This window comes from Polypterus senegalus, chromosome 11, assembly GCF_016835505.1.
Source record: "Polypterus senegalus isolate Bchr_013 chromosome 11, ASM1683550v1, whole genome shotgun sequence".
NCBI lineage: Eukaryota > Metazoa > Chordata > Cladistia > Polypteriformes > Polypteridae > Polypterus > Polypterus senegalus.
The window spans coordinates 64,676,352-64,748,440 of NC_053164.1; the positions used below are offsets into that span (position 1 = coordinate 64,676,352).

Below are 72,089 nucleotides of genomic sequence, written 5' to 3' on the forward strand. Positions count from 1 at the left end.
CAGCTGACTCCGGTTTACTTTCCATTCTTATTCTTTTGGATCCGAGTGCAGCTTTTGACACTATTTCTCACTCCATTCTACTTAGTAGGTTAGTCTCAATTGGTCTCTCTCATACTCCTCTAGCCTGGTTTAAATCATACTTGTCTGATCGTACTCAGTTTATTCGATTGAAATCATTCACTTCTCAGTCCTTTCCTCTGGTCACTGGCGTCCCCCAGGGATCTGTCCTGGGGCCCCTTCTTTTCATTATCTACCTTCTCCGCTTGGATATATTTTTCGTAAATATAATATTCAGTTTCACTGTTATGCTGATGACACCCAGCTTTATCTGTCCACCAAACCTGATTCTGCTCTCCCCCCATCCTCCCTTACTCTCTGTTTAGCTGAACTAAATACATGGTTCTCTTCTAACTTTCTGAAACTCAACAGCAATAAATCAGAGCTTCTCCTGGTAGGCTCTAAATCAACATTATCCAGAACTAATAGTTTTTCTATTGCTATCAATAACTTGCCGGTCTCTGTTTCCCCATGTGTGAAAAGTTTGGGTGTCATCCTTGACAGTACTCTGTCTTTTAATTAACACATCAATAATGTCACTCGGTCTGCTTATTTCCAGTTGCGTAACATCAATCGTCTCCGTTCCTTTCTTACTCCACAGGCCACTGCCATTCTTGTTCACAGCCTTGTTACTTCTCGGCTTGATTATTGTAATTCACTTCTTTTTGGTCTTTCTCAAAAATCAATTCATAAGCTTCAACGTGTTCAGAACTCTGCTGCCCGTATTATCACCAGGAGCCCTTCTATTCACCACATCACCCCTGTTCTCCAGCAGCTCCATTGGCTTCCGGTCAAATATCGCATTAATTTTAAAATACTTCTGTATACTTTTAAGGCTATTCATCATCTCTCTCCTCCATATCTCTCTGATTTGGTACAGATCATCATCCCATCTCGGTGTCTCAGATCCTCTTCTTCTCTTTCTCTCTCTGTCCCTGTCCCCCGTCTTGCCACTATGGGGAACAGGGCTTTCAGTTGCTCTGCTCCTCGACTTTGGAATTCCCTACCTCCTGAAATAAGAAACATCACCTCTTTCTCTCTTTTTAAGTCTAGACTAAAAACTCACCTATTCAAAATAGCTTATCCCACATAACTTTCTCCATTTTCCTATCTTGGAACTGTTTTATGTTTTATGATCTTGTAAATTACCTGCTCTTTTGCCTGCTTTTTATTTTCTTACTTTTATTATTATTTTTTACTGTGTACAGTGTCCTTGAGTGTTTTGAAAGGCGTTTTCAAATAAAATGTATTATTATTATTATTAGTACAGTGGATCGAGACTTGTATTTTAAAATGAGTTCATCAAGAACACGGGGACACAGTTGGAAACTTGTTAAGGGTACATTTCACACAAACATTAGGAAGTTTTTCTTTACACAAAGAACGATAGACACTTGAAATAAGCAACCAAGTAGTGTGGTAGACAGTAAGACTTGAGGGACTTTCAAAACTCGACTTGATGTTTTCTTGGAGGAAACAAGTGGATAGGACTGGCGAGCTTTGTTGGGCTGAATGGCCTGTTCTCGTCTAGATTGTTCTAATGTTCTTAAAGGTAATATGGAGATTCCTTGTAATGATTCTGAAAGGAAAGATGATGTACAGGTAGATGTGTCATCTGTCTGACTGAGACTGAAGTGGAAAGAGCTTCTGAGGGATTGGAAAGAGAAAAGTTTATGATTGACAAGAACTTCAGTTCTGCTATGATTGAGGAAAAAGACACTGAACCTGAAAGGCAGGAGCTACAGGAAGAGAACTTTATAGAAGATCTGCCATTTAGTCCTAATGATTGTAGGATCAGAAAGGAAAAACAGAGGTTACAGATGGGCCTTCATCTGAAGATACTAATGAGGCAACTGGAGATGTAGAAAGAAAAGGTAATGAAATAAGTGGAGATGTGAGAAGAGATTATATGGAATATTCCGAGAATGTTAATGAAGATGTTCCTACAAGAAGATGTGAATGGATGCACAGACGCCCAGAATGATTCCATTACACCCAGTTAGGGAATCCTATTATCTCCTTTGAACACACTATGATAGATAGAGATAGATAGATAATTAATCCCAAGAGGAAATTCACATAATCCAGCAGCAGCATACTAATAAAAAACAATATTAAATTAAAGAGTGATACCCCTTTCATCATTAAACATTAAGCATAAATGTAAACTCATATTATTGTTTGCTTAATTTGAATAGAATACAAATTTCTTTCATAATTATAACTTACGGTACAGTCTTTTCCCCCTATAAATTAATAAGAGATAGAACCTTCTTACTATAACTGAATAACAGTGTGATAATAAGCTTAGTAAAGAGAGACTTGAAAGACCCATTTTAAGCTTAGAAATGGGATAATGGGATAATGGGATTGGACAGTAAACACTATCACGTTAAACGTTGAAGGGAGAGGACGCTGGCGTTGAATGTTCGCCGCTTCTCCCTCGGAGTCTGAGTTTGTAGTATTGTTTGTCGTGGATTTTACGCATTTTTATCAAATTTTTGTTGTCTATTCACCTGTTGTCTGGACATACTGTTTTATTGTTTGCCGTGGATTCTACGGATTTTTATCAAGTTTTATCAAGATTTTGTGTCTACTCACCTGCCGTCGGGATATTCTGCTTTACCGTTTGTTGTGGATTTTGCGGCATTATTTGGATGGTATTTTTTTTCTCCCTCTTCAGTTGGAATGGTGCTCAGCTATTCCACTTTACAACTTCGGCGACTAAATCCTGTAACCACTCCTGGAATTAACATCCACATCATTAAAGAACTTGGACATCTTCGACGTCCTCGTTACATTCATAGAGGCTCTGGTCGGAAGTTCATTTTCAATAAACAGCAAAAGTGCTCTGCTACTAACATTCCATCTTTTTGGTCACCTGTCACACGTGTGATGCGTCATCAGAGCAGCGTTGTTTCAAATACTATAAACATTAAAAGTATCGCGAGATCTCTGCACTCTAGCGTGGGAAACAACCGAGCCACTGTGAGAAATACCGCGAGATCCTTACATCCCCGGCTGGATTTATTTTGTGGAGCGGATTCCAAGCTGCGTGGAGTGGATTTTAATGTTTTGAGACCTGTACTGAGATTTACTCCAAAATCGCTGGTCAAATTTGAATTGTTTAATACTCAATCCATCAGCAATAAATCCACACTGATTGAAGAACACATCAGGGAGAAGGGACTTGACTTCATGTGTCTAACAGAAACCTGGCACCAGTCAGAGGCTTACTCTGCCTTAAATGAAGCGTGTCCATCTGGCTACAGTTATTTAAAAGCAGCTCGCAGCACTGGGCGTGGTGGTGGTTTAGCCATCATCTATCGTCAGGTAATGGGGGTGTCCCCTATTTTGTTACCTGTAAAATCTTCCTGCGAGTGTCTTGCATTTAAATGCAAGCCCCCTTTTCCCATGACTGTTCTTCTTATCTATCGACCTCCAAAACCTAACTCTGCTTTTATTCCGGAAATGACTGATCTTTTCACAACACTGTGTGCCACCTCTGCCAACATCATAATCCTGGGAGATATAAATATTCATATTGATAATCCTAAAGGTTATCTCACTGTTGATTTTCTTGAGTTGTTAGATTCCCTCAACTTACAACAATATGTTGATGTCCCCACACACTCTAGGGGTCATACACTCGACTTGGTTATTTCAAACTTTGCTTTAATTAGAAATTTACAGGTTTATGATCTTGGTATTTCAGACCACAAAGTAGTGTCAATGGAGCTACCCTTTTTCTCCCCTCGTACCAAACCAAAACGGCAGATTCATTTTAGAAATTTGAAGAACATCAATGTGGATGCCTTGGCCCTGGACCTTAAACTTCTTTCTACTGATCTTACCAGTTCCAGCTCTGTTGATGACCTCGTTGATCTCTACAACCAGTCTCTGAGCAGTCTCCTTGACTTTCATGCCCCTTTAACATCTAGGTCCGTCTCATTTTCGTGCTCAGCACCATGGTACACCTGCGAGCTGCGAAAAATGAAGGCGGCTGGGCGTGTTCCTTTTTAGAAAGGCTTTTTGTTAAACTATTTCTATAGATTTTTTTGTTTGTTAATTTTATTCTTATTTTGTAGCACTTTGAGATTGTTAAATATAAAGCACGATATAAATAAAATCTATTATTATTATTATAAGCATACAGTTTTCTGACCATTTAGAAACGGTCCAGAGACGTTTTGAAATGGCTCAGAAATTTTAAGTAAATAGTAACGATTTGAGATATAACAAGATTAAGCTTAGATTTGAACTTTTCTTAAAATTCATTTTCCCTTTTTCGCTATTTTAATTTTCCTCTTTTTTGTGTGAACTGTTTTACTTTGAAACTTAACTAAACTTTTAAAAACGAAGATATTTGTCTGTGGAATCATTTCTACATGTCAGGCTTTTGTTGAATCCCATTTTTGAGTTGAAGCTGCTGAACTTTGGTAATTTTGGGAAAACGCAGCTACATTTTCTCTTCACCAGTAAACCAGACAGTTAGGTACTCGTGACAGTGTAAACTTCAACCAATATTGAGGTACACAAAGGGAGTCACGATTATTCAAAGGGGCAGGGCATAACCCACTGTAAAGTTGCTTAATAAATATATATATATATATATATATATATATATATATATATATATATATATATATATATATATATATATATACTGAATTTGGGACTTTCATTAGTTCTCAGTTATAATCATCAAAATTAAAAGAAATAAACATTTGAAATACATCACTCTGTGTGTAATGAATGAATCGAATATACAAGTTTCACTTTTTGAATGGAATTACCGAAATAAATCAACTTTGTCATGAGAGTCTAATTTTATGAAAAGCACCTGTGTATATATATATATATATATATATATATATATATATATATATATATATATATATATATATATATATATATATATATATATATATATATATATAAATATATATAAATATATATATACACTAATAAAAGGCAAAGCCCTCACTCACTCACTCATCACTAATTTGGCAGGCTCATTCCTTATAGCTTACTTACAAAAGTTGGGCAAGTTTCATTTTGAAATTCTACGCATAATGGTCATAACTGGAAGCTATTTTTCTACATTTACTGTAATGGAGTTGAGCTAGAAAGTCGTGGGGGGCAGAGTATATGTTTACTGACATTGCCGGTAAACCCATGTGTCTCACTTGTGAAGCTAATGTGGCTGTAATTACAGAATTTAATCTAAGACGGCACTATGAGACAAAACATCAAGATAACTTGAAAGACCTGAATGCAATGCAGAAGATACAGAAAGCAGAAGAGTTAAAGAAGAATCTGACACTTCAGCAGACGTTTTTACCCGTGCAAAATCACAAAGTGATTTCAAGTGAAGCTACTTTTATGGGAGACACAAATGCACCAGTGCAACTTGCCCCACTTTCCCTGTTGCCAAGTAATGATGAACCAAGTCGTTACTACGGTGTTCCCAAATACGCACTTTGCTGATAAACTGAGTGCACTGTGCACTGAGTACACACGGTGCTTTGGTGAATTTGAAGAACAAAAAAAGAATTTTGAGTTGTTTCGCAACCCATTTGCCGTCGATGTGGAAACTGCACCTGTGCAGATTCAGATGGAGGTGATTGAGCTGCAGTGTAATGGCACACTGAAGGCAGAGTACGATACTGCACGGCCCGCACAGTTTATTCACTCCATTACCGCCCAAATGCTCCAGCTCCGTCTACATGCGGCTCGAAGCTTGTGCATGTTTGGTAGCACATATCTGTGTATACATATTACATATTTTATTTATTTATTATATATATATATATATATATATATATATATATATATATATATATATATATATATATATATATATATATATATATATATATATATATATATATATATATATATATATCTATACTAATAAAAGGCAAAGCCCTCACTCCCTCACTCACTCACTCATCACTAATTCTCCAACTTCCTGTGTGGGTGGAAGGCTGAAATTTGGCAGGTTCATTCCTTACAGCTTCCTTACAAAAGTTGGGCAGGTTTTATATCGAAATTCTACGCGTAATGGTCATAACTGGAAGCTGTTTTTCCATTTACTGTAATGGAGTTGAGCTTGAACGCCGTGGGGGCGGAGTTTCGTGTGACATTATCACGCCTCCCACGTAATCACGCAGTACATAGAAAACCAGGAAGACCTCCAAAAGCTGAAGAAAACATGCATTATATAATTGAGAAGGCAGCAAACAATAAGAAGCGGCGAGTGACATATACAACTATATTGATGAGTTCTGCTACTTCGGAAACAAAGCACGATGTAAACCTACACTTTAAATTAAGTTCATAGACAGGCTGCCGCTGGCGTTTGTAATTTAGTGCCTGCCCATATAAGGCAGTCCGTCAGCGGCAATCCAATAGCAAACTCCCACTAAATATTCACGGGTGAAGGACTGTGCTTATGGAGAGGAAGATGAGATGGTCAGGGTGGTGTTTGGCACAAACTCAGCGAAACTGCGAGAGAAAGTTTTAAGTGCCAGGACTAAGGTAACATTAAATACAGCCATAGACATCACACGAGATGGCACCAGCACAGCTGGGAACCTTCGATGCATGTACACCGAGTGGCTCACGTGAACTGACGCAGTGCACAGATAAAAAGCAACAGTTCCAAAGAGCCCTGAACAAAAACCGAATTACACAATTGAAAAGGCAGCAAAAAATATGAAGCGTCTGATAAGCATATTCATAAATCCAGCTACTGCGGAAACAAAGCACACGGTGGAAAAGTCAATGTCCCGCTAAAGGAAGACAGTGTAAAAACCTGTGCATGCAGTGTGTCAGGTCTCAGATAAAGAAGAAGACGAGCTGTTTATTGATGCAGTAAGAAACGAATCGATGAATGAAACCTGTCATCTTTACAACGATTGACAAACACGGAATGTAACTTGAACACAACACATCCTACAAATACGAACCTGATTGAAAGAAATAATGATAATCAAATCCTTGAGGACAGCAACACTCAGTAACACTCACAAAACAAATACTGTATATTGACAGTCATGTTACGTTATTTTTAAAATGTTCCCTTTTTTTTTTCTAGCTTTTTAATACACTACTTCTCATGATATCGCGGGTATATATATATATGTATATATATATATAACCCGATCTACATACTCGAATAATGGATACTTTATTCGCCATCAATGATTGTTTTGGTAAAGCCATACTCAGTGTATTCATTAGATGAACGGTAAAAAAGTAAGAGCGAGGGAAGGATGACTTATTGAGGCATGCAGGCTGTAGTGCGCGTCAACTCTATCTGAATTGCGCGATCACATTTGAAACACATTTGCAGCGATGTCATGTGTTTAAGAAGTTATGAAAAAGAAAAGGAAACATTTTAAAAATAATGTAACATGATTGTCAAAGTAATTGTTTTGTGTATTTGGCGGCAGCGTCACGAAGTTGTTTTCGTAGCTGCATCAGAAAATGTACCACGACGTCCTGACACGCCTCCTTTTTACTGTTTTCTCACAGCTTGGATTGCTGCTGTCATATACACACACACACACACACACACACACACACACACACACACACACACACACACACACATATATATATATATATATACACATATATATATATACACATACATATCTTCATATCTACATATACACATATATATATATATACATACCTATCTACATCATATATATACACACATACATACATACACACACACAAATTATATATATGTGTGTGTGTGTATATATGTATGTATGTATGTATGTATGTATGTGTGTATGTATGTATGTGTATATATATATATATATATATATATATATATATATATATATATATATATATATATATATATATATATACACACATACATACATATATATACACATATATATACTTGTGTGTATGTTTGTATGTGTCTATATGTGTGTGTATAGCTTTGGTCACTGAGTGCAAGGGAAAATAATAAAATATAGTCTATAAGTTATTAAACAGTAAAACATTAACGTTTTAAGAAGTACAGGTACATTGAGCACTACTGGAGTGGTTGGGTAAACTACATTTTAAAGACTGTGTAACACAACAGGTAAGTAACTAACAGCAGCTAAAATGTATATGGATCATCTCTCGGTAGTAGATCCCTTTTGAAAGCGCTACACGGCTGTGGTATAGAAATTACATTTTCTATGTGAGCGTTCAAATTTGTGCCTCTGGTAATGTGCCTTACCGGCATTTAAAGAAAATTAGTTTTGTGTCCTCTGCACTGTTAAGAGAGAAGGCTTTGGTTTGGGATAAAAGGTGTAAAGAAAGGAAAGTTGCCTTTTTCTTTTATATAGTATAGAGAGATGTGTTCGCTGGCGTTATGATCGCCTTTTGGGACAGTCGCGGTGGGTCTTGTGTAGACTGGTGAGACGTCCCTGCCATTAATCGGCTGTGATGGCACTGTCAGTCCTCCACTCGTGTGCGTGTCTTCATAATCCGAGTTGAGGACCTCATAATCGTATACGTGCAAAAGAAAGTGTGAATCGCCTTAATATTATTTTGCCGTGGTGTAGAAAAGGGGTCCGTGTTTGCACTTGTCTGGGCTATAGCGCAGGGGGAGGATGAAAAAATTAAAAGTGCTCACTTTGACTTAAGGCAGAAGCGCAGTCAGCGTCTCAAAGGCCGGCACAGCTATGCGTGCGCTGGCTGCTCGACTTTTGCTGGGCAGGAGACCACAGTTTTGCAGACACGTTCATGATATCAAAAGTCTCAGCGCTTTTGGAGGTCATTCATATATTATATATATAGCAAAATCCCTGCGCCTCGCAGCGGAGAAGTAGTGTGTTAAAGAAGTAATGAAAAAGAAAAGGAAACATTTTAATAATAACGTAACATGATTGACATTGTCATGAGTGTTGCTGTCATATATATGCCTGCCTAAATAAGTCACCCTCGCTTTGCTCTTACTTTTTTACCGTTCATTTAATCATGGCTAGTGGCGGAAAAATTATAAAATGGAAGGAGGATGGCTTTACCAAAACAATTATTGATGGCGAATCGATTATTCATAAAGCTTGAATTGGTGCTGTTTTTCTGTGTTAACCTCATATTTTTTCATACTTCTCAAACTAAGGTGGTGCGAGGGTAAAATGAATCGGGATGCGCTGATCAATGTAATCCGTGTACCAGGAAATCATGCATTGACAAAAGCTCCCCTTTGCTTGTAATGCAAAGTGTGATTAAATGCATTATTTTTAACGCGTTATGGAGCACATGCATCGAAGCTTCTCAGCTGTGCTTGTGCTAAGAAAAGGAAAGATTTTAACACGATTGTCAATGTGACCTTTTGTAAGTAGTGACTGGAGGATTCAGTGTGGAGAAACTCGAGAGATAGCGTGTGTATTAACTTGTGGATTTTGTTGCTTCGAAAGACGGCATTAGCCGCGGAGCTCAGCTCAGACCGAAATTAGATGAATGGGAGGGGAGATGATGAAGTGACTCCCCCACCCGCCTTAACTGTCAATCCCCCACAAACACAGTCTCGGAATTTGCATAAGCACACCCCTTCACCTACAATTTTAACTTAGTTACAAAGTGATCAAAACTCGTTTATATCCTCGTCCTCTCATTAAACTTGTATCCCGCATTACCTGTGGGCATGTGAAACGCCAGCGGTAGCCTGTCTATGAACTTAATTTAAAGTTTAGGTTTACACCTTGCTTTCTTTCCGAGGCAGCAACACTCATGAATATGGTAGTATATGTCACTTTCCGCTTCTTATTGTTTTTCGCTGCCTTCTCAATTATATAATGCATGTTTTCTTAAGCGCTTTTGGAGGTCTTCCTGGTTTTCTACGTACTGCGTTGACAGTCAGTTCACGTGATTACGTGGGAGGCGTGATGATGTCACACGAAACTCCGCCCCACGTCATTCCAGCTCAACTCCATTACAGTTAATGGAGAAAAATACCTTCCAGTTATGACCATTAGGCGTAGAATTTCGAAATGAAACCTGCCCAACTTTTGTAAGTAAGCTGTAAGGAATGAGCCTGCCAAATTTCAGCCTTCTACCTACACGGGAAGTTGGAGAATTAGTGATGAGTCAGTCAGTGAGTGAGTGAGGGCTTTGCCTTTTATTAGTATATATATATATATATATATAAATAAATATATATATATATATAAATAAATAAATATATATATATATATATATACATACATAGATAGATAGATATGACAACAACACTCATATCAATGACAAAACAATTACATTAACAATCATCTTACGTTATTTTTAAAATGTTTCCTTTTCTTTTTCATAACTTCTTTAACACACTACTTCTACGCTCCGAAGCGTGGGTATTCTGCTAGTATATATATACACACACACACACACACAGTGGGATGCAAAAGTTTGGGCAACCTTGTTAATAGTCATTATTTTCCTGCATAAATCATTGGTTGTTACGATAAAAAATGTCAGTGAAATCTATCATATAGGAGACACACACAGTGATATTTGAGAAGTGAAATGAAGTTTATTGGATTTACAGAACGTGTGCAATAATTGTTCAAACAAAATCAGGCAGGTGCATAAATTTGGGCACCACAAAAAAGAAATGAAATCAATATTTAGTAGATCCGCCTTTTGCAGAAATTACAGCCTCTGAACGCTTCCTGTAGGTTCCAATGAGAGTCTGGATTGTGGTTGAAGGTATTTTGGACCATTCCTCTTTACAAAACATCTCGAGTTCATTCAGGTTTGATGGCTTCTGAGCATGGACAGCTCTCTTTAACTCACACCAAAGATTTTCAATTCTATTCAGGTCTGGGGACTGAGATGGCAATTCCAGAACGTTGTACTTGTTCCTCTGCATGAATGCCTTATTGGATTTTGAGCAGTGTTTCGGGTCGTTGTCTTGTTGAAAGATCCAGCCCCGGAGCAGCTTCAGCTTTGTCACTGATTCCTGGACATTGGTCTCCAGAATCTGCTGATACTGAGTGGAATCCATGCATCCCTCAACTTTGACAAGATTCCCAGTCCCTGCACTGGCCACACAGCCCCACAGCATGATGGAACCACCACCATATTTTACTGTAGGTAGCAGTGTTTTCTTGGAATGCTGTGTTCTTTTTCCTCCATGCATAACGCCCCTTGTTATGCCCAAATAACTCCATTTTAGTTTCACCAGTCCACAGCACCTTATTCCAAAATGAAGCTGGCTTGTCCAAATGTGCTTGAGCAGACCTCAATCGGCTCTGTTTGTGCTTCCTCTGCATCACTCTCGCATACAACATCTCTTTGTGTAAAGTGCGCCGAATGGTTGAACGATGCACAGTGACTCCATCTGCTGCAAGATGATGTTGTAGGTCTTTGGTGCTGGTCTGTGGGTTGACTCTGACTGTTCTCACCATTCGTCGCTTCTGTCTGTCCGAAATCTTTAATGGTCTGCCACTTCGAGCCTTAACATGAACTGAGCCTGTGGTCTTCCATTTCCTCAATATGTTCCTAACTGTGGACACAGACAGCTTCAATCTCTGGGACAGCTTTCTGTATCCTTCCCCTAAACCATGATGGTGAACAATCTTTGTCTTCAGGTCATTTGAGAGTTGTTTTGTGACCCCCATGTTGCTAATCTTCAGAGAAAATTAAAGGAGGAGGGAAACTTACAATTGACCCCCTTAAATACTCGGATTCGCCTGTGTATGTAGGTCAGGGGTCACTGAGCTTACCAAGCCAATTTGAGTTCCAATAATTAGTTCTAAAAGTTTGGGAATCAATAAAATGACAACAGTGCCCAAATTTATGCACCTGCCTGATTTTGTTTGAACAATTATTGCACACTTTCTGTAAATCCAATAAACTTCATTTCACTTCTCAGATATCACTGTGTGTGTCTCCTATATGATATATTTAACTGACACAATGATTATGATTTATACAGTAAAATAATGACTATTAACAAGGTTGCCCAAACTTTTGCATCCCACTGTATATATACACACACACACAGAGCCTTCCACTGTTATTGGAACCCCGTGTAAAAATTACTAAGATGGGTTAGAAAAAAAGTCCCTTTTTGCTGAAGAACCGTCATCTTTAACTGAAAAAATGAGAAACATCTGACTTTTAATGGAAACAAGTTCATTCAAAGAAAAAAAAAAAAAAGCCCTCACCAGAAATAGCTATTTTAATCATATATATTTGTGTGTTAGGACTACCTAAGAAAGACATCAATCAGTTACAGTAAGTGCAGAATGTAAGAATCTTAATTAGAAAAAGAAAAACAGCACATTTCACTAGCTTTAACGTCGTTACATTGGTTCATTGGTTACCCGTGTCATTTAGAACTGACTTTAAAATACTACAACAGATAGTCCCATAACGTACAAAATCAGCACTTAAGGATAATTTGCATGTCCGCTGAGTGGTGGCAGCAGGAGTGGGAAGAATTTATTCTTGTTATTATAATCTTTATTTCATGTATAATACGTGTAAGCTGCTAAAAAAACATTAAAAACTACTGAAAAAAATTGTTTACATGTTCAAATCAAGGGGTGTCTGAAACTGGACTTATGAACAAAATGGACTTACCAACAGCCACTTGGCACGGAGCCTGTTTGTAAGTAGAAGACCACCTGTAGTGGTTTACACAGCCTTAAATAATCTCACCCAGTCCTACATTTTAGAATGTCTGTCCCATTACACTCTCAGTCATAACCTCAGATCTTCAAATGAATGTCTGCTTAAAAGTCAATCCAAAAAGAATTAGTGAGGTGGCCTTTTGCTGTTACACACCTAAAATTTAAAATATTTTACCAATAGAAATTCACCAGACTAATACTGTAGAACAATAATAATAACAATAAAAAAATGATAAAAACCCCATTATTTTAAAGTGGCTTTATCGTAGCTACATTTTAGTTGTATTGTTGTTAGTCTATATGGGCATTGAATTCTCATTTTCCTCTAGATTGTGAAGTTCCGTATTAATCTGTACTGTTCTCTGCTGTCTTCCCTATTTCTCCTGTGGTGACCATGTGCTCCACCACCTCCTCCTGATCAACATACCACACTGCCTCGTGTTTATGGACTGAATGGCGAGTGTCCCAGGTGTCCACAAGGCCATCATCATCAAATTCGTCATGTGAAGCATGTGAACCATGAGGACTAATTTAGGTAGAATGCCCAGTGGTGTCCAGTGCCCAGTGGTTTACATCTTGTAAACCAGTTTGAGCTACATTGTTTGTAAGAAAATGTTGCTCTTGTATCCAAAAGGTTGTTTCTCCGTGTAAACGGTTTGCCAAATTCAGAAAACCCATATGGCTTCTCTCCTGCGTGAATTTCAATGTGCATCAGAAGAGTATTTCTGTGCCCGATTTGTTTACCACATTCAGAACAATTCAGCTTCTCACAGGTTTAATTTTTCCAAATTTTCTTGGTGTGCTTACCATCAAAACAGGAGTGAACTTCATTCTTTAGTCAGGACAGTCTCATTGTAATAGTGAACTTCTCACTCTCGTAAGTTTCCCCACAAGGACTCAGTGTAGAACCTCCATTGTTCCTAATAAGGCTTCTTTTTGCAGTTCTGTAAAGGCCTGAAGATTTTTCTTTATCAGTCCTGGTGATCCTAGAACAACAGGAACAATTTTTTTTGTCCCATATTTCATTTGTCATATCTCAGACTGCATTTCTTGTAATTTTCTTGCCTCTCCATTCTCAGGACTGAATAGTCACTATGAACTAATACTTCTGTTATCCATGGTTTTCTGACCTCTGTTTTTCAGTCAGTCAGTATTGTTGTGCTACAACTGATCTGCACCTTCTCATTTTCCATTGTGCGGTCCGAGTGTCTTTGTGATGCCGGTAAGTTGTATCTCTTGTAGAGTTTCCAGCGAATGAGCCTGGCCATGCTGTTGTGTTGTGGAGTGTATAATCCTTCAGCAATCAGTACCTCGCACCCAGCAACGAGACGTGTGACTCTTTCCAATTCTCTTTAGTAGAAGTGGCATTTCTGGATTATCTTTTGCAATTTTTTTGTATTTATGATCTGAACCACCTTGTGCCCAATCCACTGCTTTGCATTGCTATGATTAGGTGTTCAAATTCTGGTTGTAGTTCACCCCACATAAGCCATGCGTAAGTTTTGTTTCTACATGAGGCTGTTGGATGTACCACTTTACTTGTAGTTTCCCTAATTTATTTTTTGTTTTCATTAAACTTTGTGAATTCTTTTTCTGCTGCTTAGCATATTGTACTCTGGGGAAGGTTCTGTATTTTTTTTCTTTCTTATGTGAATTCTTTGAAATCTCTGAGGACAGCTTCCTTGTAAAAACTTTTTGCAACATTCAAAACAAAAATGCAGCTTCTATCCTGTGTGGGTTTTAATGCGTCTCTAAAGAGAACGACCAAGAGAGAATCGTTTACCATATTCAAAGCAGCAATACGGCTTCTGTTCCGAGTACATTTTCATGTGTATCAGTAAACTATTATGGTGCAAGAATCGTTTCCACAGTCAGAACATCAATATGGCTTCTCCTGTCCCTGTGTGAATTCTTTGATGGCTCTGAAGATATCTTCTGTCGGAATACTTTTTTCCACATTCAGAACAGCAAAATGGCTTCTCCCCTGTGTGAATTCTTTGGTGGCTCCGAAGATCGCTTCTCCGTAAATACTTCTTGCCACATGCAGAACAGCAAAATGGCTTCTCCCCTGTGTGAATCCTTTGGTGGCTCTGAAGATGGCTTCTCTGTGAAAACATTTTGCCACATGCAGAACAACAAAATGGCTTCTCCCCTGTGTGAATTCTTTGGTGGCTCTGAAGATAGCATCTCCGTGAAAACTTTTGGCCACATTCAGAACAGCAATACGGCATCTCTCCTGTGTGAGTTTTAATATGTGCCTGAAGATAACTATTGAAAGAGAATTGTTTTCCACATTCAGGGCAGCAAAATTGCTTCTCTCGTTTGTGAATCCCTTGGTGGCGGTGAAGATAATTTCTCTGTGAAAACTTTTTGCCACATTCAGAACAGCAGTATGGCTTCTCTCCTGTGTGAATTCTTTGATGGCTCTGAAGATAGCTTTTCTTTGAAAACCTTTTCCCACATTCAGAACAGCAATATGGCTTCTGTCCTGTGTGAATGCTTTGGTGGCTCTGAAGATGGCTTCTCTGTGAAAACATTTTGCCACATGCAGAACAGCAATACGGCTTCTCCCCTGTGTGAATTCTTTGGTGGTTCTTAAGGCCGGTTCTCTGTGAAAACTTTTTGCCACATTCAGAGCAAGAGTACGGCTTTTCTCCTATGTGAGTTTTAATGTGTTTCTGAAGATAACTACCGCTAGAGAATTGTTTTCCACATTCAGAACAGCAATACAGATTCTCCCCTGTGTGAGTTTTAATGTGTGTCTGAAGATCACTACAGCCAGAGAATTGTTCTCCACATTTAAAGCAGCAATATGGCTTCTCTCCTGCATGGATTTTCATGTGTATCAGAAGAGTATTACAGTGGAAGAATTGTTTGCCACATTCTGAACAGCAATACGGCTTCTCTCCTGTGTGAATTCTTTGGTGGCGCTGAAGATGGCTTCTCTGTAAAAACTGTTTACCACATTCAGAACGTTTGATTCCTGTATAAAGTTTAAAAGAAAAACAAGGTTAGTTTTTAATCCACTGCTTTATTACTGACATTGTCTTACAACATTAAATAGATTTTGGTTTAATTTATGAACAAATTTTGATGAGGATAAGCAAACATAAGACTTGAGTAACCCATGAAAAGACACTCAACTGGAAAATGAAAAAATTAACAACTATTCGACACATGAACATAATCCAAAAAGTTTAAACAGTAAATAGATCACATGAGGTAGGCATAATCAGAAAGATTATTGTTGAAGTTGTTTTTTACTACACTACAGAACGGCATCATCATGTTGTCATCATATTCTTAAAATATTATATAAAGTTATAGATATTTTCATTCATTGGAGGTAGAAGGTGATAATCTTGACCCATAACTACAGTGGAGAGTGTTATGTCAAACATTTGAAATGCACTTTTATTAAACAGACTGTGTCTTAATATTTCTAAATAATTAGTCCAAAGCCCCCCGACTCCAAAATTTTTTTTTATCTCATTTTAAAAAGAGGCAGAGGATAGTAAAGCAAAACCATTTTAATATACAATGAGAACAGACTAAAATTTAAATGAATAAAACACGCAGGTCACTGAACAATCCCAGAGACCCATGTGACACCAGACCTGAAACAGCAAACTAGATACTTGTGGCGGACCCTTGACTTACGACCGCCATTTGTTTGCAAAGGCTCGTTGTAACTCAAGTTGGTTGTAAGTGAAGACTATTTTTCCCCACAAGAAATAATGGAAATACCCATAATGCGCGCCGAACCTCCCACAGCAACACTTACTTAACCGTTTCATAATAAAAAAGGGTTGTATAATGTGCATAATTTACCAAAACACCAATAATTGTTCTAATGTACTAACCAAAAAGTTATAAAAAGTGCCTAGCCTACCAGAAACAACAATTTCATACTGTACTCACCATTTAATTTGTCATCATTGGGCTGCAGGAAGGGAGGAGGAGAATGAAACGGAAGGTGGTTATTGTTTAGAAGGAGCCTCCTTATGCAAATCTTTTCTTTGTAAAATTGTCGAAATGGTGGATTTCGACATGCTGTACATATTAGCAAGATCGGTCACACGAACACCACTCTTATATTTCCGCACAATTTCCTTCTTCGTTTCGATTGTGATCGCTGCTTCTCAAGTTAATAATGACAGTAGTCGAGCACTCAGTTCAAAACTGGTCGCGTTGTGAACTGCTGTAATAATACACTCCAAAGCAAGCCGGTGCTGACTCAGCCCGATGACATCATCATGTGCCGCGCCAGCCCACTAGCTAACATCCCTTAACAATCGTTTTCTTTACCTTTGTTACATTCTCTTCCTTCCTTAGCAATTATGCGTCTTGCTTGCAATGGTCTTAGTGAATTATATACAGTGGAACCTCGGTTAACGAGTAACTTGGTTTACGAGTGTTTTGCAAGACGAGCAAAAATTTTTAATAAATTTTGACTTGATAAACGAGCGATGTCTTGCAATACGAGTAGTATGGATACACTTTGTCTGCTGAGCATCATGTGATCACAACTGAGCTGATGGTTCTTCTCTCTCTCTCTCTTTATCTCACTCACCCAGCGTGTCTCTCTCTCTCTCATCTCGCTTGCTCGCTCGCCCAGCGCGTCTCTCTCTCTCTCTCTCTCTCTGGCAATCGTCTCCTATTCTCCGTCTGAGTCTGTGTGCCTCACTCATATAGTCAACATCCATACGAGCATATACTGTTTACTACAGCATTGTGACTGTGTATGTGTGCGCTGTGAAGTGTGAGTCCCCATCTTGCTCCCCAAAACACGAAGCTGAGTCTCAGTACTTTAACACCAGCTTTATTCAGCTTGAAACAGCAACAGCGCTGTTACTTATTGTAGTGGGATCTTAATAATGTTCCTTGTATGACCCATTGACGACAGGCACTTATAGCATGTTTGCGATCTTTTTGGATGCACTTATACAGCGAACTGCTACAGCGCTGGGATACTGCGATTGCTTTGGGACGCTCTTCCGCGTGTCGTCCCGTTGGGGGGAATCCCACATGAGTTTAGAAACTCACACCAGCCATGATTCTTTTTAAAGGTAAAGTGCAGGTTAATTTGTATTATGTATTTTACTTTATATTTTGTATTAATCATTTTTATATGAATAGTTTTGGGTTGTGGAACGAATCATCTGAGTCTTCATTATTTCTTATGGGGAAATTCGCTTTGATATACGAGTGCTTTGGATTGCGAGCACGTTTCCGGAACGAATTATGCTCGCAAACCGAGGTTCCACTGTGTGTGTGTGTGTATATATATATATATATATATATATATATATATATATATATAAAAATTCACTAAGCAGCTGACCATGGCATGCAAGACAGAGACCATGGGATACGCACAATAGAGCCCCGCCCACCAACTCTAACCATCCTCCCGCATTCACCCTCGCTCTCGAGGCATGCGCACTGCCTGCTCATGTGTCCACATGCAACACCTCATTAAACACAGCCTCAGTCATTTTCGTCTCTGCTACAGTCCACATGCACGTCTGAGCCACGTTGACTTTTCATTGTTTTTCTCGGTTCCAGCTGCTTTTCTATATACTAAGTCGACCATGGCACACAAGAGGACAACAACAACAACATTTATTTATATAGCACATTTTCATACAAACAGTAGCTTAAAGTGCTTTACATAAAGAATAGAAAAATAAAAGACACAATAAGAAAATAAGTCAACATTAATTAACATAGAATAAGAGTAAGGTCCAATGGCCAGGGTGGACAGAAAAAACAAAAAAAAACTCCAGACGGCTGAAAAAAAAAAATCTGTAGGGATTCCAGACCATTAGACTGCCCAGTCCCCTCTGGGGACAGAGACCATGGGATAGGGATACGCACGACAGAGCCCCGCCCACCAAGTCTAACTATCCTCCGGCGTCCACCCTCGCAAACTGTTTTACACGCTGCATGCAGCGATTCCCATCCGCGATAAACATGCTTCTTCTTAGATGGTCCTGCAGGAACAGGGAAAACCTTTGTCTACAAAAACCTGATTCTTACCATACTAAGAGCATAGTGTTTTTGTTGGCTTGTCCACCTGCCCGCCCGCCTGACTGTTACCAGCATTCACCGCAATGCACTGGAGTGTAAAACTATTGCAGCTGCTACCTCACAAACGGTCCTTATTCCCCGGATTTCCCTGACCCCATCAGATTCAAATTTGCCTTTTACTTTTACACGCAGACAAGTTCCTGTTAGATTGCCCTTTGCAATGACAATTAATAAGGCACGGTGACAAACTTTCAAAAATATATGCCTGTATCTGCCAAAACCAGTTATCAGTCACAGACAATTTGTATGTTGCTCTCTCCAGAGTTCCATCTTTTCATTCACTTACAATCGTATCCTCAAACCCACCCCATTTGGACAACTATGTCTTTCAGGAAGTGTTCACCCATCAATAAATAATAATAACAGTATGCTATGCTGCGGGTTAGCTAGTATTACATATTTATTGACTATATTTATGTATCTAGATTACAAATATCATACAGTTTATCAATGTTCACATTGCTTACTACACAGCAATATTACTGCTACTTTTTTGTCTTGTCTTGTTTGTGTTTTAATTTTAATTTTAAATTTTAATTATAATTCTAATTCTATTTTTAATTTAATTTTAATTTATTATTTGCACTTCATGTTGTTACACTGTGGACCCTGAGCTTCACAATTTTGTCTATCTGTATACTTGTATATGGTTGAGATGACAATAAAGTTCACTTTGATGTATCCATGCAGGGTCACGCCAGTCCCAGAATGCATACAGAGAGAGGCAGGAACAATCCCTGAATGGGACACCACCGTGTCCTCACCTGTTTAATTATTAACAATATACATTATTTTAATGAAGTTTAAAACTTATCTGTATAATGTAATAAACATGCTTTACTGCATTTCATTTTAAAAATGATATCAAGAGCTCCAAGAAGATGGCACTTGGAAATCTAAATTGACTTAGAAGCCAGTCATCGTCATATGTAAATACGTGCTTTATAAAGTGACTCTGGTTGTGCATTATAACTGTAGTGCAAGTTTACAGTGAGATCATTGTACTTATAAGTACAAACAGTTCTACCAGAGACAATTGATGGACTGATTGAGTGCATTTATAGTTCTTGGGATGAAACTGCTTCTGAACAGCGAGGTCCCTACAGGAAAGGCTCTGAAGCGTTTGTGATATGAAAGAAGTTCAAATAGACCGTGCAAATGGACGAGACAGCATGTGCAAGATGCTGTATACCGATAATCCGATCAGCTGCTGTACAGCTGTGATACCACACTCAGATACAGTGGGTTAAGAACTCCGAATAACAACACTAAAGCAGTGATGGTATTTAGAATAGTTTGGCCATTCTGTGCACCATTACATGGTTACAGGTTGATTACAATGAGAGGCCTTAAACAAATAAATGATATGTGGTTAATTTCAGTGCATTTGATAAAGCTGTGTCAGGGATGTGAATCTAAAATCTAAAGGGAAACCACACAGGAACAGTAGCACTGAACCGTTTATAGTGCCAACTACAATAGTGAGGATAATGTAAATAGTAAGGTGGAAAGATTTAATACTAAAGTGAGAGCTGCTGTTGACATAGTTGCACCTGAAAAGACAGTTAAAAAATCTTCTAGCATTATTATACCATGGAAGACCCAAAGAGTGTCGGATTTAAAGAGAACATGTCGTAAAGCTGAGCGTAAATGGAGGAAAACTAAACTAACTATCCACTATGAAATATTAAAAGTTAAAATAACAAAATACAACAACACTGTCCATCTTGAGAGGCGCTGCTATTTCTCTAAGATTATAAATAACAATGCTAGTAATCCCAGAGTCTTATTTTCTACAATCGATCGCCTACTAAACCCAGGTAACTCAAAGGAATGCCTCCTAAGTACTTCCAGTAAAACCTGTGAGGCTTTGCTGTATTTTTCAATCAAAAAATTAATGATATTAGAAATAACATAGTATATCTCCCCAACACTAAGGATCCTCCTAAACCCCAGCATTCTGTTATAAACAAATTAAACTCTTTCACTAGGATAGATTTACCTGATTTACAAAAAATAATATCTCAATTAAAACCTCCACCTCGCCCTTGACCCGATACCAACAAGGTTTTTCAAAGAAGTATCAGGCGTGCTAATTGATAATGTTCTTGACATAGTAAATTCGTCACTAGATACTGGGGTCTTCCCAGACTGTCTTAAGACTGCTGTAGTTAAACCCCTACTTAAGAAACATAATCTTGACCCCTCGGCTCTTGAAAATTTTAGACCCATCTCTAACCTGCCTTTCTTAAGTAAAGTTCTAGAGAAGGCAGTCATTATGCAGTTAAATGACCACCTCAATAAACATGCTATTCTTGATAAATTTCAGTCGGGTTTTAGAACAAATCACAGCACAGAAACTGCACTCGTTAAAGTAGTAAATGACTTGCGGGTGAATGCAGACAGAGGCCATTTATCTGTTCTCATCCTCTTAGATCTGAGTGCTGCATTTGACACCATTGATCATAATATTCTTAGAAATCGCCTTAGTCAATGGGTGGGCCTCTCTGGCAGTGTCTTAAATTGGTTTGAATCCTACCTGACAGGGAGAAAATTTTTGTTAGTTGTGGGAATTACAACTCAAGACACATGATATCCAATATGGTGTTCCACAAGGCTCTATCCTGGGTCCGCTGCTCTTCTCAATCTACATGCTTCCGTTAGGTCAGATTATCTCAGGGCACAACGTGAGCTACCACAGCTATGCTGATGACACACAGCTGTACTTATCAATAGCACCTGATGACCCCGATTCTCTTGATTCACTAACACAATGTCTGACTAGTATCTCAGAATGGATGAATAGTAACTTTCTCAAGTTAAATAAAGAGAAAACTGAAATCTTAGTGATTGGCAATAATGGATACAATGAGGCTATTAGAAATAAACTGGATACATTAGGATTAAAAGTCAAGACGGTGGTAAAAATCTTAGGGGTAACTGTTGACTGTAATCTGAATTTTAAATCACATATTAATCAGATCACTAGGACAGCATTTTTCACTTAAGAAACATAAGTAAAGTTAGATCTCTTATATCACTGAAAGATGCTGAGAAATTAGTTCACGCTTTTGTTTTCAGTCGACTAGATTACTGTAACGCACTCCTCTCAGGACTACCCAAAAAGACATAAATCGTTTGCAACTAGTGCAGAATGCAGCTGCTAGAATCCTAACTAGGAAAAGAAAATCCGAGCACATTTCTCCAGTTTTGATGTCACTACACTGGTTACCTGTGTCATTCAGGATTGACTTTAAAATTCTGCTTATGGTTTATAAAGCCTTAAATAATCTCGCCACATCTTATATATCAGAATGTCTGACACCTTATATTCCAAATCGTAACCTCAGATCCTCAAATGAGTGTCTCCTTAGAATTCCAAGAACAAAACTTAAAAGAAGTGGTGAGGCGGCCTTCTGCTGTTATGCACCTAAAATCTGGAATAGCCTGCCAATAGGAATTCGCCAGGCTAATACAGTAGAGCACTTTAAAACACTGCTGAAAACACATTACTTTAACATGGCCTTTTTATAACTTCAATTTAACTTAATCCTGATACTCTGTATGTTCAATTCATCATAATAACTATTCATGGTGACTCTAAAATCCGTACTGACCCCTACTCTCTTCTGTTTCTTTTTCCGGTTTCTTTGTGGTAGCGGCCTGCGCCACCACCACCTACTCAAAGCTTCATGATGCTCCAATAATGATGGATTGATTAAAAGCCAGAAGTCTACATGACCATCATCACCAAGTCCTTCCGTGAGAACCCTACATCCAAAGAGGACTATTTAATTTATGTTAGGTAGAATGCCCAGAGGGGACTGGGCAGTCTAATGGTCTGGAATACCCCCTTTTTTCTCCAGCCGTCTGGAGTTTTTTTTTTTTTTATGTCCACCCTGGCCATTGGACCTTATTCTATGTTAATCAATGTTGACTTATTTTATTTTCTTATTGTGTCTTTTATTTTTCTGTTCTTCATTATGTAAAGCACTTTGAGCTACTTTTTGTATGAAAATGTACTATATAAATAAATCTTGTTGTTGTTGTACGCAACTTTTTTGTGCGTACACAGCATTTACAGTATAGATGAGGCCTCAAAAGTCTTCTCAAGGTGTTTTGTAAACAAGTCCTTTGACAATCTAAACTCCACCTTCCAATGTCTTTCTCTTTCCATCAGCTGAAATACAGAGCTAGCTGAGCGACCTCAATATCTACCATCAAATGACAGACAAGTCAAAGCCGCAGGAATCCAAACTTGAGCAATACTAAAGCACAGCACAAAAAAGCCTGCTATAAGAGAAAGGGTGATGACGCAAAAAACAAAGTGATGAGCCAAGATAGCAACAAGTTTGTAATTTTCCCTCAGGCGACTGCAGATCTATTAGGACTTTAGAACAATATGGACGAGAACAGGCCACTCAGCCCAGCAAAGCCCACCATTCCTATCCATTTAATTCTTCAAAAATAACATCAAGTCCAGTTTTGAAAGCCCCTAAAGTCCTACAGTCTACAACACTACTTGGTCGCTTATTCCAACTGTCTATCATTCTTTGTGTAAAGAAAAATTTTCTAATGTTTGTGCAAAATTTTATCATAACCGATTTCCAACTGTGTGTGTTCCTGTACACATGACAACACAAAAAGGTCAAACTCAAGACTGTTAGCTAAAGATACACAAAGATGGACACTCGGCTGCATTAAATAGTCTGAGGAGGTGTTGCTTAAAATCTTCCAATAGAGCTTAAAACTCTCTATAGATGCATGAAAATGTTAGCGAATCCCCTGAATTTCGGCCCAAACTCCTCCTGAGAATGTGGTCTGATCTTCAACTGCAGAACATCTTTGCTTATTTAGCGCTTTTGTTGTATTTCAAACATTACTTGCCCTTTAATTTAATTCATGTAATTTCATGTTTTGTTTATATTGTATTCTCTATTAATTATCCAAATATTTTTGAGTTTTGTGAGTGAGACCCTAAGAGACGGGGCCACATTAATGTCACTCCTGAAAGATCACCCCTTGCCTTTATATTGGTGGTCCTTCAGAGGTTCACGGACATTTGATAAGAGTTTTATTATAATTCTCTAAACCAGAAATCCATTTGGGCCAGTGAATGCTGAAGCCTCCTGTTGAGTTTGGAGTCAGACTGCCTGGAGTGAGACCTCTCTATAGGTAGACTAGTGAAGGTCCTGAGCCATCATTCATAAAGCTCAAGTACATACAAAATGAGACTCAAATGTGTATATGCTCATTCAAATGTCGGGATTTACAAAAGAGAACCTCACAGGAGAACAAACGTATATTTAGAGCAACCCTGACCAATGCATATGCAGTGGAACCTCTAGATACGATCACCTCTGTATACGAGAAATTCAAGATAAGAGGAAAGTATGAGCGAAAAATTCGGATCTAAATACGAGCATTGGCTCGCGCCATGAGCCAGGCTGTGGTTATGCGTGACGCGTTTCCCAATCCACCTCGACTCGGGGATTTACCCAAGCTGACGCTGCCAGCCCGTCAGCTCACTCAGTGTTTCTTTTTCTCCCGTAGCGTGAGGATCTACGCGTTTGTGATTTCATTGTTTCACTGTAGCAGTTCGCCGTTTAAGCGTATCTAAAAATATTGCGGACATGCAGACGGAGAATAGGAGACGATTGCCCTAAAGAGGAGTACTAGGGTGTTGTACCGTGTTAGCCATTATGAATGTAGAGAAAAGCCAAGCAAAATGACACCTTTTATTAGCTAACTAAAAAGATTACAATATGCAAGCTTTGATTACATCTTGCCTGAAGAAGGGGCCGGAGTTGCCTCAAAAGCTTGCATACTGTAATCTTTTTCGTTAGCCAATAAAAGGTGTCATTTTGATTGGCTTTTCTCTACCCTCAAGAGGAAGAAAGAGAGAGGCGAGCGAGCGAGATAAGGAGACGCGCACGAGAGAGAAGAACCATCAGCTCAGTTATGATCACATGATGCTCAGCAGACAAAGTGTATCCACACTTATTTATCAGTGTTATTTGTTAGGAAAATTGATTTTTATGTTGATATTTTCGCGCGGAATGGATTAACTGGATTTCCATTATTTTCAATGGGGAAGTTTTGTTCTAGATACAAGAAATTCGCTATACAACCTTAGTGCTGGAACGAATTAAACTCGTATCTAGAGGTTCCACTGTATAATATTTCAGAGAACCAGGGAAATGACGCCACCCTTGATCAATGTACTAAAATGAAGCCAAACCAGATAAATGACAACTCGGAAACATAATTCATTTCACCAAGCTGTTCTTATAAGGTGTGTTGAAGTGATAAACATTACACCAAAAAAATGATGACTATGATGTATAGACTGTATTTTAGATTCCTTTAAGAGCATCAATGATAATATTTGCACCAAAGAAATTCTGTTTTATCATCACTTTATATCTGCTACGTGTTAGCCAGCACCCTGAGAAGTGATGACACCTCAACAGTATCTTGGCTAAGCTTCACTCCATTATGCCTGCTGTGCTGGAAGTCATTAACTGACTGCTGATACACTACATCCGGTGTTTGTATGGTGTGGGTGTACATACATAACACATGACGTGTTTCTGACATCATAAAACGGCAATCAGCCGCCGTGTCAAGCTCTCCTACCTCAATCGAAGCACTTTACTGCACTCATACAGGGGGTCCTCGGGTTACAACATCGCAACATACGACTTTGAGTTTACGACACTCATTCCCATAAAAACTTGAGTGTTTCGGATTACACTGTTATCATCGTACTTACAGATTTACGGGGGTGAACTACTTTGGTTGCGGGTGGCGAAAGTACGCGGCATATAAGTGAGGGAGTTTGCGAACTACAGTAGTTTTGTTGCATGCTGTGAAAGTGAAAAGTACGCGGTGTATGAGTGAGGGAATCGAACTTGCAATACTCACTCCCATAAAAACTTACAAAAATTGAGACAAGTGTTTCGGCTTATGCCATTAGCGTCGTACTTACAGACTACGTGGGCAAACTAGTTTGGTTATGCGCAGTGGAAGGATACGCAGTAACACAGCAAGGGAGTTGGCGAACTCGTTTGGTTGCACGTGGAGGAAGTGTTCTATTTGTGTAGCTTTGTTTGGCAACTTTTTGGCCCTTATCATGGCTCCTAAACGAAAGTCAGAGTCTTCAGATGGTAGTGTTTCGAAGAAGAGGAAAGCCATCACGATGGAAGTGAAATTAGACATTGTAAAGAGATCAGAAGGAATAAAGGTAAGGAATTTAATTTTACACTCATTTTTTGTCATTTTGTCTGTTACTATCGTACAGTGTACAGTACAGTATATCTATGTCCATTTCCTTTTTCTGTGGCTTAGTTGTGTTTTTATGTTCTAGATTATAATTTTGCAAATGTGTTAGGATAGGTAAGTGACTTAGGCTAGGGTGTGCTTCGACTTACACCAAAATTCGGGTTACATCACTGTTGTAGGAACAGAACTGTATCGTAACCTGAGGACCCCCTGTATTATATAATATGGGCATCAAGCAAGACTGAAGCTGCCTTTGTTGACTGCAAGTAGTGACATTTGTGGGAGAAAACCTGTACAGGTCACCCCTGCTGGACGTCATGTCCTCCCTTTACGTTAAATAAAATAAGTACAGTCAGGAGAAAGAGTCAATCAATCTTCTTTTACCCCTGCAAGACTTAGAAAATAACATTCAAATGAGCAAAGCAGTAAAATAAAGGGTTACAAAGAGGTGCTGTGTCCTTTTGATTCACTCCAAAGTCAGATCTTTAGTTCTTGCTAATAACACAAACTCTAATATCATTGGTTACTCCTAGTTGCTAACAGGACATGGCATAACAGAGATACCTTAAAAGGTCACTATCAACCTGGTCCACTTGGCCGGATGGCCGCTTGTCAGTTTCATTATCCTTAAACGTTCCTGACCTTAAGGTGCTAAAATACACTGGCCTCTTCCAACTTCTGTACGCTTACCCTTCACAGTCCAGTCAACCACAAGTTCCCTGTTCCATTGTTATTATGACTTATCAGCTGCAGACAATACAAGCAGATAAATGTCAAAGCAAGCACATCCTAAAGAAGAGCACTTTTAACTTTATTTCATTTGTTGAAGCCTTACTGTTACTGCAATACTAAATAATAAAACACACTAAACTGTCTTTTTCTCACTTAGTTCCAAGTTTTTTTGTTATAGTAAACACTAAATTATACCTCAGCTTTTAAGCATAAGCTCAGAAGAGTAGAGACTCCATATAAACCCAGTAATTAATGTTTCGGTTTTGTTCTTGTCTTGTCAGCCCACATGCATTACATGCCAGGTGCACAACGGACCAGTGATCCAAATCTGACTTCTACACACTCCATTAATACACAAGTTATCCAAGATGTGGCTAATAGATGTCATGTCTCCGTGTCCTCGCCCAACCGGCGATTTATTTATTTTGAGGCAAAGTAGCTTTGACAGACGTGATGGTGCTGTATGTGGTGAACTGCTTGTTGGTGAAGTAACCTGCTGACCCCTCAGTATTTCATGCGGCCTAAACTATTCATTGTAACAGTAATCACGTCATTACATGTGCCAGGTGACAGTGGCTACCCGCTCAGACAGTGTTGCCTTACACCTTTCCTGAACCCCAGAGCACAGAGGAGAGGTGCTGTAACTACATGTGTGACATTTCACTCTCAGATGAAGAGCAAAGCCAGATATTCTTGAATGGAGGTGATGAGGTCTCAAAGTGTCAGACCAGCTAATGAAGTTCTACAGCATCCTGACTGCATATGTAGGAGAAGGATTAGCAGACTCCATATGTGAATGGTTCAGGGTGGTGATTAAAAGGAGTGCTCACATAGGAGTATTTATAAAAGTGATTGTGATTTATAAAAAAAGTAAATTGTGTAAAAATATGTATACTCCAGGTTTTATTAATCGGAGTTGTTTATTTTGCCATGTACATATTTTCATGTTCAATTATGGGCAGAGCATTATAAATGTCACCCCTGTTCTGGTGTGTAGGTCTTTCAAAGGCCTGTCACCACCATGTGTGTGATCCCATTTCACAGTGGTTTGGAGGTACAGGAGCACTGCACATGAATGCTAACACCTTATGGTATAATCATAGTTTGGGGGTTTTATTGCTTCTGCAGGACCAGGACAGCATGTCATAATCAATGTAATTAAAATTGTTATGAAGAAATAGGAGAGGAGAATGTCAGAATAGTGAAAGCTTGATAGAAGTTAGGTAATGAAACAAGACAATGAGTAGAAAGAAAAGAAGAAATCTACACGAGAAAGGCTTAAACTGAACAAAACTGGTGTTCTGAACTGGTCAATCAGAACACAGAGCTTTACTTGAAGTCAGCTGATTATTCAAGGAATCCCAAAGACATCAAGGAATTGAACATTCTGGAAAGGAGGAATGAAGTAAAACTGAAAGCTGGGCAGAAACTGCAGGAAATGTGTGGTGGAGGTCATTGGAGATAAAGGAGGATAAGCAACTTAATAAAGACATGGGTCACAAACTGGACTGTTCAGGTTTAAACAGGAATGACGAGAAGTCTAACTGTCATTACTTAACATGATAGTGTTTGTGCATTTTTGGGGACTTAATTGAAGATCAGGCCACACTGTTAGGAGAAATTGCAGCAGACATTCCAAAGGGTTCACAAACCTTTTCTTGTAACTGTACATTTACTTAACACTTTAACTAAAGACAAGTTTAGAAAAGTTTCATTACTGTTACAAACTATAATGGAAGAATAGAAAATTCCTAAACTTGTACAAATATAGTGAAATTGTGATTTACTGTTTGTTTAATATTGTTTTAACTTTCACTTAAAAAAGCACAAGACGGCACTTTCAGGCCCATAACTCTGACCCTAAGACATACAACCATTGTTATTTTTCACTTACTTCTTTTAGATGAGGTCTTAGGTGGTGGCCGACTTTCCTGAATTTTAGGAGATGAAATTTCTAAAGTCATCTTTGTGTCAGACTGTAATGATTCATATTTTACATTGATAGATGACTCCGGTGATGAAGAGTGTCTGCTATGAGAAGAGACTAACCCGATCACTGCTCCACCTTGATGTTCATAATGAAGGTCATCTTCCTTGTCACTCTCAGTATTCCTATAGTGGTGTACCTCAGTGCTGACACACTCCTCTTCATCGCTCACTGACCCCACTTCACAGTCCTCTTCCTTAATGTCCAGACTCTCCTGTTTAGGGAGGACACTCTCCCACTCACTGTCCTCCTCCTTAATATTTATGGTCCTCTGCTCCATGATATTCATGTCAGCCTCACGCGGCTCCTCTTTCACATCCATTTCAACGTTACAGTAAATGGCAGAATTTTCCTTCTGTCTGTGAATAAAAACAGAATTCAATTAAAACTGATCTAAAGACATTTGATGTTTACAACATCCTCTTAGTTAAAGTTGATGTCAAGTCAGGCAGTTCATAGCAAGTTGACAGTAACTCATCACTTTTCATATCAAATGAGGTGTAAAATGAGTTTGGAAATAAAAGGAGGGTCCAACAGGGGAGAAGGAGGCCATTTTGTACAGGTATGTGTCAACAGTATTCACTACTCTGATTAAACATCCAGTACTGTTGGGTCCCAGAATTGTGCTATCAGTTAATGTTTAGGAAGGTTTATAAAAGTTAGTCCTCAGGATTATGTTAAGAAATGGGGCAAATGAAACAGGAGGTTAAATAAAGGGTTTAGGGTCTGCAGTCTTAGGACGATGTCACACTGGACGACTTATCCAGAAATTTTAAGTGATAGCCTTCATTAACATAATCTTAGGCTCTGTCCACACGGACATCTGAACTGAGCGTTTTTCTGATGCCCGTAGCATCAGGTGAGTGCAGATTGAATGCCGAGCATTGCAGTGAATCAGACCGTACACACAGGCTTTTACCATTTACATTTGGACAGATGTGTGTTCGGATGGCATCAATTTCTAGCAAAATCCCAATGAACCACGAAGAAAATGTCGGTATTGCATTTACATGTCATTCATTTAATGTTCTGGAGGACCGGATATGTCTCATGATTACATGTACGTATGAGTATACGCTTATATAAAATGTGACAGGCAGCCTTGGTCATTACCCAGTCAGGACATCAGCTGAATCAAAGGACCAGGGAAGAGAACATCCACGAAGAGAGGAGGCAGGAGGAAGGAAGGAAGGAGAAGAAGAAGAAGAGGACTGTGCTTTGGCGCGGTGTTTGGATAGTGTTGCTGTTTGGAAAATGGGACAAAAGTGTTTCCCCATAGAAATAAAGTGTGTGCTGCGTGGCAATTTGTGTGCTGCCTGTTTGTGCTGTGGTTAGGGCGGCTTAACACGACCCTGTAGTCCACAAGACACACACACACACACACACATTATCAATAAAATAATAATGATAATAATGGAAAAATTGAAACAGTTTGTAGGTGTGTGCTAATTTCATAACTTTAGCTACTATGGATTATATGCGATATTCGTGATCAGCACCCAGAAATCTATAAGAAACACCCAACAGTGTTCAAGAAGTAAAAACTTTGTTGTGCAGTGCTATTAATACCGGTGGGCGAGTGTGTACGCGAGTACTGTTTCTATATTTGCTCACTTCAAGGTGACAAGTACCCGCTCTTCAGGACTAACACTGACTCACATATTGGTTGACTGGCGTGTCATATGGTGCTGTACCTGCGTCAGCAGGCAATCAAAACTCAAAACTGACATCCCACAGTATCTGAAGAACTTACTCATAGATTACACAAAGCTTCCTTTCTTCACACACTGTGCAGTCAGACGGTGAACCCAACACCAGCGGCAGTGTTTTCTCTGGCTACGTTGCCATATCAGGAGGATTTTTAACACAAGAAGGTACTAAAATCTTGAGGTCTAATAAAGCCAACTGATCCATACGTCACAAATCCATTCTGGACCTCCTGATAACTGCCACCTCCCCATTCTGAAACAACAGGTAAATATACAAAACATACAATCTGGCATACAGGTTGGCATTTACCAACGGCAAACAAACGCAAAAGTAACATCATATTGAAGTCAATTAAGCGCCACTACAAAACACAACTTCAACGCCTCGGTTGCTCTGAGCACATTCATTTAACTAAGATGGAGGCAGATGGTGGTGTGTCCCTGTGAAGCTGACTGCTTAATGTAAGAGCGGTCAACCAGTAAATGTTGTCCTGAAGTAGAAGACATAGAATTAGGGGAAATGGGGTGGGTTTGACATGCAGGTTTCGAACCTAACAAAAATAGGAGCCGCTTCACTTTTCTCATGTCCCACAGCTGTTAACCCTTTGTCCACCACAGGCTTCATCAGGCAGCATAATATTAGAAACAAGCGAGAGCAGTCTTAATCAGCTGGCAGATCAGGTGGGCCGCTCTGGTAGTGACGTTACCAGCCCAACACACCACAGCATAGACAATCATACTGGTCATCACAGAGTTGTAGAACATGTAAAGGACGTCATTGGTGTGTATGTTTGTGTGCAGTACACAAGTAAATACAATGATAGGACGTCAGATAAAAAGTACATTGAATGAAGGTGTAGTATATGAATGAAGATGATGAACAGAAAAATAAAATACAGTGATAGAGAAACAGTTGAACAGCGGAGGCCATGACAGTGACATGTCATCCTTTCGCTGGACTCTTCTGTAATTTTTAAAAGCTTTGGTGCTACGTGTGCACTGAATTTGTTATGGGGTGAACGTCAGAAGTATGAGTTTTTGATACAACACTTGTGTCGCCTGACCTCGTTAGTGAGTGATGTTATGCTGCTCTTCTTGTTAAGCAGTCAGTTTGGTTGCCAGGAGGACACAACCCAGCCACAGGGGATGCACAAACCTGTATATTTCTTCATGCCAATCCCAAGCCCGGATAAATAGGGAGGGTTATGTCAGGAATGGCATCCGGTGTAAACTTTTGCCAGATCAATAGGAGTACAACGATACAAAATTCCATACCGGATTGGTCGAGGCCTGGATTAACAACAGCCGCCAAAAGGGTGCTGGCAGAAATTGGGCTACTGTTGTCCTAGAAAGGAGAAGAAGAGGTTGGAGACGTGTCCCTGGAGAAAAGGAGAGGAGGAAGGCAAAGAGGGTGGAACTGAGGGCAGGAACTTTGAATGATGGCAGTATGACTGGTAAGGGGAGAGAGTTAGCAGATATGATGGAGAGAAGGAAGGTTGATATATTGTGTGCGAAGAGACTAAATGGAAGGGGAGTAAGGCCAGGTGGATCAGAGGTGAATTCAAATTGTTCTATCATGGTGTGGATGGGAGGAGAAATGGGGTGGGAGTTATTCTGAAGGAATAGTATGTCAAGAGTGTTTTGGAGGTGAAAAGAGTGTCAGGCAGAGTGATGATTATGAAGCTGGAAATTAGAGGTGTGATGATGAATGTTGTTAGTGCTTATGTACCACAAGTTGTGTGTGTGATGGGTGAGAGAAGATTTCTGGAGTGAGTTGTTTGAAGTGATGAACAGTGTACCCAAGGGACAGAAAGTGGTGACTGGAGCAGATTTCAATGGACATGTTGGTGAAGGAGACAGTGGAGACGAGGAGGTGATGGGCAGGTATGGTGTCAAGGAGAAGAATGAACGAGGTCAGGTGATAGTGGATTTTGCCAAAAGGATGGACATGGCTGTGGTGCATACATATTTTAAAAAGAGGGAAGAACATAGGGAGATGTACAAGAGTGGAAGAAGATGCACACAGGTAGATTACCTCCTATGCAGAAGAGTCAATCTGAAGGAGACTGAAGACTGCAAAGTGGTGGAAGGGAAAAGTGTAGTTAGGCAGCATAGGATGGTGGTCTGTAGGATGACGTTGGAGATCAAGAAGAAGAGGAAGAGAGTGAGGGCAGAGCAAAGGATCAAATGGTTGATGTTTATGTATGAGGGAAGTGTGACAGTGGTAAGGCCTGTGGTATGAGTGACGGATGAGTTTAAGGTGGAAGTGGGATTACATCAGAGATTGGCTCAGAGCCCTTTCTTATTTGCAATAGTGATAGACAGGTTGACAGACGAGATTAGACAGAAGTTCTCGTGGACTGTGATGTTTGCTGATGACACTGTGATCTATAGCGAGAGTAGAGAGCAGGTTGAAGAGACCCTGGAGAGGTGGAGATATGCTCTAGAAAGGAGAGGAATGAAGGTCAGTAGGAACAAGACAGAATATATGTATGTCAATGAGAGGGAGGTCAGTGGAATGGTAAGGATGAGGGAGTAGAGTTGGTGAAGGTGGATGAGTTTAAATACTTGGGATCAACAGCACAGAGTAATGGGGAATGTGGAAGAGAGGTGAAAAAGAGAGTGCAGGATGTGGTGGAGAGAGGACATGGAGTTGGTGGGTTTCACAGAGCAAGATGCAGAAGACAGGATGATATGGAAGATGATGCACTGTGGCAACCCCTAACAGAAGCAGCCAATAGAAGAAGAAGAAGAAGAAGGTCGCAGGAGGACACACAGGGGAAAGCTGGAGCTGAAGTGCCATTTGTGATAACAATCTTTACTAAAGTGTGCTTGTCAGAAGGTGACCACCTTACTGGACCAAAGACACCATGTGTAGTGACCACAACAGGCAGGCCAGGTAGACATTTAAGCTGGTTGTGGTGTTTAAAATGGATTTTATGGTCTTGGCTTTACTTTGTATTAGTGGAGGAGTCTGGCAGATTGGGATTAAAGCTGGTGCCATCATCTTTTTGACAAACATCACAGTGGCAATTCTTAGCCTTGCTTGAAATTCCATCCAAAAGATTTGTGTCAGACAGTGACTGGTGGTCTTTTATTTCTCAGTGGTGATTTTCCCAGCCATGGTTTCCTTATGTTTTGAATGATTTACTGGCTTTTAAACTGTGTGGCTGGTCAGCTGGGGTGGCGTTGAGAGTTTTGTTTCAATCAGCACCATTTTATTTCTCCACTTTTGTTATATGAGCTTTGGTTTGTGGTTGGGGTCTGCAGGGTTTTTTACTGGTGGATTTCAGTATGCTTTTTAATTCACTTCACAACACATTTTCATATTTTCCTTGCAATATTTTTATTTGGTTCTCTTTATTAGTGATGTGTAGTTTTGACAAAGTTTGACTCGCCTTGTACTTTGTTTGACTTGTAAACCCACCCACAGCAACGCTGATCAGGTGGTGGTTCAGGCTTTAGTATGACATTTTAAACCAATTCTTAGAAATAAAACAGCCGGTGATACGAGTCCATGTTTTGATTTGGGAAGCCCCTGGGCCTGAACTAAGCTGGTATGGGGTAGTGCAGTCCTAATAAAATTAGAGATGTGTGAGGATGAGACATTTAATACAGGAATAGAGTAAAAGCAAATCAAACAGTGAGGACATGAGGGGTCGTGATACGGACAGCTGAGCTCCAGCTTTGGTGTGCTGCTCACCCTGTGGAATGTCGGGCAATTTAAAGGCTCCACACACAGGCAGGTTTTCATCTATGTTTCCGATCCTAACCAATTGATTTAAACATTGATGTTCACATTAAAAGTATAGAAATTACACATTTTCAATAGTATGCAAATTTATTAGAAATTATTTTTAAAAAGTTTTTAATGGTGAGAGTATGATTATTAAATTAAACATGTTGTGTAAAGTGGGAGTACTTTTCCTTGTGTGCTTTTCACCATCCTGCATTCACATTGGCAGTGCTGCAGTCCACCAGCCAAAGCAGTATGTTTGTGAATGTGAGGCAACGGCCAAAAGAAACCGGGGTGTCGTTTGGAGTTATTTTACTACACTGAGCAATAATGGAGCAAAATGGGATACGTGTCAGAAGGCCGTACGTTATTATGGCAACACCACAAACCTGGTAGAACACATGGAAGTCAAACACATTGCTGAACTCAAGGAGATCAGAAGAGAACACAGACACTCAGGCTAAAGAGACTGGCACAGCTGCCAAAGGGCCGTAGTGGACTCTTAAAGAAGCCTTCAAGAAAGGCTGGCAGTACCCAGAAACGTTAGTACTGTAAACTGATATGGGGGTCTAGTAACTGTTAGAATGGACAAAAAACAATGTCTGCTTTTAGTGAGGAGTAATTCCAGTTATAGCTTGATGAACTGAAATACTTACAACAAATTTTCAAAATTTGTATATTTATCAGATCCATTTGTTAAAAAGAAAAAAAAAAAACAAGTATTACTCGATATTAGCTTTATTCCACTGGGACTGTAAAAAATTCACTAAAAGCGGCAGTCCCGAGTGTTATCTGGTAAACGGTACAGGCGCATCTTCCCCTCTCACCTGTGGGTGTGCCCAGTAATAATGGCTTCTCTAGTTGTTCACAGCCCAAGTGTTGCCCGCTCCTGCCAGTGATACGAGCAGTGATGTTGGGGAGCCTCTTATCAGCAGTGATGACGAAGTCAATCTGTCTTCAGGCAGCGCAACTGAAATGGACAGTGAAAACAACAGCAATTCTGATTAATCTTAAAGTGACGCTCGCTTGGTATTTGCATTGTGATTATACTTTTTACAATTCACATCGTGTACATTTAGTGTTTTGCGCGTTTTACAGTAAAAAATAAAAATGTCATTGGTTGGGCCAAAAAATGCACGCTTTTTACTTATTTCTCAAGAAAAATGTTACAATAACGCTTGTTGTTCTTCCACAGATTATTTACAGGAACTGAACACATTTAATAATTTTAGTTAATAAACAAGCAAACAAGTCTGATCTTTGGCACTATATGTAATAGTCTACTAATGCAAAGTGTTTAAAATTTGACTTTTTGACGTCCACACACACACACACACACACACACACAATAAGTTTTTAATAGAAGATTAACCATTCCTGCAAGAGGACACTCTGGCTGCATCAATGTTGGTATCAGCATCACCAATGCTGCCCTCAGTATCACCTGGTATCGGATCAAAAAAAAACCCATCATTAGTTTTCAGGTGAAAATACTGAAGAGCAGGTTTTCAATTTGAATAATGAATTTTGGCGACCAATAGTCAAGAGTTGTGAAAACGTATTTATAGACAGAGAGATAATGAACAGTGTGGGACAGGCCAGTGTATGGAGTGACAATCAACCCGTCTTTATTTTGGATGGCTTTGTCAACAGCAGTGTAGGACAGACTGACATTACCATTTTTAACAAGGCTAGAACACAAGTCCCATTTTAAAATGCTGCTGCCAGACACTCGTATTGCCAGCTAAAAACTCTCAGTTTCCATGGCCGGGCCCCTCGCCTGAATGCAGCCTTCATGCCTTACCTGATAAGACAATCAATACCAGACCATGTTAACATACAGGGACATCTCTCAGAGGCACAAGATGGACACTAAAGTTCAAACAAAGGACCATAAACCAAGGAGGAGTAACACTGATGGACACCACTTTACACCAGTGGTCAGTCAAGAGGATGGGCTCATGCAAACTCAAGAAACCAATCTCAAGACCTCTACAACCCTTATAAGACACAGGTCATCTCATCAAGCTTACAGCTCTCAGCCTGGCCATAACTTTGGCTGTCCACGGGGAGTGGCATTAACAGACAAACTTTACTCCGAGGGGTAACTGTGCTCAGCTGGAAAGGTGTCAGACTTGTCTGAACTGGAGTTGGATGAGGGTGACATTAGCCCAAACCTTGCTGAAGAATAGCTAGTGCACAAGCAGAGATGGTATCTTAAAGGCCGCACAAAAACTGCTTGAAATGGCAAATTACTGATCACCAATTGCTCAGAAGACATGACGCTGGTAGAAACAAGAGGACCAACATGGAGTGGGGAACCTCAAAAGAACAACAAAAAAAGGAGACAAGCTCCTCAAACAAAACAATGCATGCTGAAGATCTTTCCACGTGTTTGGAGGAAGTCAACCAAGAAAGGAACAAAGCCTCACTCACGTCAAACTGGAAGTACACCTGCTTTGATCCTGAGAACTCTAAAATGTGATGTAATTGATAGAACACAGCAGCTAATATGTTATAGCACTGGTGTCACTAAAACTGAAGGGAATAACCTTGTGAAGGATCATTTCTTTCTGTTAAACATTTCTCCCTAAACTCAGACGGAAAGCGCAGAGCAACATCTCACTGTAGCAGACACAAACTGCTGGGCCGGTAAGGCGGTGTAGACGAGCTGTGAGCAAATGAATGTCACCGCGTAGACAATAGAAGCTTTATAACAAAATAAAGAAGGCAGCGATCTGAACCACAGGAACTGAGAAATCAGAATTCATAAGTTATGTGCCTTTATCTACAGGAGAGAAAAAGTTTGACTAAGCTAATACAGTTTTATGTTTGTTATTATCTGTCATCTAATATCATTTTCTATATTTGCATATATCTATCTTCAATTATCCTTATGCTATAAATAAAGTGTATTATTTTGTGTATTGCAGCAACAGTGTTTTGTGTTATTTGAGTAAATACTCTATTACTGTGGCAACAACAACAGAGACAGTGAGGAAGTTTAATGAAGAATTTCAGTGATTTATGGCCATCATTCATAACTTGTACAGATCTCTTCATATTTCAGGCTTGCCAGCTGGAAAGTGAAAGAGAGAGGCCTCACTCAACTTACATTAATTTGGTGCCCCTTTCTGGCCGTGTTGTTAATTGTTTTAATTACCAGCATTAACAAAGACAAAACTGATAATTAACTGAGTGATCAATTAACATTTCCTACAGCAGACAACATCAAAAGGCCATTTACAGAAATTACAAAACAGGAAGAAGAACTGAACTGCTCAGTACCACAGAGTCAACACAGCAAATAAAGGAAATACAACTGTAGGTGCGAAACAACGTGTGGCTATGGCAGGAACTTACACGTGTCTAGTCCTTGGCGTTTCACATTAATCCACTCAGTTGTTTTATAAAAACAAATGTTTATTTTCCACAGTCAAAATGAAACTCAAGACTGACAATGTAAGAAAACCGAGTGCTTCCACGGCCTTACTAATCCACACAATAACTTCCTATTTCCCATAATTCCTGCTACACAGCACCCCTTCTTAAAGTAACAATACCCTACTAGAACTGAATAATTATCTAGCCCTATTCTTAATATAGAAACTAATCTTGAACTACAAAATAAATTTAAGATATTTTCAAATTAACTGAACATAAAAATGTGAATACAGAACTTGGCTCATACAACGTATATGACGGAGGCATTAAGTGTCAACAGAGAGTTTACAAAATAAACTGAACAAAGAGGGCTTGATGACAGGGGACAGCAGCTAAATGGCACAAGTCTTAATGAACGTTTACAGGCTTCACATTAAAATCTCTGAAACAAAATTGTATTCTCATTTTCAACAACTGGAAGCAGCAAGTTTCACATTTACTAACTCCATCTTGTGGAAGTAAACGTTTCACACAGACATACACCATCATAAATAGTTTCCGAATTGCCACAGTAATAAACTCCTATTAAATAGCAGCACCTCTCAGTATTGTGACGTTGCCATGGTGGAGGTCTCATGTGCCTCAGTCTTCATTGTCTGAGGATGTGAGATCCTGATGGACCAGTTTGTTATGAATAATCATCAGCGGAGGGGCCAGACAAAGACAATGTCATTATTAACTCTTGTATTAAATATGTCAAGAAAAGGGATGCCAGGCCTAACAGTGAAGTTCACATAAGAGTGGTACACAGAGGTGACCCACACAGCCTGGTTGGGCTCTGCACGATAAAGTCACGTGTAGCGTTCACCAAATTGGACTGAGCTTCCACATCACAACAATAGTCCAGTACAATACAAATACAAACAGAAGTTATTGGAATTTGGGAAGAAAACCAGAGTACCTGTACAGGTCAGGAGCCAGCTATAGACCACCATAGGGTACACTCACAAGTATACAACCACACCAAGACAAGTTAGACTTGTCAGGCCACTAAACCTGAGCATCTTTAGAGAAGTGAAGAAATCAGGATAAAAGAGCAGACATGGAAACTGCATAGAGACTTAAAAACAGGCTGAGATTCAAATTCATTCTGACAGAACTGTGAGGCAGTAACACAAACCACAAATCTCTATTAACTTCTCCAGTACTCACTAACAGACATTACTGGTTTGGCTTTCATATACCTGTAATTATTTATTCAAGCAATGCATGGATTTTAAAAATCAACATCCATTGGTACCACGAATGGCCGCATGTAACAGCAGTGACCATCTTTGTTGTTCTTTGTTGTTCTTTTATTTGGAGAACTTGGATAACCGAAGTGGTGAGGAAGGTTTGACTCACCTACCTGCAACAGCAACTGTCGGACCTGCGCCCTTCGTCTCCCAGACAAGTTAGACTTGTCAGGCCACTAAACCTGACCATCTTTAGAGAAGTGGAGAAAATAAGAATAAAAGAGCAGACATGGAAACTGCATTGTAATGGAAGGATTTTTCTAAAGAGAGGGGGGGGATCAAGAGAGCAGATGGGCGTTGGTCGCTCAGCGCAAAAACCAGCTTCAAGAAGGAAAAGTACTGGGAATATGGCCAGAGGGTTATGCTGACTTGTTTTTCACTTCAAGGGGCTTCACTACGCAATTCTTATTTTTGTGTGCCTCCTGGTACCAGGTGTCGTCATCATCAGGACCAAGTGCAAAACAACACCGCGTCCCGTGGAAAGGTGTGTGTGCTGAAACTAATCACTTCTGTATACACTGCTTACACGTAAGCCGCTTTGGGCAAGGACGCTCAATTAGTATATAAGGGAAGGTTCCGCCCTCAGTTTCTTTGGAGGCTCAACCGTGGGGACAGCGCACCGCCGTAAATGAAAGGCTAAAAGGGTTGATCCTTTGACAAGACTGACAAGCGGGCCCCCTCAGTCTACTGGTCTGGGATGATGGCTCTGGGTCTTTTGATGTATGTTACTGTATGTATGTATGTTATTGTAAGTATAAGTTTGTCTCTTTATTTCTATAACCCATTCATATGTATTTAAATGTTATAATTGATTAAGTAAACAAAATAGAAGTATTGGACCTCTTCTCTCTGATTCTTTGCCTACTTATGTTCTAATCCCTTGAACCATTTTCCCGTAACAAAACATGCATAAAGACTTAAAAACAGGCTGAGATTCAAATTCATTCTGACAGAACTGTGAGGCAGTAACACAAACCACAAATCTCTAACTTCTCTAATACTCACTAACAGACATTACTGGTTCGGCTTTAGCAGTGAAACATGGGAGTTTATCATATTTCATAACAATTAAAAGAAAAAAAAAAACAAATAACTTTCATATACCAGTAATTGTCCACTACAATCTTACTATATTCTGAGAGAGTTTTCACACCCCATTGTGCTGATAGTTTATATCTCCCCTCGGCAGATTGGGCAATCACAACAGACACATTATATTCTGTAATAAGCAAATTCTCTACTGACCATCCCCGTGCTTTCATCACAATTTCTGGGGTGTTTGGCCCTGTTTCACTTTCCTCCCCGCTCACCAATTTTTTGAGCATTTTGTAGAATGTACAGGAAAAGAAAACAAGACCCTGGAGTTGTTGTGCACCAGTGTTAAAGAATCATATAACTCTGGTGCTTTTGCCACCTTTAGGCCGACCCTAATTTGTTACAGCTCATAGCCGCATATAAACTCATTGTCCAGCAGCTGCCAATCACCACCAGGACCATTCAGGAATGGACAAGAAAAGCTGAGGAGGCACTGAAGGATGCCTTTGAGACCATTGAGTGGGATATGCTTTGTGACTGACACAGCCAGGACACCGAGGGTCTCAGCCACTGGATCACAGACTACATCTCATTTTCTGTGGACAGCACAGTCCTCATAAAGGCAGGGTGCCGTTTCCCCAACAACAAACAATGGATCATAAAAAAAAAAAAAACTTGAAAGGCTGCTGAATGTGAAGAAGAAAACCTGCAGGTCTGGAGATAAAGATAAAATCAAGATGGTGCAGTCAGAGCTGAAGCAAGATCTCCGTAAGGGGAAAGCCCACTACAGAGACAAATGCGACCACAAGTTACAACAAAACAACATGAACTTCCAATACAACTCGGAGTCCTGCCACATGCAAAAGTTCACTGACGACACTGCTATTGTGAGCTGCATCAGGAGTGGGCAGGAGGAGGAGTATAGGAACCTAATCAAGGACTTTGTTAAATGGTGCGACTCAAACCACTTACAACTGAACACCAGCAAAACCAAGGAACTGGTGGTGGATTTTAGGAGAACCAGGCCCCTCATGGACTCCGTGATCATCAGAGGCGACTGTGCAGAGGGTGAAGACCTATAAATACCAGGCAGTGCAGCTGGATGATAAACTGGACTGGACTGCCAATACTGATGATCTGTGCAAGAGAGGACAGAGCCGACTATACTTCATTAGAAGGCTGGCGTCCTTCAACATCTGCAATAAGATGCTGCAGATGTTCTATCAGACAGTTGTGGTGAGCGTCCTCTTCTACGCGGTGGTGTGCTGGGGAGGCAGCATAAAGAAGAAGGACGCCTCACAACTGGCAGGCTTTATCGTAGGCACAGAGCTGGACAGTTTGACATCCATGGCAGAGCGACGGGCACTGAGCAGACTCCTGTCAGTCATGGAGAATCCACTGCATCCACTGAACAGGATCATCTCCAGACAGAGGAGCAGCTTCAGCGACAGACTGCTGTCACTGTCCTGCTCCACTGACAGACTGAGGAGACCCCACACTATGCGACTCGGGGGGGTAAACGTTAACATTATATAAAGTTATTGTCTGTTTTACCTGCATTGTTATCACTCTTTAATTTAATATTGTTCTTTATCAGTACGCTGCTGCTGGAGTAGGGGAATTTGGGATTAATAAAGTATCTATCTAGTTATTGACTATTATACCTGCCTTGCACTCTCCACAATGCTTTTTTATTTGAACTTTTTATTGCTCTTTAATTAATAATGTTTTTATCAGTATGCTGCTGCTGCTGGCGTATATGAATTTCCCCTTGGGGATTAATAAAGTACTGCGGTGGGCTGGCGTCCTATCCGGGGTTTGTTTCCTGCCTTGCACCCTGTGTTGGCTGGGATTCGCTGTAGCAGAACCCCGTGACCCTGCAGTTAGGATATAGCGGGTTGGATATTGGATGGATGGATGAATAAAGTATCTATCTATCTATGAAGGAAGTGTGGAAGGCGGTGAGGATCACCACTGGCAGCTGTAAAACATGCAGAGGAGAGTAACAAGCACAGAGCTAATGGACTGAAGCAGTCTTCATCAGGTTTGACTCATTCTTGTCAATGAACAGCAACAGCACCGGGTATGGGGTTCACAAGAAGATTCACAAAGTTTGCTACTGGGCTGAAGAACGCGAACGCCCCCGCGCGCCCGTCACTCAAGCCGCGCGCGGTAGTCCGAGTGGAGCGAATTAAAACTCACACATCCGTAAAGTGCGCCCCCAAACCCGGAGCACTTACCCTCTGTGTGTCAGCGATGGGGAACTTTCTAACCTCGTTGAAACTCCCGCCTCACTCCAACACAGTTTTCTTCTCGTGTGGCTGTCGCTACAATCCGGGGAGGCAGCGTGGATCAGTAGCCGTCGCTCTGGATGACGTCAGCCGTACGCGACCATAGCTACACTTGACAGTTAAAAAGATAAAAGCGAAATTAAAACGTCGAATACGCGACGTAAAACTTAAAAGCAGTTCTATCTAATCACGCCATCTGTCGAGGAAGTCTGTCTAGGATTAATATGCATGTTCACAACGTTTTGTTGACGAATACTTAGGCATGGGCGGACAGTTAAAAGACTTGTTCTTTATGCGCATGCGTGAAGCTTTCAACTCTATCAGGGCGCGCAGGGCTCTGATCGCGAGTTCACAGCAAGGAAACACAATCAAATTAATAAAGGAGCCACAGCGAATCCTCCGAGTCACGTTAATGCGCCGATGACAGTTGAAACTAGTGATGGGCCGCTAGAAACTCAGGTTTCGACACTGTGTCGAGCAATCGAAGCACCGCTTCGAGGCTTGCTTCAAATGCGCCCGTCACGTGATTTTGATCACGCTAGCGTAATGACGTAATTGACATCTGCGAGGTCAGCAGTCGATTTGGTCAGTAACTAATCTGCTGAAGTGCTTTGGCTCAAAGCGTAAAAGCGGTTGTCTGTGCTATATTCATAAAATACGCTAACCGAGTTCAAATTCTAGTTGGGACTCGCATATGTTGAGATAAGGATTTTATATAAAACAGTTAAGTAGTACTTGTCTGAAAGTTAACAAATATATTTTGGAGACATTATGAACGATTTACATGGAGCACCTTTTTCCTTGGTATGGAATCGTGTCCACCAAGAATCTGTAACAAATTGATGAGCATATTTTGCGTAAGGTAGCACGTATTGTAACAATCCAGAATCTATTCAACCCCATGTCGATCATATCAGAGAGGCTAAGAAACGCTTCACTAAAGCCGACGTGGTCCTTACACCAGTATATGCGCAAGACATTCCTCATTAAACGTTTTTATATTCAGTGATTCCCAGATTTGTTTCTGATTTGTATTATTGATTTCCATAAAGCAATGTGAGTAAAAGCGTGTGCTGCATAACTAATCACAACTGTCTTTAAAACAGAATCAGCGCCATCAACAGTGTCTTCTGCAATTTTAGGAAAGCCTCGGGATTTCTGCGTTAATGAGTCAAAAAAGTTGTAAAGAAACTTTGCGAATTCATCCAGAGGTTGACATAAAGATCACTCAAGAACTGACAAGAAGGAGCAGCTGGATAAGCACATCTGGAGCCAAACTTTCAAAAAAGCACCTGACTTTGTCAGCAACATCCTTTCCTTCTGAATGCATCTTATCAAAGGCTGCGCCGGGGGAGTAAATAAGTAATCTTCCGAACTGCAGAACAACAGAGTAAATCATTGACGCAAGTAGAATTACTGAAAGACTAAGTTTTTGTCGTTTCTGTATTCTTAAACCATCTTCCAGTTACACAATCCCCCGCAGTCACTGTCACATTTAACGTTCCCTACTCCTTACCTGTCGTGTTACCCAAAGCATCAACACTCAGTTTTATTCAAGGCTTAACCGTCATTCCTTTCATACACATAAGACACACATTTTCTCTACATACGTGTCCAATAATAATAGTAAACTGGCAGGAACGAGACAAAGCACAAGATGGGAATATTCATGACAAGAGCCTGGGCATCAGAGTGAGAATGTGCCTTGTCACCCATTACGTGAGCTCGTCTGCCATCCCTCACTTACACTGGCACACGTTACACTGGGGGGCAAATGCAATGGAGAATACCGACAATGTACACCTTCAAAAGTGGAATAAATCGACTGTATAAGTAGAACATTTCAGATAAACGATGAATTTTGTTAATCATAAACAATGCAACATAACTATTATATGTGTTGTTACTTTTTATTTATACTCCCAAACGTTACATATCTACGAAATGAACATGGGTAATATGTTTATAATTGTTCTCACTAAAATACACTGTCAAAATATATTAATGAGCAAATTCAGACACATTGGCCTTTAGGAAATATAAAAAAGCGTGTGCGCTGTCAATTAGGACAGAATGCATTGTTAACGTGATGCACTCTCTACTGACGTGATGTCACGAAAAAAAAAAAAACAGCGCAGTCCATGCAAACTCAAATCCTCCTTGATGTTTGACCTTATGATTAACTGTCAATATCAAATTAATAAAGTCATTTTAAGAAGATGACAAGTCTGCTATAGTCGGTTTAATCAACGCTCCTTTTAAAAAGTTTGCTTATACAGAATATAAAACAGAATCTCAATGATACGGGACTCGCGAGTAGTAACGAATAATATGTGACTCTGAGAAATTATAATTCCTAATAGCGGGAACAAGTAAAAACTACGACTTCCTAAAACGGACACTGTAAACGTAGGCATTTCAATAAATAATTTAGGAGACTTGTGTGTGCATTTCAATATCGATTTAAGAACTACGTATGCCACCTGTTGTACTATAAACGGTAGCTCAAGCAGCACTTAACAGTAAATAGTCTAACAGGACAATGACTGACTGAAACGAAGATGCTGCGCCGCTACAATAAAGGTTCACACTGTCATTCTGCATGTTTAGAAGGCACTGATTGGCTGAAACTGTTTATAGCGAATTGTCCCAAGTTGGAAGTGCCGTATAGCGATCAGACACGAAAAGACACATTTAGGCATGCTGGACAGTAGTTTGTTTTTCTACAATACAAATTCAGTACGACAACAGGGTCTCTGAACACACAAATATGAAGCTTACTATGTTTTACAATAACAACAACAACAACATTTATTTCTATAGCACATTTTCATACAAACAGTAGCTCAAAGTGCTTTACATAATGAAGAACAGAAAAATAGAAGACACAATAAGAAAACAAAATAAATCAACATTAATTAACATCGAATAAGAGTAAGGTTCAATGGCCAGGGGGGACAGAAAAAGCAAAAAAAACTCCAGACGGCTGGAGAAAAAATAAAATCTGTAGGGATTCCAGACCATTAGACTGCCCAGTCCCCTCTGGGCATTCTACCTAACATAAATGAAACAGTCCTCTTTGGATTTAGGGTTCTCACGGAAGGACTTGGTGATGATGGTCATGTAGACTTCTGGCTTTTAATCCATCAATCATTGTTGGAGCATCATGAAGCTTTGAGTAGGTGGAGGTGGCGCAGGCCACCACCACAAAGAAACCAGAAAAAGAAACAGAAAAGAGAGTTGGGGTCAGTACGGATTTTAGAGCCACCATAAATAGTTATTATGATGAATTGAACATACAGAGTATCAGGATTAAGTTAAATTAAAATGAAGTTATAAAAAGGCCATGTTAAAGTAATGTGTTTTCAGCAGTGTTTTAAAGTGCTCTACTGTATCAGCCTGGTGAATTCCTATTGGCAGGCTATTCCAGATTTTAGGTGCATAACAGCAGAAGGCCACCCGCCTCACCATTTCTTTTAAGTTTAGCTTTTGGAATTATAAGGAGACCCTCATTTGAAGATCTAATGTTACGATTTGGAGTATAAGGTGTCAGACATTCCGATATATAAGATGGAGCGAGATTATTTAAGGCTTTATAAACCATAAGCAGTATTTTAAAGTCAATCCTGAATGACACAGGTAACCAGTGTAGTGACATCAAAACTGGAGAAATGTGTTCGGATTTTCTTTTCCTAGTTAGGATTCTAGCAGCTGCATTCTGCACTCGTTGCAAATGATTTATATCTTTTTTGGGTAGTCCTGAGAGGAGTGCGTTACAGTAATCTAGTCGACTGAAAACAAACGCGTGAACTAATTTCTCAGCATCTTTCAGTGATATAAGAGGTCTAACTTTACTTATGTTTCTGAAGTGAAAAAATGCTGTCCTAGTGGTCTGATTAATATGCGATTTAAAATTCAGATTACAGTCAACAATTACCCCTAAGCTTTTTACCTCCGTCTTGACTTTTAATCCTAATGTATCCAGTTTATTTCTAATAGCCTCATTGTATCCATTATTGCTAATCACGAGGATTTCAGTTTTCTCTTAATTTAACTTGAGAAAGTTACTATTCATCCATTCTGAGATACAAGTCAGACATTGTGTTAGTGAATCAAGAGAATCGGGGTCATCAGGTGCTATTGATAAGTACAGCTGTGTGTCATCAGCATAGCTGTGGTAGCTCACGTTGTGCCCCAAGATAATCTGACCTAACGGAAGCATGTAGATTGAGAATAACAGCGGACTCCTGATAGAGCCTTGTGGAACACCATATCGGATATCATGTGTCTTTGAGTTGTAATTACCACAACTCAAAAAAATTTTCTCCCTGTCAGGTAGGATTCAAACCAATTTAAGACCCTGCCAGAGAGGCCCACCCATTGACTAAGGCGATTTCTAAGAATATTGTGATCAATGGTGTCAAATGCAGCACTCAGATCTAAGAGGATGAGAACAGATAAATGGCCTCTGTCTGCATTTACCCGCAAGTCATTTACTACTTTAACGAATGTAGTTTATGTACTGTGATTTGTTCTGAAGCCTGACTGAAATTTATCAAGAATAGATAGATAGATAGATAGATAGATACTTTATTAATCCCAAGGGGAAATTCACAATAGCAGGTTTATTTAGGTGGTCATTTAACTGCATAATGACTGCCTTCTCCAGAACTTTACTTAAGAAAGGCAGGTTAGAGATGGGTCTAAAATTTTCAAGAGCGAGGGGTCAAGATTATGTTTCTTAAGTAGGGGTTTAACTACAGCAGTCTTAAGACAGTCTGGGAAGACCCCAGTATCTAGTGACGAATTTACTATGTCAAGAACATTATCAATTAGCACGCCTGATACTTCTTTGAAAAAACTTGTTGGTATCTGGTCAAGGACACAGGTGGAGGGTTTTATTTGAGATATTATTTTTTGCAAATCTATCCTAGTGAAAGAGTTTAATTTGTTTATAACAGGACGTTGGGGTTTAGGAGGATCCTTAGTGTTGGGGAGATATACTATGTTATTTCTAATATCATTCATTTTTTGATTGAAAATACAGCGATAGCCTCACAGGTTTCACTGGAAGCACTTAGGAGGCATTCCTTTGAGCTACCTGGGTTTAGTAGGCGATCAATTGTAGAAAATAAGACTCTGGGATTACTAGCATTGTTATTTATAATCTTGGAGAAATAGCAGCGTCTCTCAAGACGGACAGTGTTATTGTATTCTGTTATTTTGACTTTTAATATTTCATGGTGGATAGTAAGTTTAGTCTTCCTCCATTGACGCTCAGCTCTACGGCATGTTCTCTTTAAATCAGACACTCTTTGGGTCTTCCATGGTATACAATGCTAGAAGATTTTTTCACTGTCTTTTCAGGTGCAACTATGTCAACAGCAGCTCTCACTTTAGAATTAAATCTTTCCACCTTACTATTTACATTGTCCTCGCTATTATAGCTGGCACTATAAACGGACTGATTGCTTAAAATGTTTGTAAGTTTTAAAGCTGCTGATGAGTCAAAGAAGCGTTTTTAACAATATGCTTCTCATGAGTGTTTTTATCATTATTTCTATATTAAAAAGTAGAAGAAAATGGTCTGATAGACCAATATCAATGATCTGTTTTATATCAACTTTCAGTCCTTTAGTAATCACTAAGTCTAACGTATGACCTGCTTTATGTGTAGGCTGATTTATGAGTTGTCTCAAATCAAAAGAATCCAGGAGGTTCATAAATTCTTTTACTTTTAGATCACACTGATTATCTATATGAAAATTAAAGTGCCAACTATTAGGAGTGTGTCATAGTTAGTAATTAAAATTGACATTAAGTCAGAGAATTCCTCAAAAAGCGCGTTATATTTAGGAGGTCTATACACGGATAGTACTAGAACTTGAGAATCTCCATGAATAACAACGGCGAGATACTCAAAGGACTTGAACTTACCAAAACTGACATCTTTACATTTTAATCGGCTCGAGTAAATGTTAGCCAATCCGCCCCCCCTTTTTCCCTGGCGGTCTGCACGAGTAAAACTGTAATCCGGAGGCGCAGATTCGATTAAAACTGCGCGCATCTGAATTCAAGCCATGTTTCATTTAGTGCAATAAGATCTATTTTTTTATCACTAATAAGATCGTTGATAAAAAACGTTTTGTTAGTTAAAGCTCTAACATTTAATAGTGCCATATTTAATGTTTCAGAGGTGCAGAGATGAGTACTATGTGCGTTATTGATATTTGGAATAGGAACTAAATTATTTTATTAGCGCCTCTGTGTGTATTTTTTTTAATCTGTGATCTGCTTTTATAGTTTTAATACATTGTTCCTCTAAAATAGTGATTTTAATTAGATTATTGGAGTTTATGCCGTATTTCCTAGGTTTTCTACGTGCATTGAGATTGCTTATTACAGTATTAATGGTGTGCACTTTAACGGAAGATTCTATTAAACATTATCATGTCCTGGCACAACAGTATTATTTCGGAAGGGTTAAGAGCAGAGATAGATAGTCAAGAAAACGAATTACCTTCGATATGTTTTCGAGAGGACCCGGGCCGAAACTGTTCGGATGCAGGCCATCACGCTTGAAGAGACGCGGCCTTTCCAAAAAGAGATTCCAATTGTTGATGAAACCGACATCCTTCTTCTTGCAGAAACCCTGTAGCCAGTTGTTCAATCCTAGCAGACGACTGTAGTACTCGTTGGATCGTCTGACGAGAGGTAGTGGACCCGAAACGAAGATCTTTGCCGATGGGGTCCTCTCCTTCGTGTCTTTAATCAAAGCTGCGAAGTCAGCCTTCAGGATTTCTGATTGTCGGTGCCTTATATCGTTTACGCCGGCATGCAAGACGATTGCTCCAACTGCCCTCTCCTTGTGTTTCGTAGACTGCTGGCGACGTTTCATTACATCTCGGACACGAGCACCGGGAAAACAAGAAACAAACGATTTTGCATTAGGGCATGCGACATTAAGGTTTCTAACGATAGAATCACCTACCACTAATACATCACCAGGTGCTGAAGGCGAAATGGGGACGCGGAGAGGGTCAAACCGGTTCTGAGATAAAATGCTCGCCTGTGCCGATGGAGGTGCTCTGGCCTTGAACCCCCGCCTGCATAGCTGAAATCCACCGAGGTCATCAGCGGCGTCGCTCCTATGAGACGCGGGGGTGAGATTGGCACAACGCAGGGTTGATGTTTCGATGGTTCCAGATGGCAAGGACGGTTTATCCAACAGCCGGGCATTCAGATTTCTAAGGTATCTCCGTCGGGACCGGAGTTTCTGAATCTGCTCGTCGAGTGAACAATGAAACTCTTTACATACACAATATAATTAGGGACGTGTGCCCCCTGCCCGACTATGGCGGCCCAACCTTCCCTCGACAGCTCGATTTGCTCGCTATCCGTCCAAGCTGAAAATATTGTTAAATGGAGGAATTGAAAAAAAGAAACCTTTCACAAGAGGAGGATCAACGACGCAAACCCCTGGTGTTTTTACTGAGAGGCAGTTGCAATACCATTGAGCCACCTAATGGGGATAATTAACGAGCTCCGCACAACTGAACTACTACTACTACTGTTCTTACTGTGACGGATGTAGAAATATGTTGTTCGACGTATACACGTTAAATTGGTTTAATTGACATGAGAGTATTGTTGTTGTATTCTTCTAATGAAGACAAAAAATTATATTTATAGATGTATACTATATGATGTTCGGTTTTGAACAAATTTAAGCGTTCCATATAAAGGTTGCATGATTTACCTAATCTTTAAAGTTGATATATGACAATATATCTTTGACACTATGTATCAGACAAAGGAAATCACAGCAATCCTCATGAATCCTGAATTATAGTTTAACCATATCAACTGAAATGTGTAATGTCAATATGAATTACAAAATATAACTAGAGAGTTAAGTGTCAGATAGATTCTCAAAATATAGAGGTCAATGCCTTTCAGTGTGCTGAGGCTTCACAAAGATTCAGTAACCAGTGACCATGTCTGCTCGAAGCCCGGTGATGATCCAATCTCGGTACTACGCATGTCTGAGGCTTCAGAGTCCTGTCATGATCTCAGTAATGTCTGAGGCTTCAGAGCCCCGTTCGAAGCCTGTCATGATGCAATCTCAGTACTACACATGTCTGCACATTATTTATTCATCGAGCTCCTGTTTGAAGTACATATGGCATCGACAGAGTTAAAAAAACTCAACAGAATTCCCATTGAAATGAATGTTTGGAGATGATCAATACATGTTAAATGATTGTGCCCGATAATACTTTGTGGCAAAAAATAAAATTATAAATTATACATCATACAAACGCCGCCTTGTTGAATGCATAATGCTGCAAAGAAGAGCTTTAGCAATACGGGTGACGACACATCTCTCACTATAATACTCTCATAAATATCCATTCTTCGCCTCACGCAACGTTTTCATGCAACACTGAAGGTATGTCATGTAGTATACATCTATATGTAATTGTTTTCGTCTTCAGTACATACATACATGTATACATTAAAAAACATACATTATATACCATCTTCCTGAAAATAGTAGTGGTACAGCGGTAGCGTTACCGCTTCATAATAAAACATACGTGGGTTCGGGTCCCATGTCCACCCACTGTGAATTATGACCCAAAACACTGTAAAACGTAATATTGAATTTTATAGACCATACTGAGTTGATACAGCTTAATTTTTATAAACGTGTTGATAACACTCATCTTACATAAGTCATGTGTATTTTTAGGTGTAAAAGCTGAAGTAAATTAATGTCCTTTAGCTGAATTAACTTAATAATAGTAAGTATGTAAACACTGTGGCAGTGGGGGTGCAATTTCAGCGAACTGCTCAACTATACTTGGCGCGTTTTACGGCCATTTTGTGGTCATGCCACAACAAGTTTAGGTGCAGCCAGACGTCATCTCAGCAGTTGTGCTCGTTGTTGTCAGCATACCAGTGACTGTGGTACTTTGCACACTCGTTTGGTGAGTACCTTTCTTTTCATCCTTTTTCACACTGTTTTACTTTTGTTAATGAGCGCCAGTCTGTTCTGCTTGCACAGGAGAGAACTTGTGCTAAACTCTGCCACAGCCTTTGTCCATTATCGCAGAAAGTCGGTTGCTTTACCTTTTTTGCTTTGCTTCTTGTCCATTGACACCAATCCTTAATTTGGGATGAGAACAGGAAAGTGTTAAACTCGCCCACAAGCATGTTGTGAATGAAACAGTGCGTTTTTATATATGTCTTAATGTATATGTTTTTTAGAGTTGCGTGGAGCGAATGTCACGTGCAGAACATTAAGTGATTTGGTAGCTGGCTTGCAATGATTTTCTCAGTTGTCTAGTCAGGGAGAGGAAAAAAATGTAGATGTTTATTGTTAGCTGCGCTGGATCCCTGATAACCTGCATTTGAAAGTCGCACGCAGCGCATGTTGAACATGACCTGCTTTAGTAACATGGGACATGATTCTCAAACATTGTGGCAAACTGCTTTGTTATCTAATCTAATCATACTCCTTTGTGTAATTATTTTTAGGAGAGTGTCTATAAGTAACAGGCAAATAATAATTACATTTATTAAAGTGTTAAATTAGACTGATAGTTTATTATAAACGTTGGAATTACCAGAACTATTATAGTGGAACCTTGGTTTCCCTTTCGGTTTGTGCGCGTCGATGATTTCCGCACGTGTTGCATTGTTCTCAGTCAGACGTGCGTGCTTTCGCTGTGAACTCTTTGTACTCGACGGTATTTCGTGTGTTTTTGCAGTTAACCATGGCTTCCAAGCACTGTAACCTCCTCTCCACCCAGTTCCTCCTCACTTCATGCCAGAACTCGACTCACGCAATGTTACTTTTCTTGGTTGTTTATTAAGTTACGGATTTTTCAAATGTTCCTTTTTTCCCCTGTGCTTAAAACTCATTAAAAAAAAAGTGCTTACAGCAAGTGGTTCGTAGCGTGATTTGTTGCAATGTTACTTTTCTTGGTGGTTTATTAAATTACAGATTTTTCATCCATCCATCCATCCATCCATCCTCTTCCACTTATCCGAGGTCGGGTCGCGGGGGTATCAGCTTAAGCAGAGAGGCCCAGACTTCCCTCTCCCCGGCCACTTCTTCCAGCTCTTCGGGAGAATCCAGCGTTCCCAGGCCAGCCGGGAGACATAGTCCCTCCAGCGTGTCCTGGGTCTTCCCCGGGGCCTCCTTCCGGTTGGACGTGCCCGGAACACCTCACCAGGGGAGGCGTCAGGAGGCATCCTGATCAGATGCCCGAGCCACCTCATCTGACTCCTCTCGATGCGGAGGAGCAGCGGCTCTACTCTGAGCCACTCCCGGATGACTGAGCTTCTCACCCTATCTTTAAGGGAAAGCCCAGACACCCTGCGGAGGAAACTCATTTCAGCCGCTTGTATTCGCGATCTCGTTCTTTCGGTCACTACCCATAGCTCATGACCAAACGTGAGGGTAGGAGCGTAGATCGACTGGTAAATTGAAAGCTTTGCCTTACGGCTCAGCTCCTTTTTCACCACGACAGACCGATGCAGAGCCCGCATCACTGCGGATGCCGCACCGATCCGCCTGTCGATCTCACGCTCCATTCTTCCCTCACTCGTGAACAAGACCCCGAGATACTTGAACTCCTCCACTTGGGGCAGGATCTCCCTCCCAACCCTGAGAGGGCACTCCACCCTTTTCCGGCTGAGGACCATGCTCTCGGATTTGGAGGTGCTGATTCTCATCCCAGCCGCTTCACACTCAGCTGCGAACCGATCCAGAGAGAGCTGAAGATCACGGCCTGATGAAGCAAACAGGACAACATCATCTGCAAAAAGCAGTGACCCAATCCTGAGTCCACCAAACCGGACCCCTTCAACATTTTTCAAATGTTCCTTTTTTCCTTTGTGCCTAAAACATTTAAAAAAAAATGTGTTTACAGTGATTGGATTGTAAGGCAATAGCGCAAACTCTTGCAATGTTAGTTTCCTCTGTTCAAGGTTATTCAATGTTTTTACATTTAGTTTACTTTACAATGTGTATTCTATGGTTTGATTAACTATATTTGTGCTGAAAATCTTTAAAAATATAGATATTTACATACAGTTCATACAGTCTGGAACGGATTAATTGTATTTACATGCAGTCCTATGGGGGAAATTACTTCGGGTCACGACCAAATCGTATTATGACCAGAGTTTTGGAACGAATTATGGTCGTGAACCGAGGTTCCATTGTATATGCAAAAGCAAATATATGATATGTAATTAATTTTATTTTAAGTGGTTGTTTAAAAGCTAACAAGCTGGAGTGGATATGTAGTGCAACAGTTAACAGTTAATGTTTGAATTCATGGAAATGATTGGGTACAAATGTAGAGATGTTTGAAGGACATTATGGTGTAATTAAACTGTATTTTAGTAAGAATAGCTTGCATAATGTTTGTCTTAAATTGTTCCATTGTAAATTATACTAAAATGATCTCTCTTTGATGACAGGTTCACTTCACAGATCAAAAACCTTACAATGCAGTGGACCTGTAAGTATTGCATATTCAGTGTTGAAAGAAGAGGCTACTTATTAAAGCATTTCCATTTAAAACATTTTTGCTACACTCGCTTATCTCCACTTCCATGTCTTTATAAGGAATGCCTTTGCACATTTAAATCTTTAAATGCCCTTAAGGTACACCTATCAACTTGGCATACACAAAGGGAAATTAGGAAAGTTTGTGAAACAGTATTTCATTGCCAGATGTGTGACTTTGAAGAGCCCTGCACTGAAGCAGAATTTTTCTCTCATTTGAGAAGACATTTGAAGCTTAAACAAAATGTTACCTGTCCATACAAAGACTGTAACTTTCATAGTAGTGTTTATTCCACCTTTAATGCTCACAAATGTAAAGAGCATCAGTTGCACCAAAACATGCTATTCAAACCTGAGATCATTTCTGAGATTATGCTTGAACATCCATCCCATAATCTGACTATTGAACAAGAAGCTGGCTGCTCAGAGCCTGATGAGGGTGAGTTGGAGGTGACACAGTTCTCTGAGAGTGTGGAGCACTTGGATAATCAGTTGGAACATAATGTGGCTGCTCTTTTTCTTAAAATGACATCTATTCTCCACATTTCTGAAACTGCGCTCCAAGAGGTCATAGAGCAGATCAATCAAATTAATATTCTGTCACAACCATTGATGCATTCCTCAATACAAGGAATACTAAATCTGCATGATGATGCCCTAGTGAATGAGATACTTAGGGTTGTGAGTGAGAAGAATGCATTCCTGAAATTCACCTCTACAGGAGGATCACTGTCCACTGCAAGAAAGCGAACATCATACATTTTAAAAGAATTTTCTGTTGTAATGCCCACTGAATTTGTACTAAAGGAAAAGCAGACAGTTGTATATGTTCCTATTCTGAAAATGTTGCAGGCATTATTGAGTAATGGAGACATTTTGGATAAGGCTATGTCAGTTGAACCAAATGCATCACAAGTAAACTGCTCAAAAAAATTAAAGGAACACTTTGAAAACACATCAGATCTCAATGGGAAAAAGAAATCCTCCTGGATATCTATACTGATATAGACTGGGTAATGTGTTAGGAACGAAAGGATGCCACATCGTTTGATGGAAATGAAAATGATCAACCTACAGAGCCCTGAATTCAAAGACGCCCCAAAAATCAGAGTGAAAAAATGATGTGGCAGGCTAGTCCATTTTGCCAAAATTGAATTGCAGCAACTCCAAATTGTACGCAGCACTTTGTATGGCCCCTGCGTTCTTGTATACATGCCTGACAACATCGGTGCATGCTTCTAATGAGATGACAGATGGTGTTGTGGGGATCTCCTCCCAGATCTGGACCAGGGCATCACTGAGCTCCTGGACAGTCTGAGGTGCAACCTGGTGGCATTGGATGGACCAAAACATAATGTCCCAGAGGTGTTCTATTGGATTTAGGTCAGGAAAGTGTGGTGGCCAGTCAATGGTATCAATTCCTTCATCCTCCAGGAACTGCCTGCATACTCTCACCACATGAGGCCAGGAATTGTCGTGCACCAGGAGCCACTGTACCAGCATAGGGTCTGACAATGGGTCCAAGGATTTCATCCTGATACCTAATGGCAGCCAAGGTGCCTTTGTCAAGCCTGTAGCGGTCTGTGTGACCCTCCATGGATAATCCTCCCCAGACAATCATTAACCCACCACCAAACTGCTCATGCTGAATGATGTTACAGGCAGCATAATGTTCTCCATGGCTTCTCCACACCCTTTCACTTCTGTCACGTGCTCAGGGTGAACCTGCTCTCATCTGTAAAAAGCACAGGGCACCAGTGGTGGACCTGCCAATTCTGGTATTCTATGGCGAATGCCAATCGAGCTGCATGCTGCTGGGCAGTGAGCTCAGGGCCCATTAGAGGACATGGGGCCCTTGGGTCACCCTCATGAAGTCTTTCTGGTTGTTTGGTCAGAGACATTCACACCAGTGGCCTGCTGGAGGTCATTTTGTAGGGCTCTGGCAGTGCTCATCCTGTTCCTCCTTGCCCAAAGGAGCAGATACTGGTCCTGCTGATGGGTTATGGACCTTCTATGGCCCTCTCCAGCTCTCCTAGAGTAACTGCTTGTCTCCTAGAATCTCCTCCATGCCCTTGAGACTGTGCAGGGAGACACAGCAAACCTTCTGGCAATGACACGTATTGATGTGCCATCCTGGAGAAGTTGGACTACCTGTGCAACCTCTGTAGGGTCCAGGTATTGCCTCATGGTACCAGTAGTGACACTGACTGTAGCCAAATGCAAAACTAGTGAAGAAACAGTCAGAAAAGATGAGGAGGGAAAAATGTCAGTGGCCTCCACCTGTTAAACCATTCCTGTTTTGGGGTCATCTCATTGTTGCCCCTCTAGTGCATCTGTTGTTAATTTCATTAACACCACAACAGCTGAAACTGATTAACAACCCCCTCTGCTACTTAACTGACCAGATTAATATCCCAGAAGTTTCATTGACTTTATGCTATACTCTGATTAAAAAGTGTTCCTTTAATTCTTTTGAGCAGTATATTTACAGTGGTGTGAAAAACTATTTGCCCCCTTCCTGATTTCTTATTCTTTTGCATGTTTGTCACACAAAATGTTTCTGATCATCAAACACATTTAACCATTAGTCAAATATAACACAAGTAAACACACAATGCAGTTTTTAAATGATGGTTTTTATTATTTAGGGAGAAAAAAAAATCCAAACCTACATGGCCCTGTGTGAAAAGTAATTGCCCCTTGTTAAAAATCACCTAACTGTGGTGTATCACACCTGAGTTCAATTTCCTGATTACTGCCACACCTGTTTCAATCAAGAAATCACTTCAATAGGAGCTGCCTGACACAGAGAAGTAGACCAAAAGCACCTCAAAAGCTAGACATCATGCCAAGATCCAAAGAAATTCAGGAACAAATGAGAACAGACGTAATTGAGATCTATCAGTCTGGTAAAGGTTATAAAGCCATTTCTAAAGCTTTGGGACTCCAGCGAACCACAGTGAGAGCCATTATCCACAAATGGCAAAACATGGAACAGTGGTGAACCTTCCCAGGAGTGGCCGGCCGGCCGACCAAAATTACCCCAAGAGTGCAGAGACGACTCATCCGAGAGGTCACAAAAGACCCCAGGACAACGTCTAAAGAACTGCAGGCCTCACTTGCCTCAATTAAGGTCAGTGTTCACAACTCCACCATAAGAAAGAGACTGGGCAAAAACGGCCTGCATAGCAGATTTCCAAGACGCAAACCACTGTTAAGCAAAAAGAACATTAGGGCTCGTCTCAATTTTGCTAAGAAACATCTCAATGATTGCCAAGACTTTTGGGAAAATACCTTGTGGACTAATGAGACAAAAGTTGAACTTTTTGGAAGGCAAATGTCCCGTTACATCTGGCGTAAAAGGAACACAGCATTTCAGAAAAGAACATCATACCAACAGTAAAATATGGTGGTGGTAGTGTGATGGTCTGGGGTTGTTTTGCTGCTTCAGGACCTGGAAGGTTTGCTGTGATAGATGGAACCATGAATTCTACTGTCTACCAAAAAATCCTGAAGGAGAATGTCCGGCCATCTGTTCATCAACTCAAGCTGAAGCGATCTTGGGTGATGCAAACAGGACAATGACCCAAAACACACCAGCAAATCCACCTCTGAATGGCTGAAGAAAAACAAAATGAAGACGTTGGAGTGGCCTAGTCAAAGTCCTGACCTGAATCCAATTGAGATGCTATGGCATGACCTTAAAAAGGCGGTTCATGCTAGAAAACCCTCAAATAAAGCTGAATTACAACAATTCTGCAAAGATGAGTGGGCCAAAATTCCTCCAGAGTGCTGTAAAAGACTCATTGCAAGTTATCACAAACGCTTGATTGCAGTTATTGCTGCTAAGGGTGGCCCAACCAGTTATTAGGTTCAGGGGGCAATTACTTTTTCACACAGGGCCATGTAGTTTTGGATTTTTTTCTCCCTAAATAATAAAAACCATCATTTAAAAACTGCATTTTGTGTTTACTTGTGTTATATTTGACTAATGGTTAAATGTGTTTGATGATCAGAAACATTTTGTGTGACAAACATGCAAAAGAATAAGAAATCAGGAAGGGGGCAAATAGTTTTTCACACCACTGTACATCTCACAGCGATGGAATCCACTTTAAAGACAATTCCTTCTTTGCTGCAGAAGAGTTCAGGATTGCCCTTTTCTTGTACATAGATAATTTTGAGGTGGCTAATCCTTTGGGGACCTCCAAGAACAAACACAAGCTATGTGCTGTGTACTGGGTCCTTGGTAACCTGCACATCAAGTTCCGCTCCTCCCTTCACTCCATTCAGCTTGCTTTACTCTGCAAGGCCAGTAACGTTAAACTGCATGGTTATAGAGAAATTCTTCACCCTCTCATACAGGACCTTGTTTTACTTGAGCAGCATGGTGTTTATGTGGAAATATTAGCAGCCAGTGTAAAAGGCACAGTGTTGTTTGTTGCTGCAGACAATTTAGCAGCGCATTCTTTAGGAGGGTTCTTTGAAAGCTTCACAGTGAGTCAGATCTGCCGGCTCTGCATGGCCAAGCGTGAGGAAATTCAGTGCAAGGAGGTGCGCACAGGTTCATTCCAACTACGATCAAAAGAAGACCATGACAGACAAGTGCAAGAGGTATTAGAGGATTGTACTGTAGCCCAGCGCTATGGTGTGAAAGGAAGCTGCCCGCTTACTGAGAGCTTGGAAGATTTTCATGTAGTAGATGGCTATCCTGCAGATATATTGCATGATCTTCTGGAGGGAGTGGTTCCAATTGAATTGGCTATGTGCTTGAAAGCACTAATGTTAAAGGGATACTTTTCTTCTGAGACTCTAAATGAGGCCATTAAACAGTTTGCCTATACATTTTCAGACAGAGCAAACCAGCCTCAATTAATCCCTAAGAGTTTCTCCACCAAGGGAACAATAGGAGGAAATGGTCATGAGAACTGGACACTTCTCAGACTCTTGCCATTACTGATAGGTCAGCACATTCCTGAAGGGGATGAAACATGGGAGGTTTTAATGCTTTTAAAAGATGTAGTGGAGCTGTCAGTGTCTGCAAGCTTTACAGAGGAGTCTATCTTCTTTCTTGACAACAAGATCTCTGAACATAAAGATTTATTTCTAAAAGTGTTCCCAGGTGAAAAGCTACGGCCAAAGCACCACTACATTGAGCACTACCCACAACTGATTAAAACATATGGTCCACTAAGTGATGTGTGGACAATGCGTTTTGAGGGAAAGCACACGTTTTTCAAAGAAGCTGTGTGTCATGCTCACAATTTCAAAAACATAGCCCTCACTTTAGCTGTCAGACACCAGAAAATGATAGCGTTCCACTTAGCTTCCACCTCCTTCTTCTAGCCTGCTATTGAAATTAACAAAGTCAGATCTGTGCTGGTGAGTTCCTTTCCTGAAAATGTGCAAAGTTCTCTCTATCACAGGAGTGCCCAGCAGAGGACAGTCCTTACAGCATCTTCTCTATGTGTAAATGGCATCAAATACTGTGCTGATGTGGTTGTGTCAGTGGGATCTTGCTCAGGTCTCCCAGATTTCAGACAAATAGCAAACATTGTGGTCATCAACACCGACGTACTGTTTGTCTGCAGAGTCATGACCTCATGGTATAACGAGCATTTGAGATTATACGAGCTTTGTAGAGCCACCTGCCCACTTTTGCTGTCACCCAGATGATGTCTGAACTGAATGATGTTAATCCCCTGTCATTGTACAGAATTAGAGGAGAACACTTTGTCACCCTTAAAAGGTTCATATTATGCTGAGTGATATAAACATTATTGCAAACTCACTCTATTGTCTCCTTTTTCTCAGGAGGAAAAATGGACCAACGGTTATTGCTCAGAGTTATTGTTGGAGAAGATGACATAAGGAAGGTTACCTTAGATGAAAGACCTAATTCTATTGGGGCTTTACAAGTGATACTGAGAGAGAAGCTTTCTCTTCCCTATTATTTCAAACTACAATATGAAGATCAAGACTTTAATAATGCCCTCTGCAATCTGACTGACATAACGATTTGCCTCAAAAGGCTACCCTGAAAATCATCCCTCTGGTGACACTCAATTTAACAACTTTGTCATATACTACAACATCAGATACCGAGGGAAGCTCAGCCGATACAGAGATCCTGGCATGGGTCCCACTGCCAAGCCGACGTCAATGGCTGGAATTCTTTGATATACCAAATTTCTCAGTGGATGTTGAGTACAGACTTAGACAGCGAGATCTTTCCTTTATGAAGGATGGGACTCGTATGACCATATCGCGAAATATGAAGCGTGACATGTTGGAAAAACTTGCTGAATGTACAGTTTTAAGGCCTATCCTGACGATAATGACTTCAGTAGTGTTGCAAAAGCACTAGTCAGCAAGCACCCATGCCTCACAGAGCCTGGTCCTCAGCCTGGATGGTACGGGTGGAAGAACAGCCTTAAGTTTAAGATGGCAAACTATCGCTCCAAGCTTCGAAAAGCTGGATGTGAGGAAGTTGAAGTCAATGATGGTAAAAGAAGGAGAGGCATCTAGTAAGAATATCAAACGGCCAAGAAGAGGTGAAGCTAATTATCTGCCTAATTTTCCTGAAGGCCATGAAGAAAGCCTTGAAGATGACAGAAATATGCTCATTGAGGAGATGAAGAAAAAACAACCAAATGGGTCTCTCATCTCAAAATTAATGGATCTAACATTCCCATTGCGTCGACAAGAGAGAGTGAGAAATGAGGCTGCTGTCCGGGACATGGCTGAACGTTGGCCAGCACTTTTCATGGAGAGACAGCTAAGCTACTATAAAACCGAAAACATCCTGAAAAGTTAAACTTCTGAGATTATTTTTTTGCTTCAAAGAGCTGTAAAATCTATCCTTAAAGTTTATCAAATTGTTAATATTTTATTGCCCTGAATATGTTTTAAACCAGTTTGTATGAAGTCAATGCATCAGTCTTTTTTCAGTAGTATTTGAATATGAAAGAAATGTATCTTTTTTTGTCTTGTAAACTTTTACTGTATTGTGAGTACAATTGTTATGAATGTAATTGATTACTTAAGGTTGTCTTCTTCTCCTTCATCCCCTTTCTCTTTCAGGTATTTGCTGAGTTTAACAGAATTGCCAGTAAGAATCTTGAAGGAGATTTCTTTCGGGCTCTGGACCAATACACACCAAGCTTCATCCAGATGTTCAGTTGCAAAAAAGGAACTGTTGGAAAGAAACTGACAGAACTGAAGCAGCAAATTGACTTGATGGTGAGTGACTTATAACTCTTTTTCATCGTTGTTGTTCCTATGTTGTTACTTCAAAGGTGTACCATGAAAAGTTACCCCCTGTCTGATTAAGATCATGTCATCAATCTCTAGCATATTGTGAGGCATTGCATCAGACAAGGATGAGGAAAAAAATGACCAGATTCTCAAAAAACTCCCTTAATTCCCAAAAATGTTTATACACTAGAATGGGGTGACGAGTTTATAAAAACTCTGCTAAAGGTTTTTAGATCAAACAATATAGTCATTGTGTGCTGAAAACAACAATTTTTGTTTTGTTTTTTTTTTTTGGGAGAATTAGGTGTCAAGTAGGCTACACCACCACCTGCTGAGTACACTATATGTCTTCTCTTTATTTGCATCAATATAATCAGTCCTGATTCACATTTTCTTGGTTTTACATTTCAAATTTGCCTCACTTTTAGTTGAAACACAGATAATATAATTTTCTATCTTAGTCTGTGCTTATTTTGCAGAAATTGTTTCTTAGAGGAGTTTTTCTGTATCAACAGACACCAGATGTGACTGCACGGCGTACATTTGTCCTCAAAGGCCTTCCCATTGTACTGGGCGATGACTCCAGCGACTTTTACGTGTCATGCTTTGTAAGTTCTGGAATACAAAAGTTGTTTGTCTACTAAACTTTGCATTTGTCCAAAATAAAGAGTAGTGAAATATTAATTTTCCTAAAGACATTAAATGCATTACTTTTAACTTGCAAAAATTACATATGCCCTGTATGATGTACAACTACCAATATTATGCCTGGACAAAGAGGGTAAAATCAATCAATCAATCAATCAACATCTATACTAATAAAAGGCAAAGCCCTCACTCACTCACTCACTCACTCACTCACTCACTCACTCACTGACTCATCACTAATTCTCCAACTTCCCGTGTAGGTAGAAGGCTGAAATTTGGCAGGCTCATTCCTTACAGCTTACTTACAAAAGTTGGGCAGGTTTCATTTCGAAATTCTACGCCTAATGGTCATAACTGGAAGGTATTTTTCTCCATTAACTGTAATAGAGTTGAGCTGGAAAGACGTGGGGGGCGGAGTTTCGTGTGACATCATCACGCCTCTCACGTAATCACGTGAACTGACTGTCAACGCAGTGCGTAGAAAATCAGGAAGATCTCCAAAAAGCGCTTAAGAAAACATGCATTATATAATTGAGAAGGCAGCGAAACAATAAGAAGCGAGCGAGTGACATATACAACCATATTGATGAGTGTTGCTACCTCGGAAAGAAAGCAAGGTGTAAACCTAAACTTTAAATTAAGTTCATAGACAGGCTACCGCTGGCGTTTCACATGCCCACAGGTAATGCGGGATACAAGTTTAATGAGAGGACGCAGGATATAAACGAGAGTTTTGATCACTTTGTAACTAAGTTAAAATTGTAGGTGAAGGGGTGTGCTTATGCAAATTCCGAGACTGTGTTTGTGGGGGATTGACAGTTAAGGCGGGTGGGGGAGTCACGTCATCATCTCCCCTCCCACCTCATTTCGCTCTGAGCTGAGCTCACGGCTAACGCCGTCTTCCGAAGCAACTTCGTCAGACTGCCACCAAATACTCACAGAAAAATCCACAAGTTAATACACACGCTGTCTCTAGAGTTTCTCCACACTGAATCCTCCAGGCACTACTTACAAAAGGTCACATTGACAATCGTGTTACGTTATTTTTAAAATCTTTCCTTTTCTTAGCACAAGCACAGCTGAGAAGCTTCATGCATGTGCTCCATAACGTTAAAAATAATGCATTTAATCACACTTTGCATTACAAGCAAAGGGAGCTTTTGTCAATGCATGATTTCCTGGTACACCGATTACATTGATCAGCGCATCCCGATTCATTTTACCCTCGCACCACCTTAGTTTGAGAAGAAGTATGAAAAAATATGAGGTTAACACAGAAAAACAGATCACCAATTCAAGCTTTATGAATAATCGATTCACCATCAATAATTGTTTTGGTAAAGCCATCCTCCTTCCATTTTATAATTTTTCCTCCACTAGCCATGATTAAATGAACGGTAAAAAAGTAAGAGCAAAGCGAGGGTGACTTATTTAGGCAGGCATATATATGACAGCAACACTCATGACAATGTCAATCATGTTACGCTATTATTAAAATGTTTCCTTTTCTTTTCATTACTTCTTTAACACACTACTTCTCCGCCAGTAGCGGGTATTTTGCTATATATATAATATATGAATGACCTCCAAAGAGCGCTGAGACTTTTGATATCATGAACGTGTCTGCAAAAACTGGGGTCTCCTGCCCAGCAAAAGTCGAGCAGCCAGCGCATGCGCATAGCTGTGCCGCCTTTGAGACGCTGACTGCGCTTCTGCCTTAAGTCAAAGTGAGCACTTTTAATTTTTTTCATCCTCCCCCTGAGCTATAGCCCAGACAAGTGCAAACACGGGACCCCTTTTCTACACCACGGCAAAATAATATTAAGGCGATTCACACTTTCTTTGCACGATATCGATTATCAGGTCCTCGGCTCGGATTATGAAGACACGCACACGAGTGGAGGACCGACAGTGCCATCACAGCCGATTAATGGCAGGGACGCCTCACCAGTCTACACAAGACCCACCGAGACTGTCCCCAAAAGGCGATCATAACGCCAGCGAACACATCTCTATACTATATAAAAGAAAAAGGCAACTTTCCTTTCTTTACACCTTTTATCCCAAACCAAAGCCTTTCTCTCTTAACACTGCAGAGGACACAAAACTAATTTTCTTTAAATGCCGGTAAGGCACATTACCAGAGGCACAAATTTGAACGTTCACATAGAAAATGTAATTTCAATGTACCTGTACTTCTTAAAACGTTAATGTTTTACTGTTTAATAACTTATTGACTATAATTTATTATTTTTCCCTTGCACTCAGTGACCAAACCTACACACACACATATAGACACATACAAACATACACACAAGTATATGTATGTGTATATATATATACACACATACATACATACACACATATATATAATTTGTGTGTGTGTATGTATGTATGTGTGTGTATATATGATGTAGATAAGTATGTATGTGTATATATATATATATATATATATATATATATATATATATATGTGTGTGTGTGTGTGAGTGTGTGTGTGTGTGTGTGTGTGTGTATATATATGACAGCAGCAATCCAAGCTGTGAGAAAACAGTAAAAAGGAGGCGTGCCAGACGTCGTGGTACATTTTCTGATGCAGCTAGACGAAAACAACTTCGTGATGCTGCTGCCAAATACACAAAACAATTACTTTGACAATCATGTTACATTATTTTTAAAATGTTACCTTTTCTTTTTCATAACTTCTTTAACACATGACATCGCTGCGAAGCGCGGGTATTTTGCTCTATATATATATCACAGCGACACTCATAACAGTGACAAAACAATTACATTGACAATCATGTTACGTTATTTTCAAAATCTTTCCTTTTCTTTCTCTTTCCTTCTTTAACACACTACTTCTCCGCTGCCAAGCGCGGGTATTCTGCTAGTTTATTTATATAGCACATATTCATACAAAAAAATGTAGCTCAAAGTGCTTTACAAAATGAATAGAAAAATAGAAGACACAATAAAAGATAAACATAAGTCAACATTAATTAACATAGAATAAGAGTAAGGTCCGATGGCCAGGGTGGACAGAAAAAACAAAAAAAAAACTCCAAAGGCTGGAGAAAAAAAAAAAATCTGTAGGGGTTCCAGACCAAGAGACCGCCCAGTCCCCTCTGGGAAATCTACCTAACATAAATCAAACAGTCCTCTTTGTATTTGGAGTTTTCATGGAAGGACCTGATGATGATGGTCACATAGACTTCTGGCTTTCAGTCCATCAATGTTGGTGCATCATGATGCTTTGCAATGAAACCGGAAAAAGAAACAGAAGAGAGAGTTGGGGTCAGTATGGATTTTGGAGCCACTGTGAATAATTATTATGAAGAATTGAACATACAGAGTATCAGTATTAAGTTAAAGTGAAGTTATAAAAAGGCCATGTTAAAGTAATGTGTTTTCAGCAGTGTTTTAAAGTGCTCTACTGTATCAGCCTGGCGAATTCCTATTGGCAGGCTATTCCAGATTTTAGGTGCATAACAGCAGAAGGCCGCCTCACCACTTCTTTTAAGTTTAGCTTTTGGAATTCTAAGGAGACACTCATTTGAAGATCTAAGGTTACGATTTGTAATATAAGGTGTCAGACATTCCGATATATAAGATGGAGCAGATTATTTAAGGCTTTATAAACCATAAGCAGTATTTTAAAGTCAATCCTGAATGACACAAGTGACCAGTGTAGTGACATCAAAACTGGAGAAATGTGTTTGGATTTTCTTTTCCTTGTTAGGATTCTAGCAGCTGCATTCTGCACTCATTGTCACTGATTTCTGTCTTTTTTGGGTAGTCCTGAGAGGAGTGCGTTACAGTAATCTAGTCGACTGAAAACAAACGCGTGAACTAATTTCTCAGCATCTTTCAGTGATATAAGAGGTCTAACTTTCCTTATGTTTCTTAAGTGAAAAAATGCTGTCCTAGTGATCTGATTAATATGCGATTTAAAATTCAGATTACAGTCAACAATTACCCCTAAGCTTTTTACTTCCGTCTTGACTTTTAATCCTAGTGCATCAAGTTTATTTCTGATAACCTCACTGAATCCATTATTGCCAATTACTAAGATTTCAGTTTTCTCTTTATTTATTTTGAGAAAATTACTATTCATCCAATCAGAAATACCAGTAAGACATTGTGTTAGTGAATTGAGAGAGTCGGAGTCATCAGGTGCTATTGATAAGTACAGCTGTGTGTCATCAGCATAGCTGTGGTAGCTCACATTGTAACCTGAGATAATCTGACCTAACGGAAGCATGTAGGTTGAGAAGAGCAGCGGACCCAGGATAGAGCCTTGTGGACCACCATATCGGATATCATGTGTCTTTGAGATTTGATTACCACAACTAACAAAGAATTTTCTCCCTGCCAGGTAGGATTCAAACCAATTTAAGACCCTGCCAGAGAGGCCCACCCATTGACTAAGGTGATTTCTATGAATATTATGATCAATGGTGTCAAATGCAGCACTCAGATCTAAGAGGATGAGAACAGATAAATGGCCTCTGTCTGCATTCACTCGCAAGTCATTTACTACTTTAACGAGTGCAGTTTCTGTGCTGTGATTTGTTCTGAAACCCGACTGAAATTTATCAAGAATAGCAGGTTTATTGAGGTGGTCATTTAATTGCAAAATGACTGCCTTCTCTAGAATTTTACTTAAGAAGGGCAGGTTAGAGATAGGGCTAAAATTTTCAAAGGCAGAGGGGTTTCAAGATTATGTTTCTTGAGCAGGGGTTTAACTACAGCAGTCTTAAGACAGTCTGGGAAGACCCCCGTATCTAATGACGAATTTACTATGTCAAGAATATTATAAATTAGCACGCCTGATACTTCTTTGAAAAACCTTGTTGGTATCGGGTCAAGGACGCAGGTGGAGGGTTTCAGTTGAGAATACATAAAATACATAATTAAGGAAGTTGGCATGCAACTAAAACAACTTAAACTTTTATTACATCGGTATTACTCTTTGTCAGCCCAGCTTTCATTGTTAAAGCATTGAGCTAACTTACTTGTGTTGTACCAGAGGTTCAGTAGATACTTCCACTGTGTGCAGAAATGTAAAACAATGGTCTAGTTGAAACGGGTGTCTTTAGTTCTGGGTGTCCAATACTAGATGTATACTAGATGGTTCTGGAGTAAATTTCCTTAGATTACACACTCAGAAAGCAATATTTGAGACAACTATGAGGGGTCACTGTTGCCTCTATACCATTATTTTGAGATGGCTGATCAACAGAATATCTTGGAACTAATAGAATTATTTTCTTTCTGTTGCTTCTCCATAGGACACCACAACAGAAGAAGCCCTGGCCTCTCTGACAGTTGGTGTTTTGACTGTTCTGAGTGAAGATGGCCCAAGTTCTCTGCCCATATCCACAGCCATTGTTCTTGAGGGAGGTATTACTGCCATGGATGATATCAAGACCTTTCCTCAGGCAGTTTGCCTGTTGTTTGGGCTGACGTATGCATTGCACTTGGACTGTCCAAAATACATGGCAAACACTCTGAAATTCATCCAAATGGTCATGCTGGGTCTGCAAGGCAAAAGCCTCCCACCAAAACTGTTAACACTTAAGAACAGTCTGTTGGTAAACTAGACGAAGACTCCTTTGTTCTGCAAGATGCACTTTTCTCTAATAATTGTTCTTTGAGAAAACAGAAGAGGTTGATTGCCTGTTTCTATAAAAAGTTCGAAAGTTTTATTTTTGTGAAAAAATGTACTTGCATTTTATAAGTAACTAGTTTATGTTTTCCTGAAATGTTGACCGTTTTGAGAAGATGGCATGAAACTTAACCATAATAAAGATAAATCTCGTTATAGCATTTGAGGTCCACATTGTGGTATTAGGATTTCCTTAGAATTTGGTTTATTTTACTTGCAGTACTTGATTACTTTAAGTCACTCAAACCTTAAGTCTGCAATACATGTTTTAAGCATTTCAGCACTAGTTTTAAATAAATGTCTGGATGTGCCTCATGTTCATATTTGATGTCCGAATGGGAAAACCTGTGCAGCTACTTATTTAAATGTTTTGGAACAAAATTTTGCATTTCTAAAATAAATGTCAGCTGAAATAACTCAATGTGTGTTGTTAAGATGTTGTTTTAAATGGTCATTTAGTGTGAATATTGGTAAATGAAAGTACAGTAGAATTGTGACAAAATTAATGACCAGGGATATGAACAATTTTAAATAAATTATTTACTTAAGTTAGGGCAACTGAGTTTTATCCTGTACACTGAGAATAAAAACAAGTTTACACAAAGCCATCCATCCATCCTTCCATTCTCCGACCCGCTATATCCTAACTACAGGGTCACGGGGGTCTGCTGGAGCCAATCCCAGCTAACAGAGGGCGCAAGGCAGGAAACAACCCCCGGGCAGGGCATTTACACAAAGCATTTTCTTTAATTTAAGTATACTGGATAGCTTTAAGTTCTTTTAATTACATTATGTAATTACAGCATACTTAGATTCATTAACGTATTTTAAGTTCTGCTAACTTAAATATTATAAGTTAATTGTACTTATTTTCTCAAGTTTTAAAAACTTTATTTTTTTGAGGCAACGAGTTTGCATACTTTTTTTAAGTAAAGCCAACTTATTAGGTTTTACAGTGAAGAGTCTGATTTTATTTCTTTTTTTGTTTTTTTATTAAACAGAAAATTCCAGCGTGGACCTGGAGCGAGCAAGGCGAGAACACTAGTAAAGATATTTCAAATGGAAACGTGCATCTTGTTTTATGTCTATAACAAAAAAAAATATTTGAGTAACGATTTCAACTGTTTATGTAGTTGTTGAAGGCGGGTTTAGCGGTTTAAATTTTAAAATATTAAATTGATAAGGTGGAATGTGTTCTTACTTTGAGTGTTAATGTGTTAGTAACTGGGATTGCTCCTCTATTACTGGAAGATTGCTTAGGAATGATACAGACTGGACAACTATGTGTTATAGGAAATGTTTTATTATTGCACTGTGCTGTGACTAAAAAACTTTTTACTGATCACCTGTCCGGACCTTAAAGATGTGTTCACCAGGGAGGGATGCTGCTGTTAAAAGCAAATGTTTTTTCAACAGCAGGTCCAGATGTGTTTATCCCGCTGCTTTTTGTTGCCTCAGCACTCAATCTTTAATGCCGACCTTGATATGTGCACTGCTCACATTGGAGTGTCCCGTGTGTGTCTGTGTGCCGGTGACTGATCTGCGCCGTGTCTCTCAGCCTCTCCGGATTGACACCTTTGAATGTTTGGTGCAGCAGAGCAAATTCAACCTGATCTACCACAGTGGCTTTGTTATCACCTTATTGCAGCGTTTCTCAACCTTTAAGTATTTGCGACCCGAGTTTCAATAACAGTTTTAATCGCGCCCCCCTTAAAATTTTTTTGAAATGTACACAGCAAAATCTTCAGTGTAGTTTGGTGTTGTTTTTTCAGTGTTAACTTTTTCTGCGTTAACAAGTGTTAATTCTGGTGTTGATTTGAGGACATCAACACTGGGAGTGTTACAGAGTGTTTAGATTGAGTGTTATTTTGGGGAGTAGGTGTACGTTACACCAGCAAAGAGTGGATTTGACTTCCGGCGCTAGCTGGAACAGCACTTCCTTTTTCTTTAATGGTGGTCGTTACTGATTGCACTGCCAGATGATAGATAAATTAAAGTGAGTATGTTATTTATTTTTAACAAATTAACGACTGAATAAACAATTGAATTTCAATCAGTACATTTTTACAATAGCAAGTATATTTCTATTTTACGCTTATACAGTAAGTGAGAGTTTTAATGTTAGAGTTTCATGCTAATATTACTACATTAAACCCCTTGATAAATGGAAATAGACTACTTGTTATTTTAGCAAATGAATGATTGAGTAGATTATGTAGGGATATTTCAGACCAAATACTTCTTAAACTCAAAGCGGCCCAGTGTCAGGACGACAAAGGTTCAAAAAATGTTTTAAAACACATTTCACCGCATCATGCAGACGGACTACACCACATACCAACACAGACAACCTCATTTCAAAGCCACGGGTCTGTACCACACTCAAGGAAAAAATATATTGACTTGCTAGTTGGATTAAAACTTGAAAAGTTTCTAACTGAAGGTAAGTTTGAATTTAATTAAGCGTTAGCTAATGTTTCTTCTGATTTGAAAAATTCATTTTATTGACATTTATTATCACATTTCTCCTTTGATGAGACAGATACTAATGTGGAGGAAGATATTTTTCAAGAGTTGACTCAGAGCAACCCACGGATATGCTTCACAGTAAGATGTCCTCCACAAGGATGTTTCTGATGGTGTATAATTTCGTTCAGAAATGTTCAAATGTCTTCATAAAATATTTGAAAATTAATCAATATTGATGTTCTCTTTTTGAAAAAACAATTTTCACCCCCTGCTACCTTAACACCAAGTACATGCACTGATGCGATTTCAAACTCCAGTGATGTAGAAGGGTTGGGGAGAACACAGCCGGACCGGACCTGTCTGCAAGCTCAAACTCGAGTAATGCCTGAGAAGTTGGGAGGTTTGGTAAGTAGAAACATTCTCTTCTATTTATTTGTAGTTTAAGGAATTAAGTGTGATTGAGACATGACGGCTTTGTGTTGTTTTTTGTATATGCAATTTCATTAGGTGATTCAAGACTTTATTGTGCTGTTCAATACTGAAACATCTGCAAGATTGATTGGGCAGTAGGAGACAGCATTTAAGCAGAAAGTCATCAAAGAAGCAAAGTCTCTCACTTTGACAGCAAAAGTTCAAAGTTATATCATCGCAACAGAGAAACAACAGTCTGAAAATGAAATTTTAAATGACAGGCGAGGCTCTCTGTTCTACATACTAATTCATATTTCTGAGCATTGACCCCTTCTCATTTTCTATCAGACTATAACAGCGACATTTCCTCTTTCTTGCTGCTGTTTTATTTGTTACCACCTTCTGCAGGGAGGAACGAGGCTACAATCAGTCGAACTGAGGCTGTTGACAGGCTTGTACATTTACATAAGGTACATTTACTAATACAAGATCAATGTCTTTGTAATGTGTTGTACAGTCATAGATTTTTTTTGGTTGATTGGTACTGAAGGAAGTTGTTCTCTAACTTTTCACCCAAGACCAATATGTAATGTTTAATTTTTTAGTCTTATTGGTGACATGTAAATTTAATATTAATCTTAACCATATCGCAGTGGTCTGTACTTGTCTCTGCTTTCTAGCATATTATCTTCTTCGCTTTGAACATGACATGAATTACAAACACTTGTAAGATGTAATTGCTGACAACCTCCATACTTACTGTGTTAACTTTTAGGTGTAGCACTTTTCATATTTTCAACCTGATAGAATGTTATTCATTGTTTAAAGTGTTTAATGTATTCAATTATTCTGTTCTGTTTTGAAATTGCTGTGTATTTATTAAATGAATCATGTGTCATTTTTTAGCGTCCTGGACCAGCATTTAAGAACATTTCAGGAGGAGAGAAGGTCACCAACCATACCTACTTACAGTAGGACAAACCAAGAAGAGGATCGACAAGTTTTATGTGGTTGTGGACAAGCAGCTCATCCCTTGTGCAGGAACCTCCTCCCTGAGTGCCACTGATGAACTTTCAAAGTTCATTACGTTTTTAACGTCTCCTATGAAGAATCTCTAGCAAATGTCTAGAGCGTTTTATTTAATGCTGTCCTTTTTAAATGATCACCACTAGCACTTATTTATTTTTTACACAATTGCCGTGCATGTTGATGAGCTCAGTGTTACAGAGCAGTGTTTGCACAAAAGGATGAATAGCAGCCGTAACCTATATGGAAATGTGCAAATATGTAAATGAACCCTTGTGTCCTCTATAAATTGCCATTGAGACCGGGCTTTTTTATTTATTAAAATGCTTTTGGTTGAGAAACCTGATATATATATATATTTTGTTTTATCGGTTTTGAAACAGTTTTGTTTAATAAAACAAACATTTTGAAAAGTCTTAATTCTTCTTTTTTTTTTAAATCTGGTATATAATGTGTATACATGAAACTTTTATTAATGTTAAATTAGCTTCTAAATAAAGTGAGGTGCAGTAACTTAACATTGCATCTAAAATAATACAATGCCAGATATACTGTACTAACACTCACTATTAACATTTTGACACTCCACACTTGTCAGGTGTTAAAATCAACACCTTAAGAGTTATTTTATTAACACCAGCAGAGTATTTTGGAAATTTAGTTTACATCAACTGTATGTTCGAAACACTACTAGTGTTAAAAATGAACTCTTACGGTGTTGATTTTAACACCTGACAAGTGTGGAAAATGTAACACTACAC

At 39.6% G+C, this 72,089-nt stretch overlaps 1 protein-coding gene across 1 annotated transcript; it reads right to left on the bottom strand.

The window, feature by feature from the left end:
* Window positions 1-12,259: 12,259 nt before the first annotated feature.
* LOC120538563 (gastrula zinc finger protein XlCGF57.1-like) lies at window positions 12,260-29,131 on the bottom strand. The gene is made up of 2 exons (XM_039767959.1): window positions 28,717-29,131; window positions 12,260-15,642 (listed from the first exon to the last, which is right to left on the bottom strand). The coding sequence occupies exons 1-2, from the start codon at window positions 29,129-29,131 to the stop codon at window positions 14,585-14,587; spliced, it is 1,473 nt and encodes a 490-aa protein (XP_039623893.1). The 3' UTR covers window positions 12,260-14,584.
* Window positions 29,132-72,089: the final 42,958 nt, after the last annotated feature.

Bases quoted from the DNA above. Each gene is read 5' to 3' on its own strand.
- LOC120538563 (XM_039767959.1), bottom strand. From the start codon at position 29,131: ATGGATGTGAAAGAGGAGCCGCGTGAGGCTGACATGAATATCATGGAG. The intron at 15,643-28,716 runs GTAAGTGAAAAA...GCCATCTTCAGC, and splicing joins TAAGACCTCATCTAAAAGAA to GCCACCAAAGAATTCACACA.